Source organism: Passer domesticus, chromosome 5, assembly GCF_036417665.1.
Source record: "Passer domesticus isolate bPasDom1 chromosome 5, bPasDom1.hap1, whole genome shotgun sequence".
Classification (NCBI taxonomy): domain Eukaryota; kingdom Metazoa; phylum Chordata; class Aves; order Passeriformes; family Passeridae; genus Passer; species Passer domesticus.
Window position 1 is genome coordinate 17,434,093 of NC_087478.1, and position 72,089 is coordinate 17,506,181.

At 37.6% G+C, this 72,089-nt stretch overlaps 2 long non-coding RNA genes across 4 annotated transcripts; both read right to left on the minus strand.

Annotated features, from left to right (window-relative positions):
- Positions 1-5,501: 5,501 nt before the first annotated feature.
- LOC135301263 (uncharacterized) lies at positions 5,502-30,625 on the minus strand. Of its 2 annotated transcripts, none has more exons than XR_010363001.1 (3): positions 30,389-30,625; positions 23,050-23,151; positions 5,502-5,729 (listed from the first exon to the last, which is right to left on the minus strand). It is a non-coding gene; the product is annotated as an uncharacterized LOC135301263 (long non-coding RNA). The 2 variants fall into 2 exon arrangements; XR_010363000.1 differs by lacking the exons at positions 5,502-5,729; positions 30,389-30,625 and adding exons at positions 11,269-11,405; positions 25,929-25,952.
- Positions 30,626-45,548: 14,923 nt separating this feature from the next.
- Positions 45,549-46,546, minus strand: LOC135301264 (uncharacterized). 2 transcript variants are annotated; one of them, XR_010363003.1, is made up of 4 exons: positions 46,422-46,546; positions 46,203-46,279; positions 45,799-45,888; positions 45,549-45,705 (listed from the first exon to the last, which is right to left on the minus strand). It is a non-coding gene; the product is annotated as an uncharacterized LOC135301264 (long non-coding RNA). The 2 variants fall into 2 exon arrangements; XR_010363002.1 differs by having other exon boundaries at positions 45,549-45,888.
- Between the last annotated feature and the right edge of the window lie 25,543 nt (positions 46,547-72,089).

Sequence of the window (72,089 nt, forward strand, 5' to 3'; positions counted from 1 at the left end):
CCATATTTTTCTCCCTCTGGGGTTGAGCAGGTACTGAGATCCTCCTATACCTCATTTTTATTTTTAGAGTAGCTTTTTGTCCAAGATCTCACCTAGCCTGTGACTCAAACTGTGCATGCCATATCTTTTTTGTGTGCCTTAAGTATTTTCCAAAAGGTGATGTGACACGTGGAACTGTTACACAAGGCTGGGTAGGTATTGCATGTGTCTTTCTGGATCATAAATTAGTAGCTGCTGCCAGAAAGCATCTCTGACACCTTCTGCTGTATTAGTCATGGTTTCATGCAATTAACGTAAATAGTGTTGATTTTTGTACATCATGTAATTACAGTGCATTTTTAATTATCCCGTCTGGAGAACTATTGAATATGAAAAAAACATATGGTGACTTTGTTTTGTTGATCAACCAAATAATTTTAAACAATATATAATGTTTAGAAAACCTATGGTTTAGGGAAGATCTAATTGGTTTCATTAAAGTTCCTGTTCTGCTATGAAGATGAAAACTCGGGAAACATGATAGCCTTACTAGATTTTCTGTCATTACCATGGTAAAATAATCAGTCTTACAGTAGACTACAGGGCCCATCATCAGGTACTAGAGCTCGGATGTACTGGGAATGGTACAACAGGTGATGAAAATTCTTATTCCTGAAAACCTAAATATATTTTATAATGTGAACACAGCCATGTGGGGCAGCTAACAGTTTTGGCAACTCTTCATCCTTCTAGTATATAAAATCAATTAATATTTATTTTAAAAATAATAATGTTTTTTGTCAAGAGACAATGGCCCTTCCAGTTTTCTTTTAGCAAGAAAAATTTCCAAGTTCAGATAATATCTTGCTCCCTACTGTTTGTGCTAATGGAGAAAGCTCCTTCTGTCATTTTGAGCAATGAAATTTAATTGCCCAGAATAGCTGATACTTATTTTCAACAACTGCTGAACAAACTCTTTAAAATGTAATCATTGCATAGACAGGAATCCTTAATTTAATGTACACCTTGTGGCATTAAAATGTGAGCTTATGTGAGGGAGATAAAGAACTCATGGGCCTCCTGAAGAATTTTCTTCTGGGGAGGGGCTCACCTTTTGCTTTATTCTGCTCTCACTTATATTTATATACAGAAATAAAGTACGTAATTTACATGAATTCTTTTCTCTTTTGCACAGGTAGCAGTGAGAGGCTGTTTCAGCTTTCCCTTTCACAAATGACATTTTCAGTGAACCTGAGCACCTGAATGTCACATCTCATGCTTGGGAGTCACTGTGTAGAGCTTGTTTGTGTGACAAGCACAGCATACATTCTCCCCAGAAATATTTTTATCTTATAATTTTTAGTTCATGTACAAACTTTATTCTCTAAAAGGAAAGGCCTTGGGATAAGGGAGGGAAAGGTGTTGGAGGTAGGTAAATATAGAATTAGAAAGATGGTCTTTACTTCAGTTAAAGAAGTTTTACTGAGCTGAAAATTAAGTATTTTAGTTTCCAACTCTGCCATTGCCACCTACCAAAATTTTTTTTGTTCTTCACAACTTCCTCTGCTTAAACAAGATCTCTTATCCCACATGAGGGAAAAGATTATCTTATGACCTATGTCACAAGTAAGATAACTAAGCTTCTACTTAAAACATGCTGTCAAAACAAGGGAGAGATCCATCAGCACTGCTCTGCTATTCAGTGATGAGTGTGCATACATTTTGCTGGCTCAGCTCCACTTGAGAGTAGGGAAGGTGTTTCCTGAAAATATGGTAACTGGGTTGTTTGTGGTCCTGTAAATATTTCTTCATAGAGGCCCTAGACTTCATTAAATTTGTTAGCTTGAGTGTTTGAAATAATTGACCTAGACTAAAACATCTAGGGCTGCCTAATTATTTGATGGAATATAGAAAGAATTTGTGCCAGCATCTGATATTTCTGTTCCTCTAAACAACTGGTTTCCCAAGTGCTTGCACTCACACTGAGAGCAAACATACTTCTACTATGATTTGTCATCTCTTCAGAGCATCTTGTAATGTTCTGAGGACATCCCTAGAAAGCTCTTTTCCTTAATTAGAAAAGGAAGCAGCAATTCAGGGTTATGAACATGCAAAGCTTGTACCCACTTGTGGTAGAGACCATGTTACAGAATATTTTTTCTGGTTAAACTTGGCTGAATTTTCATGCAATTCTTTAATCCAATTTTATAGATTTTGTATGGGTTTCTAACTTTTTTTTTTTTCCTGTAATTTTAATTTTCTTTACTCTTTATGAACTGTTAGTTACTCATGATTCCCCTAGCCTTATCCTTGAAGTGTCAATGTACATTTCAGGTGGATATTATTGTAATCAAACAATTGAGGCTGGATAAGAGCTGGAATATAACTGAAACAAAATACTGCATATCTTATAAAACTTCAAAGACTTTGTGAGCTTGAAATTCAAACATAGTTCCAAGTCATATTTAGAAAATCACCTATAGCAAAAGTAGGGGCAAAGCCAACCTCCATTTTTTACAGGAAGTCTTCCCAGTAAGAAGGAATCTCCTTTCTTCTATCCTGGAGCCAGCAGCTTCCTCTCCTCTGGTAGAGGCAAATCACTCCAAAAGTACAAATATATTGGCAATTCCTGCAGTGTTATGGAAGTCATGCGATTTTGCTTTATTCCCTGCCTGCAGGATAGCAGAGGGAGCAACTCAGGAGTGCTGGGAGATGCCACACAAGACACCTGTGAGTGTCTGGGGTCTGTGGGCAGCAGGGCCCAGGCTGGAGACACCAGGACCATTAAATTTCCCATAGCCTCATGCCTGATAGACCTAGTTTATGCCTGGAAGGATTTTTGCCTGCTTTCAAGCAGCATATTTTGAAGGGGTTCTGCAGCTCTGTGATGGCAGCAGCTTTCAGTGGTCACTTCTGGCCTAGTTTATCTTCCAAACACGGGGTAAAAAGAGAGGTTAAAGACTGCATAACCCTTCAGTTCCTACACAAATCCCATTTTGCAATACAGCTAAAGCCATAGCATAAAAGATAAGTTGGGCTTATTTACATTGTAAGGGTGTGAGACTCTGGGGGCTTGTTGCAAGCACTGAGTTCTGAGCAGCCAGAGTTTGTTGTATAACTATGTCATCATCAGCTGAGTTTTGGTATTTTGTTTTCCAGAATTACTTGTGCAATAATAATGAGCCCAGTAGTAATCTTTGCAAAATCCCTTCTCATTGCCTTCTGTATTGAAGTAGAATGAAAACAGATTGGCAGCAGACATCTAGAAAATTAGATATTAACTTTCAAAAGTGCATGCTAGTTTGCCCTGTAATAGCTGGGAAGCAAGAACATTATGTTTCAGCACTGAACCTTTTTGTGGAATGAAAATATTCTCTCACTATAGCCTGGTTCACATCTGCTGTGGGCTTTAATGTTGTTAACAATACTTGTGATTGCAGTAATAGAAATGTAGTCGGGAAAAGAAAGGGGAAAACCCTCTTATTTGTATTCAGAACTCTAACAATGCAGTTAATCCAGCAATTACTGGTGAAAAAAGAAAGGAACAAATCTGAGAAAAGAAATTAATGTGGAAAAAAACACTCCTCTGCATTTAATTAATATTAAGGATGTGAAATAAGCCCACATAAGGAAAGAAGTGCACAACTGTGACAGAAAATTTGGATCAAAATCAGGATCTTGATAAAGACTGTTATTATAGAAATAATGTAGTTGACCACAGAGAAAGCCAAAGGGAAAAAACACTCCCTTTTAGTATAAGGAGTTTTAGGGCAAATCAGAGATCTGAGGCTGTTATTAAAGTGACGATGGGTTGCAGGTTAGAGGTAGCAGTGTTTCTGAAAAGGAAGTTGCATCATATCAGAGTTGCTACTCTGCCCCATGCCTGGGAGTGCAGATATTTCACTGAGCAGTGAGATGGGGCAGAGGAGGAGCTCCAGCCTCTTTGCTTTCTTCATTCCAACAGACCTTACAGAAGAGCATAAATGATTTCTCTTTAAGACAGTAAAATAGAAGGTATGCCCAGTCTCCCTGTTTTCAGAAAAAGGGGTACTTGCCCATTTTATCCCATTTTTTTCATTTCACATTTTTCTTTGAGCATTTTCATAGGCACCTAATTTCTTTTCTTTCACTGCTGCTTGACATGAAACTTCATTGGCCATTTTCTGCTTTTGTTATCTCTGTCTTGCTCTCCTCATCTCAACAACTTAAATATGAACTTTCTTTCCTATATATGTTCCTTCCTGTAACTCTTGTCATGAGAAAATCCATCTATCCTGCTTTCTAAAGTCTCTTATTACTCATTATATCCCCCTTTTTTCCTGGTTGCTGTCACTAGACCTCCTGAATAGGTTTCATCTCCCTTTATTTATTTACACATTAGAATTCTGCACCTGAATTGCTGACCAAGACTTCCTTTGGCAACTGTTCACAGGAATAGACATTTGTGCTGTGACTCATCTGACTCATTTTGCATCTCTTCATTGGGATGAGATACATTCTGGAAATGTCCATATGTCTTTCTGAAAATAAAAGGAAGTTATACAAGAATATTCAGTGAACTTGTTGATGTTGTAGCTGTGTAAAATGAGGTGAGATAGGTGCCTCTGTTATGCTTCTTCAGAAGGTAAGATAGGGAAAACATATAACAAGAATTTATTTGAATAACTAAATCTAAAGTCAATTTCTGTGACTTATTAAAGAACCTAAAAACCTTTACACAGTACCTGATTTTTATTGCAAAAATAAGTGTACTATTTTCAGACTACTAAATAATACCAAGAATGATTCAAAAGCAGGCCTTTCTTATATGTTGGTTTGTTTACTACTGCCTATAAACTATATGCTTTTTATCATAATGACAGAGAAAAATTGTGATTTAGCATTTATTGTATATTGTTAAAGAATATGCAGATATAGGAACTTAATCCATACATTATGAAACTATCTCCAGTGCTGTGAAATAGAATATTTAAATTATGAGCTGCCTGAAAATTGCCTTTGGATATTCTTTTGATATATACAAGTATTTTACATGTCTTTTTGATTAGAAAGTTACAGTCTTTTATAATAAGAGTATAGGGTTTTAAGTCAGTCTCCTAAATCAAATATGTCACAACATAGGGTTACATCATTGCTCACGACATATCAGGACACAGAGTAATGGATTTTACATGACACAGTGATGTTTTACAGTTTCTCAAATCACCTGCAGTATAACACTGCTTACTTTATAGTTATGTTGGTCATCTGAGTTTTGGGTGGTTCTGCAAACACTGAGCTGCACAGCTGATACCCTATAAATGCATTTCCCTGCCTTTTCCAACATACCTCTGCCCTGCCACTGGGGAATCTTTGGGTTTGCTCACTGGCAAGGCCATGCTGAGATCACTCTGCTTTACCCCAGTTCACCTCACTGAAAAGATCATTGTCTGGCTCATCCATTTGACTCAACTCCATTTTATTTCTTTCAGTGGCTTATGCTTCACTGGTGCATCTAATCAGTGCCTTGTCTTGAGGTCTCCACAGAGTTCACCCCTTTCCTGTGTGACCATTCTTTTCTTCTGCTCGATCATTCTTATCCCTGTTGCTGCACCAGTGGTTCCATATCCAGTTTTCTGTTCCTTAATTTTCTGTCTTCTGTTTGTGCTGTCTCCCATGCAAATTGCTTCACCTGGGACTCCTCTCCTGATGTGGCCTTCAACTTCCACCATCTTCAAATTGCTTCTTAAGACAAAATTTTGTCAATATGGCTACAAACGCAACCAAAATTCAACCAATTAAAATTTTCTGTAGAGAATTATAAATATGGGTACATCTTACTTTTACAATATGGAAAAAAACCAAAATCTGAAATAGATCTCTGACATTTTCCCCTTATTTTCCTATCTTACTCTATATTTTCCCTTATAATGATAAGTATTTGCAAAATGTACTTATAAAGCCTATCACAACTTAGTGTGTTACATTAGCAAAATGTTAAAAATAAAAACTATAAACATTAATGCTGATTATGGCACAATATTTGCAACAGCGCTATATGCAGAAACCAGATGTTTTTGAAGGGTGTTTTCTTTTTATTTTTTATCTTGAGTGCTTCTGTAAGTCTTGTTATGGTTCCATCTCCCAGTTATAATTCATAAATTATAGAATATTTGTTTTCCTAATTTCAATCCAGCACAAAAATGTGCTATTCTTCCTATTTAAGACAGAGGACTAGAGAAGAGAGAAACCAAGACACAATAAAGAATACTGACATACAAAGCAGAGCACAATTAAGAAGTCTAGATTATTAAAAGAAAATTTAAATAAATATTTGATAAACTTTACTCACAATAAACATCATTGTAACTATCTGCACATTGCAGCTCTAAGTCAAAAAACCGAGATAAGAATTACTTCTAGATTTATATCTCAGAATTTAATCCACAATATCTGATGAAACATGAGTTACCCAAGAGCCACCATGCAGCTGTCGACACAGACTATTCAAATTTCATATCGTTGTAAGTGTAAAATAAATACAATAATAATAATCAACAAACATACCCCAAAAAATTTTATCCTACTCATGTAATATGTACCACCAAAGAATAGCATTCTGTTAAACTGAGAAAAGTAGTTAAAAGGAATATTCTAGCTAAAAGGCTAAAATACGGATGGTTTTACACCACTGTAGAAGCTTGGAAAATTTGTACTACTCATCAAAAACACTCCTAAAAAGACAATGTTCTTCAATTTTTCTTCCCTAAACTAGTGTTTGAACATCAGAGGATAGGGGATAATACAAAGAATAGAAAAAGCCTTCCCTCAGAAATGGAATAAAGCTTTTCCCAAACAGAAAAAAAAAAAAAAAAAAAAAAAAAAAAAAAAAAAAAAACACCACAAAAAAAACCAAAGGAGTCTATTAAAGAAAGGGTTCACTAGTGAATAACACTATGGTAAAGAAACACAAGCCTATACACTATACACTAATTTTTTTTCTCTTCTTGCTTTATGGTCATTATAGAAAATATTAAGCAATAGTCTATCCTGCAGATTTAGATTTTCTCTATAGGTAAAAATCTGAGCTGGAAAGGGTTCATGGGAATGATACCTTGCCATCTGACACCAAAATAATAGAAAATGGCAAATGGGCAATCAGCCATCAAACAGCTCTTCCTTGCTCTAGCGAGTCGGTAGGTCAGATGTGATTATCAGAAAAGTGGTAGAAATTATAATTACAAATATGAGTAGACAAAACGGTAAATTAAATATATTGAACTAGAATCAGAATAACTTTTGTAGAAAAAAGCCATACTTTGCAAAACTATGGTAATCCTCTGAAAAAGCCAAGGATTATTTGGATAATGTTGATTCAAACTTAGTAACTTAAATTTTTAAAAATATATAAACAATATTAATGAAATGGAATTGACTCAGAGTAGAGGGGTAAAATAGAAAGGTAGGGAGAACGATAATTTTTCACAGCAAGGAACCATCAGCATTCTAGGGATTTGGATACAAAAACGTTGTGGAAAGGTGGTGAGCTGAAAGGTAGTTTTAATGAGACAGAATTAATCAGGATAGTAAAAGCATAAGCTGGATGTGAGGAGTGATAGACCAGTCTCATGATATTGAGCAATGAAATGACAGATGAAATCAATGTCAATAAATGGAAGGTTATGTACGGAGAAAAAAATAACCTTCACTGTTCACTCACAATGATGGACTCTCAATTAGCTATTGCTGCTCTTGGAGGAAATATAAAGTCCCTGAAAACATCAGTGAAATGTTTGGTTGCTGAGCCTTCAGAAAGAAAAAAGTTGCAAAGTAGGAATTATTGGGAAAACAATGAGGATTCAAGAGTTTAAATATTTAAAGTGATCACAGAACTGTGTTTATTGTACACACAGCTGGCAGGTGACTTGGAGAGAGACTCTAGGTAGAAGATCAATTCTCACAGCTTGTTTTAGGTGCAAAGTCAATGTGGACTGAGGAGCAGACATACAGCTTGCCTGGGCTCATGTGTTCCCCTCTGGACAACATTTGCTGGAGGCTTTTGTCTCTCCAGCCCTCCTTATAACTGCCCAGGTGTCACGTACCTCTACTTGCTATTTCCCCAGTAAGAATTAATTTTTTTTCAAGAGCCCACTTCTCTGATAGTAGTGTTAAGTATGACATTATTATGAGGATTTTAAAAAAGTAAAAAAAGAAAAAAATTAAATATACATTAGTTGTATCTTTCACTGCAATCAGATGATTTCACTGATATTTAATTGTTCTAAAAAAACCCAAAACAAAATCAGGACAATAAGCTCCTACTTTAAATAAAATGGTACAAAGACTTTAACCTTTAACTATATGTTTATTTTTCTGGGAAACAAGATCATTGTTAAAATTACGTTGATGCAAATGATTGGTCAGGAACTGGTCATATGATGAAGATATACTAGCAAATAGAAATGAAATGAGATTATAATCAAGAATATTTAGATAATTGTGTAACAATGTGCAACAATCAATTATGAGGGCAATCATCCGAGTATTGAACTGAACAAGACTACTCCCCATAAGAAATTATTAAGAAGTTTTAATTATAACATAAATAAAAATGTGGCACAAAGTGTTTGGGTATGCTTTAGTAGAGAGCAGACAAGCTGAGATAAGAAAGGAATCAGAAGAATTTTGTCTAAGGACAAGAAGTATTATTCTTAGTTATACATGTGATTAGGGCTACATTGTTAAAATAACATAAAGTGTTTCATAAGTCTACATTGTGGTATTGCTGTTACGCAAATTACATCCATGGCTCCAGGGAAATCTAAGCATTTGACCTTGACACATAACACAGGTATGATCCAGTGATCTAATTAATACCTCTAATCAAGCAAATTCATTTGTAGCTAAGCATTGCATCCTTATCCACGCTCAGGAAGGTTTATCTTCCATTCAGTAAAGCCAGTGTGATCCTCACATGCACGAGTGTGGCTCTGACACAGAAGTGGGTGTTTTCCTGAGGCTTACTCCAGCCCCAGGGCTCTGGGGCTCAGTCCAAGCTGTGTGCCTTCTCAGAGCAGCATGGAAGTGATATGTCCTGGATATGTACATTGGTAAAAGAAGTAAAAAGAAGCACCTTCTATTTTTTTTTTTTCTATTTTGTAAAATCTTTTTGTCATTCTTTTGAATTGGGGCTTTACTGTGACTAGTCCATGTTTGAATTATGTTGCTTGGCCAAGTCAGGCTTATAAAGCACATAATATTACTTCTAATTCAACATTGTGTGAGGTATTTTCAGGAATTGTTGTTACTTAACTGTTCCTTTTCCACAAATGTGTGGGAAAAGGATAATTTCCAGTAAGAAAAGTAGTCTCACAACGTAGCCTCAGTATTGCTATGAACATGTCTGAAGAAAAATATTTTTTAAAAAAACAAAGATCTCTTAACTAAAAGTCTGCATGGGTGTGTAACTGTTCAACACCCCTGAATATATGTAGTGAAGACTTGACAGGCACTTGACAGAGACTGGATGGTCATGGCCAGTTGGGTTGTGGTCTGTTTACTGCGACTCCTTGGGTGTCACTTCCTAAGTGCTCAGGTGGTTAATCTCAGCGATGTCCCTTGTGGCAGCTATCACTCCTACATAGATCACTTAAATTGTTTTAGTTGACAAAACTATAGATGCCACAGTGGAAGGATGCTATAAATGTTATATACACTCCATGGAAAATTGTGACACATGCTCACTACTTGTCTTCTGGTTATCTGCTTATCCTCTGCTTATAGAGAAAACTATATTCATGAACTGTTTTCTAAGAGAACCCTCAAGGGTATGTCTACACCAAGGTCTATCTGAAACCAGAAAGAGAATGAAAACAATGAAATAGAGTCTAGAGGAAAGGGACAACAATGATCAGATCACTGACTAAAGGACTCTCGCATGGAAAGAAAAGTTGAAACACTTGCTGATGCTTACTCTAGAGAAAAAATTGGTGGGAGGTAGTCATCTTCAAATATATGAAAAACCTGTTGTAGAAAATTAAGGAATAAATTAAAAAATAAGTATTGCCAAGTCTGACACATCTAGGTCAAGAAATAATAGTCTTAGCTGAAGCAGTGTTTAGCATATTAGGAGCAGTTCACTGCTGTAGGAGGCTACTCAGAAAAGGCAAGGGATGTCCATCACCAGGGACACACTAGAAAGAATAGAATAACTATTCAGATAGAGCTTGTCCTGCCTTTGGGTAGAGAGATGAGCTGGATGACCTCTTGAGGGCCTTTTTGGTCTTATTTTCCTTGGTCTTATGACCATGGCAGTCTGCCCAGATTGATGCATTTGGGTGCAAGATCTTTCTAATATTACTGTGATGCATTTCAAGACTGAAATTTTTCTTTCACTGAATTAATGAACCACTTAGTGGTATCTTGGGGGTGCCCATACCAGAGTCCAATACACCCTGAAGATCTGCTGTTTAGCTTCCAATAACTGCCTTAGACATCCAAAAGATACACTGTGAGAAGACTGGGTACAGCTTTTATTGAGAACCCCTTTATGCCCAGGGGTCAGCTCGGGAGACAGCTCTGTTAACTACTGCCAAACGCTGTCTGTGGGGAAGTCACACGAAGTGACACTTCTCTGTCCCAGGCAGCACACATTCTTTCCACAGTCCAGTGCATGTGACCGCTTGATTCCATCTGTGACAGCCAGCAGTGCAGGGGGGTGCAAACAGCTGCCATAGCTGTCCTCAGACTCTCCCTTTAGCTCCTTCTCTTAGGGCTTGAGCTTCAGGGGCTGCACACCTATGTGCTGAGTGCTGGTGACACATGACACTCTGCTTGCAGACCACAATCTGCTGTTCTCTATTATAGAGGTCAGCTTTCCAACCTCACCACTTTTCTTTTGATAAGGAACTAGCATTGCTGTGCTATTTCTGGCCTACAGGGAATTCCTAGGAAATACTGCAAACGCTGCAGAGATACTGCCTAGTGTCAGCTGAAGTGTGTGAGAGGTTCAGTTGCCTTGCTGGGGAGAAAAATTGGCTCATTTTAAATCCAGAAGGTATGCCAGCCATTCTTAATTTGGTACAACTGCAGAAATCCAGCGATAGATGAAACACATGTTACATGCACAGTGTGCAAGAAAAACTGTGGATTTGGGAGCTGCATGAGATCCTTAAACCGTATCTCTGGGGAGTAAAGAGATCTGCAGGGCCCCCACTTCCTCAAATTCCCACTACAAAATTATTAAATGTCCTTTAATTTCATACCGTACATCAGCTCTGGCTCGTGATAGTTACCTGTGAGACATAGTGCTTGGATTGTAAGTGTACCACTGGCTTTTGAACACTTGTGAGCACTTCAGCCACACTTTCTGTGCCCCTGGTGTATGTGGAGCAGCCTGCAGGGCAGTCATTCTTGCATAAGGACAGTTGGATGATCTCTGAAGGTACCTTCCAACACAAAATATTGTATGATTATTTAAATCCCCATCTGTTATAAGAAAGAGCTCAGTGAAGTTTTTCTGCTGCAGCAAAGATCACAGGTTTTCTTGAGACCTCACAGCAGAGCTAGTGGTAACCAACCTTTCTCTGCAGTTTTTGGACCATAACAAGAATTTGGGAGAAAGAAATTTCATTTATTTAATTTGGTAACTTGTTTAACATATCCAAAGAGGAATTGTGGAATAGAGAGAAATTTAGCATGAGGATTTCAAAGCACTACTTAATGTAGAACCTATGATGCCCTAGAGGACTACTCCTGCAAGGAAAGAGTAATGCTGGTGTTCATCTGATAAGACAAGGGACCTTGAATCATGAGACACCTTGAATCCTTAGGAAAATCAAGAAGATCCATGTATGAATCTCTTAAACGTTTCAACAGAGACCTAATAGCGTGCTGGTGAAACAACAGTCAGATGCTATGAGGAATTTCACAAGGCAAAGCTTTTGTCTTCTGTCTGCAGTTCATTTAAAACTACTGAGTTGTGATTTATTCAGGGGCTGGCTCTTTCTACTGTTAAAAAGACTAAAGTGACTAAAAGTGACACATGAGCTTCTTCCTACTGGAATTCAATTAACTCGAGTGCAGGACTTTAAGATCATGTGTTCTCATTCTTATTCTGAAGTTACTTTTGTTTTCACAGCTCCCTAATGATACTGGCAAATGCTAGTTCAGGTTTTCATGACAGAGCATATGATGCTACATTCTCTACTCAACAGTTTCCAAAGTTTCATGTACATTTATACATTTATACATGTATGCATCAAACACAATCCTGCATGTGTCTGTGTAAAAGAGTTAAAGAAATAAAATGAAGAATAGAAAATAGCATTAATTCTGAAATGTGAAAATAGATTGAGATGTTCTTAAAAGATGACTATCCTCCAAAGTGTGCTGACAGAAATTTTCAATCATTTTTGATTTCTACTTTCAGTTACTAAATGAGTTTCCTCCAAAATATGTCACTATGCTCCTGGTTGCTGTTTTTCTGTGATGCTCAGCTGATCTACTCTAATGATGATGAGATGGATTGACAGTAAGCTTTTGCTGGTATCAACCACATAGCAAGTCTGCAGAGCAGTGAGGTTTCATAAATGGTTGCAGTGATTTCCAGAGGGACTTTTTATATTTGATTCTGGCTTTTACTGAGAAATATATTGATCACAATTAAATGCCCTCCCTCTTCAAGAAATTTTTTTCTTTAAGGTTTTAAAAAGACATTTATGCTATGTTCTATTAACAAATTATTACCTTTATAGAATAACTTTTATTTAATACTTTTTGGAAAATGGATAATATTTTTGATTTCTAATGAAGATAAGCATTATTTCTTTTTCCTTAGTTATTTAAAGTTTATCTACTTTATAAGATGATCACATGATATTAATTTCCCTTTTTTTTTTCTGTGTGAGTTTTATTGTAAGATACACATTGTTTTGCCTATAGACAGGCTGGCTAACCCTGTATCTAACCCAATGCTGAAAAGTAGAGATAATAAACACAGGCATTTTGCTTTGTCTCGTATTTAGACATTATAGAGGTCACCACAGACAACACCTGCACAGATTATCAACAAACTCCCAGTCCATGTGATGAGGCTTTGGTTTGTCTTTGGTCTAACTTTGATTTAAGGGAAAACAAAAGCCCAGGCTAATTCCCCACCTGGTATAAACTGACACAGCTCCACTGAATTTGGTTGACACCAGCTGAGAATGTAATCTTGTGTTTGCTGACTGGAAACTAGATCAAATATCTTATCCTGGCTAAGTAGGGTTAAAATGATTGCATCCATTCTGACTTGAACAGCTGAAGGTGTCTCTTTCAGCTGCAGAATATTTAGTCTAAATCAAGGATGAAGCAATGTGTTTCCCAGAGTTCCAGTTCACACCTGGGGGTGCTGTGGCCTGGCTGAAATTGTTCATCACTGGATCAGCAACTGGTCAAAACCATGGGATAAATTTGATATAATTTAGGAAGCTCTGTTTCTGTTGCTTGAAAGCAAGTTGGGCCAACCTCATGTAACTTTTTCATTTGATTACCCTGCTAAGAAATTTGAATCTATACTAACTGAAAACCAGTTTCTGTAGCATAAATACAGAACATTAAAAAGGCCAAATCTTGCCTGAGTTGAAGGTTGCCTGTCTTCACTCATTGGATCTGAATATGGGTAAAGAGAAAAACTCCCTAAAAACCTATAATATTACAAAGTTTCATATAGAAGTCAGAAACAAAAAGATAATTATTCTGAAATAGGTTTAAAAATTAACCCCCTGATTTCTATTTGGTTTCATTGTATATTAATTTTCATCAGTCAAAGGTTAATTTAATTGCTGTAAGTTACACATACCAACTATAACAAACTTGGAACTGAGCCTGAATACAGTAGTCATCAGAGGAGTCCCTGAATATCCTCTGTGGCATTAATCTCCAACGCTACTTGCTACTGTTGTTAAATCTGGTTGGTGATTAGAAAGAGAATTTTTCCTGAACATCAAAGTTTTCTTAAGGTAACCAGAAATTAGTTATATATGAGAAAGTTTTCCTGCTGCTTTACAGACACTTGTCATTGCCCTTTCTCTCTGGACTCAATATTCTTCCACAGTGAATATTTCTTTCCTTGGGCATAGAGAAAGGTAAGAGGGAAGTTGACAGATAGGTTAAGGAGGTGACCATCCTAATTTCACTTAGGGCAGCCAGAGACTCTAATTAGGCCCAGACTTTGTAGCAAAACATGCAGTCAGTGCCATCACTAAAAGAAGTTATAATATCTTTGAATATTTTAAATTGATTGTTGCTACTCATAGGTAATCAACCTACAATCTCTTCAGGACAATCTAGAAATAAAGGTTTTGCCACATATATTGCCAGTACCTGACATATAATGAATCACTATTATAAAACAATTTTTATCAGCAGAAGAGCTGACATTAGATATTGTTTCATTTTCTTAAGGACTTCTTCCACATCCTTGTTAAAGTGAAGGCAGCTTTAAAAGAGTTTCAATAGACACCCTTGTGATTTTTACACAAAGTCAAAATCAGCTTTATCATTTGGCCATTGGAATATAGGAAAAATTTGGAAAATTGATTGCTTATTGGCTATACATTTATTGCTGCTCCTTACTATTAAGAAAAAATAAAGTTAAGATTGTAAAGAAGAGGCAAAACTGTATATTTTTAAATTTATGTTGGATCAGAATAAGAGCTTCTTTGTATTTGGCATTGTAAAAAGTAAGAGACCAAAATGTAAACTTTTATGCTAGAATTATAAGACAATAAACTTCTCTGGTACCCCTAGTTGCACAAACTCTATTATGTTATTGGTTATTTTATGAGCAAGTACTACATTTATCATAGCATACTGCAGTTTACTAACAATTTTCCTATTTAGTTTTATAGTGTAACATTTTTGCAAGCAGTTTTAATCCACTGGGCATCCCTGCTTGGAATTATTTGTCCATTAAGTAACACATTACTCCTGCCAGCCCACAGGCCTGCCTGGAACCAGTTGTGTTTGTTAACCCTTGGCCTTTGGCTGTTTAAAACCTCTTTAGCTTTGTGTTGTTTGGAAGTTCAGCATGAACTGACCTCCTATTCTAAATCAGCTAAGCAAACAGGAACAAATTTGACACTTCCCTTAAGAAAAAGAATTAACAACAAAACCAAAAGCCAACTACTAGATATTATCCTGTTATGTAATACGCAGCAATTACGTAAATACGAATCTCAACATTTGGTGTTTTTATGAGGTAATACCTTACAGTGCACACAGTCCTCTTCACCACCTCAGAACCATGCTGAGGCACAGTGTGCTCAGCATAAACAGAGGTATAAGGACTCACACATATTGCCAGCTGCCAAAAGTTACAGAACCAGAATTAAATTTTTTTAAAACATCAATATTATATAATGTAACCTCATTGTTTCATAGTCACATGCAAAGGAAAACCAATTCAAATTCTCATTGGATATTTTATTCTTCAACAGAACAAAATGCAGAGAAATGTGGGCTGGGATAGATGTGCCCAAAAGAGGATCTTCTAGGGCTGACTCAATGTTTTTCTGAGCCAGAACTGGAAAATTGCCTTTACAGAAGGTAAAGGTATGTTGTTTCACTAATACATGCAGCATCTTTTCAAACTATACTGTGTTACATTACAGAACATCAACAACGATGTTGTATAACACTTTATATAAACATCATAAGGTGCAGACCCTCCCAAGATAATTTGCAGTCTACAATAATAATAATAAATGTAGAAGAAAAGACTTCATTCTCCCACCTGAGTAATACATAAGATCTTTGAGAGATTTTTGGACTCTCTCTGTTCCATCCAAATCATTGTTTACTTTTCTGTCATTCCTTTTATCTGCAAATCACTCCCTTTCCCGATACCATGCATTGACCACAACATTCATCTTGCCTCTCTCTGCTGCAGTTCCCACTGCCTACATCGCTCATTTCTAATTGTTCTTAATATCAATGCCCTCATTTCTTGCCTTTCCTCTGCCTGGCAACAGACCCCCACTTTTACCACTGTTGATCTAATTACGTTTTCTAGATTGGCATTTAGTGGAAATATTCATGTCTTTAGCAGGATCGATTACCTGCACACCTCAGAGAGCAGTGCTACTGCTTGAGGGGAGAACAATTAGTAGCTTATATAAATAGACAACTTCTGAAGTGATTAAAGTGATATGTAAAACTGTCACAGTAAATGACTGCTCTAAAGGCCTTAGTTTCGAAAAGAGAAAAGAAAAGAAAAGAAAAGAAAAGAAAAGAAAAGAAAAGAAAAGAAAAGAAAAGAAAAGAAAAGAAAAGAAAAGAAAGAGAAAATAAAAACAACAACAAAACAAAACAACCCAAAAACCTCAGCTGAAAGCATTGTATTTAGCAAAACTGATATTGAAACTCCTGGACTAAGCAGATTAACTGTGCCATAGTAAATATATATTGCTTTTTTTTTTTTCCTTGACACTTATTTATGCTATTGAATGAGTAGAATGTCCTTTTCATGATGATTTGGAGTGGAACAATTCAGAGGAAATCCCCAAGTGAGACAATGATTCATCAGTGGTGAGTCAGTCAGGATTTGTCCCTTGAAGTGAGCACTAGGCCAGTGCCAGGCAGATGGTTTGTGTGGTAAAAAGCCAAACTGCAGTTCCAAACTCTTCAAGCAATTAAAGAACCCAAAGCAATTTTTTTAAGAACAAGGATTTTACTATTTCACTCCAGCCATGTTTTATTATTGTCATATTTTTATGTTTTTTCAGGATCTTCAATTCAATAAAACATATGGGTTTTTGTAAAGGACAAAATCATTAATAATATTTATAATATTGTTTTCATCTAAGCTATATGCAAGCAGCTGAAAAGCATAGTGACACTTGGTGGCTGAACTAAATGTCTAGGATTCCCATTTGGGCTCAGCTTCCACTGACCATCAGAGGCATCCATGGATGGAGCAGCACCAATCTAGCACATTAGAGAGGATCTGCAGACAGAGACTATAATAGCAATATATGTCAGTCCCTGTGACAGGAATCACATTGAGGTGGTGAGGCATTTGCATGGAGAAAATAGGTCACTGCACTGTATTTTGATTTAAAAATCTCTCTATTTGTGGAGCAATATCTGTACAGTTTCCAGTGAATTCAGTAGAAATGGAAGACCTGCTTCCCCCATTAACCTGGATAATCCACCTTTGTATTCAAAACATGGGGCTGCCTCTAGGAGGAAAACTCATGGTGCTGAGACAAAATATCTGTTTGTTTCTTGTGTGCCAATTCATCACAGCTAATTTTAATTATCTTTAATTTTACTGCTTCAAAAGTGCATGAGACAAAATTTCCCAGCATCTCATTCCCAAAAGATGAATTAAATTTCTTGGATCTGGTGCTCTGCGATAGCAAAGCAGTCATATCTGTGACGTGATGAATTCTTATTCAGACCTCTGCATAACTAAACATCAATAACATCTATCCTCTCTTTTATCTCCTTAAGTTTAGGTGGCTTTTTGATCTTCTAGTTGCAAAAATATTTTGAATGCACATGAATAGCTAAGAAGAAATTTAAGGCAAAGCTTGCACATGAATTGTCCAGCTAGGCACTGCCCTTTGTTAAAATGAAGAAAGCTGTATGTGGAGTCTCGGCCAGCTCTTCCAAAACCTTTATGGCACTGCTAAACTATGGGGCTTTCACACACTAGGTTGTGTTTTCTTCAGTGGTTTCCAGCTCTGACAAAGCTGCAATAAGAGCAGGAGATATGAGACACCAGCAAATATCAATGCTAATATTATTCAGTGAGGCAGGTACTTCTAGCCCCAACCAGTGCTCACCAAAACACTGTCAGATAATCTAAACTATTGCTGTGTATCTGTGCTGGGAACAACAAGCTTGCTTGAGGAAGAGGTAGCAGGAATAGGCAACCCTGTGTGCAGAGAGCTGGGTAAGCACAGAGGCTATGGAACAGTGAGCCATATTTTCAATTTGCTTTGGAGGAACTATGCTTTTGTCTGACAATTTTAGGGAAAACAAACTCTTAGCAATATGAAGACAATCATCTCTCAGAGGAACAATAAATTCCTACTACTCTTGGAAAATTAGGCCAAGAATCACATTTACAGTAGTAATTTTATTCCATAAAATTGGTGTGAAGAATTTTTTTTTCAGGGTCGTAAGGGTACAGATCCTGCATCCAAGTGCTCTGCTTAATGTTGATCAGGAGGTCACTTCCAAAGGATTTTTAAAGGTCAATCCCCTCCTGGCATGTTGCTCCCAGCTCCACTTTCCGGATGGTTATGCCTGGTGCCACTGATTTATTTTGAAGGACTTGAAGTAGAGGCCAAGGTGAAAGTGCCATAGGAGCCCTGAAGTCACTTGAAACTGCTCATAGGCACTTGTCTGGCTCCACAGGAGCCCTAACATGGGTGCAGTTATCCATAGGCTAATTGCAGTCTCCTTGGGGCTCTGAAGTGCTGGCCTAGCCTAAATTGTACACACCAATTTAAATGTATGCTGAACTGAAGTCCTTGCCTACAAACTAGAAGGTGACACTGTCATCTTGTCTTGTTTGTCCCTCCATGTGCCTGATGCATCTGGTTGTAAATCAGGATTTTAAATTTTAAGGGATAAGAATTGTATTTCTATTTTGTGGTCAAAAGAAATTTAGTGCAGGAAATTCTGCTCCTTATATAGATTTAGATAATCGAATAACACATGCTTTTAAATAATTGGAGTAATTTAATTCCTTTTATGAAATCCAGGTCAAGCCTGTGTCATTACAGTTTCCCTTTTCACAATTTCTTATAATAGTGCTTTGTTTCTTTCTGTGCTAGAATGAGGCTTATTGAAACGTAAAGGATTTGCTGAGTTGGTTGGAAGTAAGATAGATGGAAAAAAGAAAACAAATTCATGGATTACTGTTTATCTATATATTTCAATGCTTGACATTTGTCCATGAGTGCTTCATGTGAAATCATGAAAAAAATACTTATATGAGAGTTTAATGAAACAAGTAACAGTTTTTAATTTAGATATTGAAGACTAGATATTTTTTTATATTATAAAAAGGAAACTGCAGTCCCAAATCTGATACATTTCCAAGTTCCAAACCCAACTATTTCCCCATATAATTTTTGCTGTTGATTTATATTACAGTCATGTTGTTACCTACTATGGTACATGACCAGATCTTGAGAAGCTCTGTATAGCTACCTGTTTATCTTCTTCAGGGTATGACTGCAATGGAGTTCAAAGGGATATCCTCACTTCTTGTGAGGATACCTAAGTTGATTTTAAAAGGTTTAGTTCAAGATGAAAAAGTAGTATAAAGGACCTGGATAAATGACAAGGTAAGATACATGTTCTGATCTGTTGTTGGGAAGTTACAGTCAGCATCTTATCTGAACAGTATAATGCAGAGGCAAAAAAATTTTCCTGGTACAGGACTAAATAGACTTCCCAACAATCTTTATGCACCATAAAACACTGGGCATCTTAAAATCATGAGGCCATAGATTATATGAAGTGCCGTCACAGACTTTATCTGGTTCCCTGCCTAGAAGTGCCCTCCAGCTTTGATGTTTCCTGCTTAAAAAAATACCTTCTTGCTAAAAGCATTGACTCAATGTATGTGTAAATGCTACAGACCAAAATCAACACCTCCTCGGATGACAAGGACGAGAAAGAAAAAAAGCAAACACAAAAGTGATATATACAATATTACAGTGATATACAATGATTTCAACTTGTTAACAAAGTCAGGCACTAAACTCAGGTTCTCTGAATTTTATACCTGCTGCCTGTGTGTGCAGGAAGGGAGCTTAATGATAGCCATGAGGGAGCTCTCTAGAGTGGTTTATGAATGGAATCTGAGATAAGTACCCCAAGGTACAGTTTTAGTTCTTCTGAACTGAAAAGGAACATAAGGTATCCAGCTACTGAACAAACACAGTACAAGCTGAGAAAGTTTGTAATTAAAGATTAAAAGTCAAAGTTACATGTTGGCCTCCCAAAGCTTTGTTATCTTGACAAGCTGCACTTGTGTGGCTCTGCTGGTCCGTATGCACAAGTCCCTGTGAGTACACTCACAGAGCATTTCCGAAATGCATCACGGTGTCTGTGGAATGTGGCTGTTATCCTGGCAGTCTCCACATACTTTCCTGGAGCAGATGTATATCTGCACCTGTTTGCCTTCCCTCTTCCTTCCCATCACTGCTTCAAAGGAGCCTGAGCTTCTCAAGCGGCTGCTGTGCCCCTGTGTCCTTGTGCAGCTCCCAGTGGGTGTTGTGGCTGCTCTGTGCCCTGCTCATGGCCAGAACGGCTTGAGGTGCAAAGGTGAGGTGTCACCATGATATTTTATGAAAGTCCCTTTGCCAGGATTTTTTCGATTTTTTCTCCTGAGAAGCTGAGAAGCCTCAGAGGAAAAGGAAAACAATAATTATCTGCTGCTGTGGAATGCAACAGGGGCATCTTTGATTGGTCCATGTGAGTTGTTTCTACTTAATGACCAATCATGGTCCAGCTGTGTCAGACTCTCTGCGAGCCACGGGTTTTTATGACTCATTCCTTTCCTTTCTAGCTTTCTGATGGATCCTTTCTCTCCATTCTTTTTTGTATAGTTTTAGTATAGCATTTTAATGTAATATAATAACATAATATAATAAATCAGCCTTCTGAAACATGGAGTCAAGATTCTCATCTCTTCCCTTGTCCTGGGGACCCTCAAACACAGCCACTGTAGGGTGTCTCCTTACAGAAACATGGGCACTGCTACATGGGAATGGGTTTCATCATGAGAAGGAGCTAGACTCTCATGTCAGCTCATGACTTATCAGCAGACTTTGTGTTCCAACAGTTTTCTCTCCTTTTTTTCTCACTTTCACAGGTGAGCTGCCTTTTTTCTTGTGTGTTTTAACTTGGTTTTCACAAACAGGAGTTATTCAGGGTGAACACATGCAACGTATTCTGTAAAAATCCCAGGATGCTCCTTACTTTACAGGTATAAATACAGGTCTTTATGCTTCAGGAGAGACAGTGCAAGTGAATACAGAGAGAAAACACCTGAAGGAAATGAAAATACAAGCTGTCAGACCACTCAATATAAGCTAAAGATAATCAAAAGAACTGACTTGACTGGGTCCTGGTGGTGACACAAATGTCACACAAAACCCAACATACTGCTTCCAGGCAGGAGTTTGATAATCTCCTTGTAGGTACAGGGGCTAGACATGGCTTTTGCTTCCTAAGTTTAGAAATTTGTGTTTCATAAGAAACACCTTTTTAAAGAGAGTTAACAGGTTTTGTTAAAATATGTAATAAATATGAAATTTTATCTTGAAATAAAAGAAAAAAATCTCTGTCTCTTTTAGCCCTTTTTCATCTTTTTGATGATTGCTATTTCAAACTTAAAAGGTATAAAACCCCACAAAATAGTTAAGCAAAGTGGTTTTGATTCATGTTTAGGTTATATGACCCATACTAAAGCATTTTCAAAATTTCATTTTGTGAAATGGTTCCTAAATTGTGTCTTTTTAGTATCAATTTTAGTTTTTAGCTTCCAAATTTTCTTAAGGAGATCCATTTCAATTTTGAAATTCAATTATTAATCAATTACGTTTTCTCCATTTTTGGTTCAAGGAATGGACATATGTGGCTGAGGCAACACACAGAGGATTTGCTTCTCTACTTAAATTTTGAGTACAAAGTGATTTTTCTACTATCCCTGCACTGAATTGCAGGGCAAAACCAGCTAAGGTAGTTCTTATAGTTCAACTTTTTATTAACATACTTTGCATTAATGTTTCGTGTCATTTGTTGCTGCTTTAGTAGGACAAAGTAGGCCTAGACTGGGAGAGCCAGACAGTCAGCTGTTTTGCACATGGTCTGTCACAAGCCAACAACTCTTCAGTATTTCCCTAGTGCTCCTTTCCCATCTTTCCTTCCCAGAAAACTCCTGGATATGCTCCCATAAAGTGCTATGAGAAGGGACTGACAAGGGTGAACCAGAAGTTGAGGTGAAGAGTAGGATGAGGAAAAGAAGTATGGCACCTCAAGAATAAAATATAAAGCCTTCCCCATCTTTAATTTATGATGGGGGACAAGGGAAGCCCACAAATCCTAGGGCCTCCTACTTATCCCCTACCAACCACACCACCTTTATTCCCAACAGTCTTGTGGCTATGTACTTTCGCCCAAAAAATCCCTGAATTTTCTTTGAGGCTTGTTCCAAAGCCTCAAAGCCTGGTCTGCTCCTCTGAGCTGAGGTGATGAGAAAAGGAATTTTCCCAAGTGACTAACATGTAGGTGAGTGAGAAGTGGAAGAATGGAAATTTTGCAAGATATGTATTACTGAAATAGAAAACTGTTCATAAAGGCATGTTCTGTCTTACAGAAAAAAAAAAAAAAAAGAAAGGGGCGGGGGGGAACCCTCAGGAAGCCACAAAAGCATAAGTGCTGTATCATAGCCTGTATTCAAGGTACACTTGCTAGCTAACACTCACATACACACAGCGTGTGTGTATATGCATATATGTGCATATCATCAGGATCTACTTCTCAGTTGTTCCTATCAAAATGGTGTCTGTGGTGGAAGTGAACCATCTGCTTCACAGCAGCTCTTTTTATAAGATCTGCAGCCTGGCAGTGTAGCACATGCAGTGTCACTTCAAGCCCTGCTCCCCCAGATGAACTCCAATATGTCACTGGGTCGTCCCATCAGCTCCACGTTGATTCTGTAAACAGAAACCCTATCTCTCTGCAGTCTGAGTCAGCAGCTGTACTGGAGTAGGACCTATCTTTAAGACTTGCAGAATGTGTAATCTGATGTCAAAAGAACCACAGAAGGGTATTTGCCACCTGACTCTGGAATGGATAGCAGCCTTTTAATAGGAGTTTCTACAAGCCTGTCCTCATGAGCATAGATTAAACTTCTGCTGCATTTGCTGGACTTTCCCAAGGGTATAAGAAACTCTTCCACTTTACTGAGAGTTCTGGATTTCAACTTCTTCCCTGACTTCATGCCATTTTAGGACTGATATGCTATGTGTTTATCAGTTTTGTATATTAGATATGCAGTGTGCATACAATGCTTACCTTTAATTTTGGGATTTACACCTAAATCCCCCTCAGGCATCAAGGAAATAAATGTAGCACAAGAAATCTGTCTGAAAAGTCCAGAGAGGAGCATGAGCAGACCTAAAGAAACATTATGAAACAGCATGTTGACATACAGCTGCTCTCATTATGCATGCCATTAGAACTTCTACGTACATTTTAGTGCCCTCCTGCCAGCACAGCTTATATGAACTCCCCTTCAGCATTACCATTAAACATATTCAACAAACAGCCCACAGCTTATGGTAGATAATGGTTCTTATTGACACTACGGGAGGGCAAAGATGTTTGTGCAAGAAACTGTTTGTAGTATTTTCCAGTAATGACTATACTTGGGTCAACTGACTCCTTTTTCCTCCTGCATTTAGATGGTAAAGATGAATTTCTTGCTTTCTTTGACCTCAATCCCTGATGGAACAGAAATCTAATTAACGAAATCACGCAAGTTTCCTGTGGCTGATGATTATTTTTGACACCAGTCTATGATAAGGTGGCACAGGTTCATCAGTATTTTTTGTCTTTTATTATTTGAAGGGGTTAAAGTCACTTACACCAAATTCTGGTGTAAGTTTCACCAACTTTCTTCTCCAGAAAAAAAAAAAAAAAAACAAAAACAAAACAAAACAAAAAAACAACACAATACTTTGTCACAAGATGTTGTGTGGGAGAGCAGACAAAATGGAATTAGCAATGTTCTCCACATCAAGAGCACACAGCATGATCTTGTTAAAGAATTATACTGCTTCATAATCCTCAAACAAATAACATTATGATATAATGGATTGTTTTTTACTTCCTAAGCAGAAGATGGTAGGTTTGTTTTTCCCATTAAACCTAATTTTCATTTCAGACACAAGATAAATGGTACATTGATGCATTTACTTATCTCTTTCTTAAAGTTTACAGCTGAAAAGAGGAAACTTATTTTGTGGATCCATTGGTGTCAACAAAACTTACTCTCCTGATTCATAATTTATACTTTTTTTTTAAAATTTTCTGATGCTTTGAATCTGAGTATTGATGGAAGAAACTGTAATCAAATACACTTGTGATTCTTGATGGCAAGAATTGTTAAATACATAACTTTTTCATCTTGATTTCAGAAACGGATAAAAAATATTCCTAGGTCAAAACAATCATGATTCTAAAAATAGCCATTTCTTGCTTTTCTCTGATGCAGTCCTTTGACAAGAAGACTGACTGGGAAAGGGATCCCAATTGAAGCTTAGTCCCTTACCCTGCAGAACCTCTCCTTAAAGTATAACTGATAGGAGCGCTACAAGCATGGTGTCAGGTCAATTAAATGTTTTATATTTCTTCTTTATCAATCTTCTTGTTTGATGCTTCAATCTTCAAATGAACATTTCCAAATAGAAAACTAAAAGTGTCTCTCACAAAAAACCCTGAAATTATGCATTCCAAATTTAAAAGAAAAGGATTAGTTTAAAGGCAAAATTGTTTAACAAATGCTAACATATACTTCTAAATATTATTGATCTACTTTAGAATGTACTATTTAGACGCAAATTTAAAAGTCTGAAAAATATTATACCAAGTACTTAAAAATCTTGAAATTAAAAAGCTTTGTGCCCCTGGTTATTAGCCACTAATAACTGCTTTTCTGCATTGGATTGACAATGGAGTAATCTTTTGGCAAATTAAAATACCTTTAAGGCAAATGCAAATATGTAAAACTCATTCTATTCCTGACTTGTTAGGGTTTATCCCATTTTCTTGTCACAGTCCTCAGTTTCTTTTTGCCATGACAATGTTTTCAGTCAAATTTAGAAAAAAAAATTGCAGTAGCAAAAATCTTGAGGTAATTTCTCTTTTTTTGGTGATGCTTTCTTTATGGTAGCTCAGTAAAATGTGATTACCTCAAGCCCTGTCATCAGCAGCTAATTTGGAACAAAACTCAGTCTCAAAAAACTATTAAACATACCAAAAACCCCAGTATGTCCAAAAAAATTGAAGGATGGTTTTATTTTTCATAGGAGATCCCAATGTGATATTTGTAATTGATTATAATATGTGCTATGTGTATGGCCTTCCAAGCAGATTTCCTGAGAAGTGATGAAGATAATGACTCCCTGTGTCTAGGAAAGACCATTGTACTTCAAATAGCACTAAGGTGTTGGTGAATTTAATTCTTTTTGAGTCTATTGCTGAAGGTTATAAATTTTGCAGAAAATTCAAGTATTACAGAAGTTTGCCAGAAAGTGAAGATGACCATGAAGACAGAAGAGCTTCTGCCTCTCTGCTTATCAACACATGGTAAAAAAAATTTTACCAGATTCCAAATTTGACTGTATCCCTCCTTTTCTTGAAATAAAAAGGCTCTCCCTCAGACTTTCACATGGATCAGTTAGATGATGACTCTGAATACACTGGAATTCACTAGCCTGCAGTCTCTGTCCTTGAGTAAGCAGCATGTAGAGCCTCTCCCTCATTCTTGTATCTCCCAAGTAGGTCTGTCATGGATGAGCAGACCTGGCAAGGGTGGAGGGACAGCTGCCCCACATGGAACTGCCATAATCCAGCACCAAGCTACCAAGAGGAGGTGGGATCATACATCTCTAACAGACACATGCCTCTTGGGAATTCTCTGATATATTTACCTAACCACTCTAAATATCTCCCAAACACTGGAATGGTGTAAATAGAACAGTAACAAACTATCAGGAGGAAGAATATTTTTGCAGAAAAGGTAGTGACAGTAAAGGAGATAGGAAAAAGACAGATAAAAACAGAACCAAACAAAAGCCCCAAATAAAATAAAGAGTATAATTTCAGATGATAATTAATGCTTGCGATAAGAGAAAAAAAAAAAAAGGAATCAGTCTGATGGCTCACAGGACCTGGAAAAATGTATTCATTGTGACACGGTGGATTTCTCTACTGAAGGGGAAGTTCCAGTTAGAAGAGGTACAGTTCACCAACACACGTTGCCTCTTGCCACCAATACATATGACTGGTGTAGATTTGACCTCATTTTTCCACATTTGATTAGATGTTTTAATATACACCAATAGATTAGCGGGGAGCTCCTCCATTGTCTTGTGCCAGGCTGCCATCTGCATGCTCACTTCTAAGGGCTGCTGGATGCAAGCAATGCATGGAGCAGCATGAAGACATGAAACTGAAGCCAGTGTAAAACTCCATTACTGTCCTAATGTTTGTCCTGCTGTTCCTAGTGACTGCTCCATAGTGTTCTCTGCAAGTTTAGAGCCGATGAAAGACTTGATTGCACTGACCTTTGATGTTAAAGCAGCTAGTATTTTGGGAGTCAGGTCAAGAAGGTGACCCAGACACAGTTAAGGACACCGAAGTTCTGGACTGAATGCAGAAGTCAAGGTAGGCACCCCAGAATGACATTCACTCAAAGGTGGAATTTGCTTACAGCTATCAAATAGAGAAAGCTGATCCCTCCCCTGAAACTGAGCTCTTCATTTAGAGATGCAGGAAGCCATCACTGTCTCTTCCTGTCATACCCTTCCTAGAGAGTGAGCATGAGGACAGTTTCAAAGAACTGGGCAGGAATTACTTTTAAGAAAATGTATACCTTTGTATATGGACACAGTGCTTTTTTCAAAGGACAGTTTCAGAGTGGGAGCACTTAATCACGACTGGGAGACATCAACCAGGTCTAGGCCACAAAGTAAAGCTAAGCATGGGATTGCTATCTGTCTCTAGGACCAGACAACTTGTGCAGACTGATCATATCCATGTAACAGACCACTTGGCTCTGCATCATTTTTTATCCAACAGTGGTATTCCTAAAGACCTTTATGGAATATTTTCTTATGAAGTTCACCTATTTCTCACTGGAATTGCCTGAATAAATTGAGAAGTTGTGGTGCAACCCATCAGAGCAATGCCTATGTATAGAATGAGACTGAGGATGTGATCAAATGTGGTCTAATCTGCACAAAAGTTGAGCCAGGCTATGCTGATAAGCAACCAGTGAGGATGACTAGGAGTGTCATGCATGAGTTTTTTCTGTGTGACATTATGAGCTCAGATTAGTATTCTAGGTCTTCCAACATTTCCTTTCTCTCAGGATAATCTCAGTCATGAACAGAAGCAGAGGGAGGATAGTCTCCAACTGCCAAGTAGGAGTGCAGGATTTTGTGAGGGTGAAGAGTGCAAGGCTGGCCAGATCTAAGCTTCTGCCACAGAGAAAGGGTGCCTGGGGTGCCTGTCCTTCCCTCTGGGCGCATATCTTACAGTGAAGAATCCTGGGTAGAATGCAGAACTGCACAACTAACTCCCTGCCTGCCTGAGGAAAGAATTTGCCTTATATCTGCTGACAGATCTTCAATCACTTGGCAGACTTTTAGAAAAGAAAAACAGAGAGTCTGTCCCTGTGTGCATGTGTTGGAGAGGGCTGTCCCAACACGCACTCTTTCAAAGAGGTGCTGCTGAAGGATGCATTTTCTGAGGGTCTCAATATGAGTATGTTTGAAGCCCACTCACTGGGTTAACACTCCTCCACCCCTCCCTGAAAATTTTAACAAAGTGATGACTACTAGCTGTATCCCAGCATTAGAGACCAAGCTACTCTGGCTGGTGCAGTCTGTACATATGCAGAGAACCCTTGACTCCCACAGAGTTTAGAAGTCAAACACAGATGTTTGCAGAAAGCAAAAGTATTCTAGGGTGAAAAGGTGAATTATTTTTTAAATTATTTTTATTTTTGCTCTCAGTTTTATCTCTGATCATTTCCATGTCTTTTATTGTATGCTTTTCTGGCTTGGCCTGATTCTTGCATGTTGGTGCTGAAACAGGATAAAAGCCAGGAAAGAGGAAGATTTTTTCTGGGTCTAAAAGCCAGGAAAGAGGAAGATTCCTTTCCTCACTGATCAGATATAGAATCTGGAACTGATTCTTCAATTCTCTGCTCTATTTAATAAACACTACATCCGTTCTGGGATTAGTGTGGTTTAGGATTATTAGAAGACAGACCTTTGAATATGGATCTCCTTTTCTTCTGATTAATTATGTTATGTCAATATTTATATTAGACTCAAGGGAATGTCTTTATTTGTGTTTGGGAACTTATCCAAAATTTGATTGTCTGGGAGAAAATGGTCTGTTTTGTGCATGTAAAAGCTGTTTTAGGTCAGGCAAAAAAGAAGTAGGCCAAATTTTATATCCTCACATTTTGATCTAAGGGATGGGAAAACAAAAATCAAAAGGCATCACATGACTTAATGCTTTTGCTTTGAGACTCTTTTTCTACTAGAGTTGCTCTGAGGACACTCACATAAATCTGTATACGCAGACACTAGGGCAGCAACTAATCAACAAGCTCAGTGAAATGGGGCATATCAAGTTTGTAAACAGCTGTATGGTCCAGGGAGCCATTTATTCTCACTCCCCCCTGTCTTGGAACTGCAGCACAGGTGGGGACAGTAAAAGGCAGAAAAATAAGTTTGTCGTACATTCAGCTGATTTTGCATGGAGTTAATATCTGCACACAGAAAAATATTCTCTGTTCATCTCATTATTATGTTTATCAATCCTAGGTCAAGTAGTGCATTTCCTGGTTTGTTTTTTTTTTTTAATGGTCTAATATAGTTTAATTAAAGTAGCTTAAAGCTTTAATCACAAATTTTGTAGCTGAAGAATTTCAGATAATTTTTCCTTCATATGTTAAGCTTCTGAAATATCATTGTGCAGTGACACCATTTCTAGATAAGTATTTTAAGAGTAACAACAGTGGCAATAATGTCCTGGACCTTTAAGTGCCAGGTACCCGTAAACTAGCTCTTCTCTGGGGAGCTGAAAAGAATGCAAAGAGAAGCATTAACTGCTTTGGCTGGCAGCCTAACCTGCAGTGCTTTTGCCTGTACTGTGGGAAAACTTACTGCAGTGTCACAGCCCTGCTAGTATCAATTAGTGTCAATATGAACAAAGAACACCAGATATAAGGCCAATGTTCTGGAAATATAACAAGCAAAATGATGTTTTGTAGCAAAGCTGAAATTCCACTTTGTATGTGAAAGAGGATCCAGGAAAGGGAAAACAAAAGCAGATTAGTCATACATCTAAATTTAGGGGTTTTTCCGTACGTGCTACTGTTTCAGATCAGTCATGGAAATTAATGAGTTCAGTGTTATGAGATGAAAAGAATCTCATAGTGACCTGATATGAACTCATGGAAGCCTGATAGGAGGATTTGGCAAGGAATGTAGAGAACCTTTTTATATCATCCAATGGCTCCTTTTAACAGTAACCACTATCATGTTGTCAGTTGAGCAAATAAAATTGGCCCACTTCTCAGGCCTCCCCTTCAGTATGTTCTAATATCAGAGAGCTGGCTTGATTTTCTGACTCTGCTTAAGGCAGCACATGACTCTGGGGGGAAAGGGGATCTGTTGACCAGGAGAATTGTTGCCTCGGGCTTCATAGGGAGCTCCTTCTTAAAGGAGTGAAGGGCAGCATGACAGACACTGCTCACAGTGCAAGCAACCCAGTCTTTGTGTTCACTGCAGAGAAAGTTTGGAAATAAGAACAGTTAACCTTTGGGTATTCATTTTTTCTTTGTAAACTCTGCTCTGCATCTCTCTGTGCTGTGCAGTTCTGTACTTGTACAGTAAAAGGGAACATAAAGACCTATAGAAACTGAACCTCAGGGTATACAACTATTCTAATTTACATGTTTGACACTATTAACTGTACCCCATGGATGCAGGAACAGCACTGACATAGTCTTACTCTCATTATATACTCTCCAAGACCAGCACAGAGACTGCAAACTGGAGAAGTTTGGTTAATAGTCACTACAATCAATTTTGTAGCATCTAAATTAATCAAATTTACTAAACAGTTGAAGCCCAGCTTAAAATCAAACCAAGACATTTGTTCATCTCTTGCCCTGGTATATACTATATTTATTTATTTACATTTATTTTATTCACCTTTTTATGTAAAAATTACCTTATAATGTGATTTTAATAGGGTTTGGAAATGAGTTTTTGCCCTAAGAACACTTTGTTCAGGTGTGTGTAAATCAGAATCACCTTGTAATTAATCATAATTTTGTATGCCTGCTTAGAAAACAGTAGTGTTGAAAGTCTTATTATTGTTTCCCTGTGCATTGTTCTAGATAATACATAGCTCAGAGACCACACATGTGCTCTCTCCCTCTTGGAAAAGGGTAACATGCATGACTCCTTGCTAGTGGTAAAAATAATGCAGTATTGTACACAGTTGCCTAAGCAACACTAAACAATCCATCTTGGACACTGGAAACAGTTCCCATTTGTAGGGACTTCTGATTGGGTACATTTATGGTCCATAAAACTGCTGGTACCTGAGTAAATTCATGATTGGAGTCATAATCAGCATCTCCCCAGGACACTGCAGGACTGTCAAGGAAAACTGAAGCCCAGGGACTTCAGTCATTGCTGAGCAGCAAACGTAGAGACTTTGAGAACCCAAGGCTTGAGATCAGCTCCTTGGTGAAGTGTCTGAAAACAGTGCAGTAGTCCCTGATGGACAGCTGGGCTGCAGGATGGTGTAAATTTGAGGACCCTCTCCAAGCTATTGGTTCTGGTACCTCAACCCTGGAAAGCAATAAAAGAAACCCAGGATTATTCCGTCAGAACTTCTTGTGATTAAAACAGTTGCGATATTATTCCCTATGCAATCATTTCTCTCTTCAGTTTACTTGAATCTTTGGCAGAAAACTTGCCAAAGTGATTATACAAGAGAAAGAAAAGTTCAGAAAAGTCACTCTCTAGTAAAAGCAAAGTATCTTTTACAGATGTATTCTCCTAATCTGAGTACAGCCATTGGAATTGCCCATGAACCAGCAGCTTTCTCTAAAACATAAAATAGTTATAATGAAGAAGGAAAAGGGTTTTTTTACTCAAGGTAGCCATACTATCTTGAATAAAAATAAAGTATTTCAAGGAACAAAAAAAAAGAGACCCTTCTTAGACTTGGGTCTTCATGATTCTGGTACATGGTGAAACATTTTCATAACTTCATGGTATTTTCAAGTGTTGTTTGGTCTTCAATTCCCAGATGTTAGCACCTGTGATGTAGACCAAAATTCTTATTTGTCTACCTTTATTGTCTCCAATGTCTTTTTTTAAAAAGAGGACTGGATTTTTCTAGGTTTTATCAGTTTTTCTTGATATGGTATTAGATTTTCCAAAGCAACAATGTGAAGTTCCACCTCAAATCGTCAAACAGTATCCCATGCTGTTTAAACTTCTTTAATCCTTTATGTTCCCTCCTTCAGAAATTGGAGGTCTGAATATCCTGCTTTAAATAATTATTTTACCTGTCTCACACTGTTACATGGAGCACGACTGGACCTCAAGAAGAAGATGAAGCCTTAGATTCAGCAGCTCAAACAACGCCAGAATGGTGCTAGACATAACTGATGTAGTTGAGCTAGAAAACACCTCAGAAAATCACTCAGTCAGTCTCCTTGCCCAAGAAAAGATCAGTTCTACCTATGGGATTCCTGACACCATACTTAATTTATCCTGAAAGGCCTTCAAAACTGGAGTTCTCATGATCATCCCACACAGTAGATTTCAGGGTTTCACTATTTCATTGTTAGGAACCTCTTCTTGACATCTTAAATTAAGATCCCTTGTTGAAATTTAAAACTGTTGCATTTGGTTGTAAATATACATGTGAAATTTGTGGTCTGGACACACAGACTTTATAGTAACTCACCACAGTTTTAACCACCTTTCCTAAAATTAAACTTATTTACCACTTTCTGTCCTATCAAGATTATTTTCCAATGGTGTGATTTTGGTCTTCTTCTTACAAGGATGACTTTTTTTTTCTCCATGTAATTTTTTTTCAAATAACTAAAATAATTTTGAATTCTAGTCCTATATTCAAAAATGCTTTCAGTCCTTTGGAACTTAATCTTTTTTCTATTATTTGGGATTTTTAGTGAAAATATCAAGTATTAGAGCCACATACTCATCCCATAAGCTTCACTAAATGCATTCTTATGTTTGAACTTGAGGGAACAATCTGTGATAATTTGTAAATTGAGCCAATTTACTTCCATCCTCACTGAAACAAGAGAAAAACCTGTGATCAGGCTATGAGTCAGGTGCGACTTGACTTTTCATGTTCTCTTGAGGCACTGTGATCAGCCTCTATGCTAGATATGTAATAGTGTCCAGCATAAGTCTTTCCATGGAAGGAGAAAAGTGTATGCTCTGGAATATTAAGTAGAACTTTTGATACAGTGTCAAGGAAGATGAAAAAATCAATCACTAGAATATTAAATGAAAGGATTTGAAGGATATCACAGGGCTCCTTGAGTGTGTGTAAGAGGAAGATTTCTATATTAAATTTGGAGCAACCATGACTGCAATCTGCATTTGAAGTAAGAATAAATGCTGAATGTGGGACAGATATTTTCACAGAGAACAGAAAATAGAGCACTGACAGATACAAGGCTCAAGAAATGATCATCCAGTGAAGTGGTTTACCTGCATAAACTTATTTACTTTGGGAATAAAAAAGAAGTAATAAGCAGCTATTTAATCCTCTGAAACTTGATCCAGACCCACTGACACTAACAAAAAACTTACATAACTTCATGGGATTTGGAGAAAATCCTTAGAGTGTGTCACTGAAACGTTACAGGATAAATTATTACCTAAGTCAAATTTATCGTTGGAGCCTGTTACTTCCCATATAGATTCCTTCTTTCCTTTACTAGCTCTTCCTTTCATTCATTCATTTATTCATTCATTCAAATGAGATCTTAGTGTGCTGTAATCAGTGTGCTTACTGGAAAAAGACAGGAAATGTGCACTGTGAACTTTAGCTAACAAGAATTATGGTTTCAAAAATTATCTGCTCCAGCACATATTTTTAAATACCTTTCATAATTATGAAACTTTAAAAAAAAATAGCCGCAAAAATCCCCCATACACCATTGGGGGACACTCCTCATATTCCATTAGATTTGTGGTTCTTATCTGATGAAAACAGCATTGAGCTGGAACAAACAATGCGTCAAGGATGATTATGCAATATGAGATGAAGAAATATTTCTCAACCCAGTGCCAGGAAAGCTACAGGCAATTCTGGAAGTCACATGCTTTTTGGTGGGATTTTTTTGCATTTTTGTTTTTGTGTCTTGTACAAAAAGATAGTTCTATTTCGGAAGTCAAGTTGCAGGAGGAAACAGCCAGTAGAGAGGATCTTTTCTGTATTTGTGAATTCCGGTTGAACCACAATGAGTACATTCTTCCTTCTCTCTTTTGTGTGTATGTTTAGAGTTTTGTTCTTTTAGTAGTGAAAGTTTAATGGATAGAAAGGGATCAATGGAGGCATTGTTGAACTGACCTCTGGTGACCACCAGAAAACAAACGAGGGCCAGCAGATGGACACTGCTCTAGCTAGCCATATCTTCAGTGTATCACAGCTATTTTCAGTCAAATTATTGTGTATTGGATGCTATACTGTTATGTTTTGCTCACACTGTCATAAAGACTAAATGTCTGTGGGAGACTAAACAGAATATTCTAAGAAAAAAGCAGATAAGTGTCCAGGAAAACAACAAAACAAAGAAAATAAAACAACAGAGATTTTACATAGTAGCATATAATAAGTCTGAAAAGCAGTGATAAAATGGTAAACAGATCTATTAAAAATTTAAATACAAATAAAAACAGATTACTGTGATTTTTGTATCGGTTTCAGCTGTCCCAAGCTAGTAACAACATTTGTGTGTGAGGTAGATGGAGGCTGAACAAACCCAAAACCTCCGTGAAGAATTTGATAGGGCCACAGATGGGTTGGTTACACAAGGCTGGCAGAACTACCACCCTAAGCAGTATTTTCTAACCCCATAGCCTGGAGATAGTCTCAACTTCATCTATATAAGCCATTGCTGTAATATGGAGCAAAATTACTAAAATTGCTTTGCTAACTGGGATCCTTTTATACCAGCATGCACACACTAATTTTTGTCTTGATAAATTCCAAAATTTTGCTGAAGTGTTACTAACTCCAGTCTGTGAAAGGCTTAATTCAGTTGCATCAAAATATTGTCATATGCATATTGTCTGAGACTTCAGCGTTTAGCTAGTCAGGGAGGGCTGGATGTGACAGAGGAATAATAGACAATCTTCTTCTAAAAAGGACAGCCTGATGCAAGAGTAGCAGCACAGAGCTACAGAGTCACAGAATCACAGAATGGATCAGGTTGGAAGAGACCACTGTGGATCATCTGGTCCCATCTCCCTGCTCAGGCAGGATCATCCCAGGGCACAAGGCACAGAATTGCATTTGGACAGCTCTTGGATATCTCCAGTGAGAGACTGCACAACCTCCCTGGGCAACCTGTTCCATTGCAGTCACCCACACAGTAAACAAGTTCTTCCTCCTGTTCAGGTGGAACTTCCTGTGCATCAGTTTTTGCCTGTTGCCTTTTGTTCCATTGCCTGGCAGCACCAAGCAGAGCCTGGTCCATCGTCTGACACCTCCCTGCAGATGCTGACAGATATTGATGCGGTCCCCTCTCAGACTCTTTTCAAGGCTGAACAGGCCCAGCTTCCTCAGTCTTTCCTCATAAGAGAGATGCTCCAGTCCCTTAATCATCTTTGCTGCCCTCCCCTGCACCCTCTCCAGGAGCTCCACATCTCTCTCATGCTGAGGAGCTCAGAACTGGACACAGCACTCCAGGGCAGCCTTACTAAAGCCGAGCAGAGGGGCAGGGTCACCTCCCTTGGCCTGCTGGCAATGCCCTTCATAATGCACCCCAGGATTCCACTGGCCCTCTTGGCCCCCAGGACACACTGCTGGCTCATGGACAGCTTGGTGTCCACCGGGACTCCCAGGGCCTTCTCCACATGGCTGCTTTCCAGCAGGCCAGACCCCAGCCTGTACTGGGATGTGGGGTTGTTCCTCCTCAGGTGCAGGAGCCTGCATTTGCCTTTCTTGAATTTCAGAAGGCTCCTCTCTGTCTATCTCTCTAAACTGCCAAGGCCCCTCTGAAGGGCTGCACAGCACTCTGGAGTATCAGCCACACCTCCCAGGTTTATCCCATCAGTGAACTAAAACACCATACATTCCTGCTCTGGTAGCTGAATCCCACTCTAAGCACAGACTTCTAATAACAAAGGAAATCTGCATTTAGGAATCTAGACATGAGAGATGGCACCTCGACACCAAAGTTTGGTTTATCAGTCTTAATTTTTCATAGACAGTAGTGAACAAATCTCAATTATTTACAAGGCCAGTTTAGACACATATTTCATGCCTGTATAACCCTATTTTTGTCTTCATTTGAGGATTAAGACCTACCTAAATATTCATATACTGCTAGTATTCATCATTTTATATAATATGTATTATACCCTAGTCACCAAAATGACAGATTACTAAAGAAGTAGAGAACTATTGCTGAAATCAAGGTTATAGTGAGTAAAAGCCTAGGGACAATACTTTAAACAAGCCTAGTATCTATTTGTCTCAGGGGAACTACTTAGTTGCTATGAAATAGACACTAAATATTAACAGTCAGAGAGCTATTTCACATTTGCACCTTCACCCAGATTCATTTGCCAAGTAGGTAAACAAGATTAATTAGTTGGAAGATTATGTTTTGTGTTTTGGAAGTGGAAAAAAAAATGTTTAATCATGTGAATCACTGGTAGTATCTAACAAAAGCTTACTCATTCCTGTGGGTAAATCAGGTGATCAAGAGAAACAAAGACTGCTAAGGGACAGGCAGAGTCACAACTTCCTGCCTCTTGAATCAGGAATTTACTATGGGTACAGCCGGGTTTTGCTTCCTGATTTTCCATAATGTCACTTTCTCTTCTAAGAAAATGAGAAGCAACCTCCCCTTCCCACATCCCCAGGAGAAAAGGGAAAAAAAAATAAAAAGAGGTGTGGTTAGGCACATCTTTCCTTACATTGTTCTATGTTCCCTATGGAATGACTGTGGATGATGAAAAAAAAAGACTGATGAAAACGAAACAATACTTTTATTATCTTCTATTGAACTCTAAACCAGATGATGTTTTGTTCAAGTCATAGTCTTATATAAGGAGTGGTAAGAATTCTATGGAAAACCTGAGGTGTTTTCCTCGCAGTGTTGCTTCTTCTTCTTTTTGTTAGCTACCCTTTATTTATTGTTAATGGGGAAACTGATATGAAGAGAAATATATATTGTCTTTTCTCCATTGAAATTTAAATACATAACCACAACCTGCCTCCAATCCCACAAATGATCTAAAAGCTATGATTCAGATACACTATGTGTCTCTCTATTTTGAAAATCCTTCAAGCAGCTTTTGTGTCATTTTTTTTTCTTCCACAGCAGATGATCCAGTAGCTTGGAGAAGGGTCACAACCATACAGAGTGACTTTCCTAACTTCACAGACATCTTGAAAACGTCTGACAATGCCAAGAAAAATAATAATTTTTAAAAATTACAGAAGCGTTAAACAATCTTGATTGATGGATGGATTAAGGTGGTGCTGTTTATCTAAATTGTATTCTGAGGATTTCAAGGCTATAAACACTTTCCCAAAAATGCGACAAAACAGGTCAGATTATTCTCTTAGTTACACTGTTATACAGGAAATTTTTATTGAGTTTACAGTCAAAACTGTAATACAGTTTTGAACTGAGACAGAATCTTCACCACAGAATATTAAAATCCTAGATTAATTTTTCTTAGCCTATTTTGAGTGCCTATGCATATTAGCAAATATAATATGTACTTAATGTTATTTCTTTTTATATTCATTTCACTTGTACTGTTTGATGCTTGGTATAATAAACTAAATTTCAGCAATGAGTATTACTCCCTAACAGGACTCAGCATCTAGAAAATCTTCAAGAATTATATCTGCTTTTCTTGAGCCTTTTGGGGCTTTGGCCAGCAATGAACAGATGTTCTGGGAAGAAAAAAGAACAGGGATGAAGTATAATGTATATATGTGCTATGTATTTGCTACCATTCTCAGCTTTCACACAAAAGGTGATTGAGATCAATCACATGTTTAAAAGGCAGCATGGTGGAGTGCTGGGAGCCCAGCCACACTGTACTCTGGACATAGGAGTTTCTGGGCACACTTACAGTTTCATGGGGCAAAATTAAAGGTGATTGTTAACACGTCGATGACTATTTTTTCTTCCTCCCACTTCACCCCATATGCAGATCATTTGAAATAGTCTAAATACATACTATGGCGTATTACCCTGTGTCTTCAAGAAAATCTATGGAGAGGAGCCAGCACATAATAAACAAAACTGCTGTTGTTATGCATGTGCTGACATGGACTGCAGTTGAGTCCTGTTCTAGGGGTTTTTTGTATGCTTGAGGGAAAAATCTTGTTTTCCATTCTCAATAGTTTGGGCTAACAGAAGTGAGAAATCCTCATTTCACAGAGAGGAAACAAAGTAATTGCTGAAGAAAATCTTCACTGAAGCGTCAGTTAAGCCCAGACCACATGTATGAAGTAAAAGCCCTCAAAGCAGCAGTCATCTTCCAATCAGAAACAGTGTGCTTCCACAGAATGCTTCCTGCCAAGTGACAGTGAGCATGATCTCATATCTCCTTCAAGGATAAATATGCAAATTTGTTGCTTACGTTCCTAATACAGGCAATGAAATAATAGAATCAGAGAATATGCTGGTTTTGAAGGATATCTGGAATATCAGTGTTGGAAGGGACCCATCAGGATCAGCTGGTCCAAGTCCTGGCCATGCTTAGGAGCCCCAAGAGTCACACCATGTGTTTTCCCCTGTACTTCCTTTGCAAAAATTGCAGGATATACCAGGTAGAAAGTATGTATGATTTAACCTACTCTACATTTTCCTATGCATTAAATTTCAATCTATCTCAGATGGACAGTTGCAACAGATTAACATAATTCTCTTGTGTTGCTTTTATTTAATGTGCAATCTAGACAAGTGTTTCCTCTTCTGTACCCAAATTTGCTATGCCCCCAAGTTAACCTGACCAAAAGCAGCACACCCAGGATGAACAAAAATCAAATGAAAGTTAATGAACATAATGGTTTAATCACTGTAATTTCCTGAATCCTATGGATGGCCTATATTTTCTCAAAGGTCATTCAGATTTGAGATTTCAGGGTGAGTACTTTTCATTGTTTGCTACTTAGTGGAATTTCCAACCTAGTTTTACATTCATAGGTGTATGAAGAGAGTTCATCACCCAAAAAACAAGTGGTCTGGAAAAGGTTTTAACCATTATTTGAATACTGTCCTTGCCTTGCTCTCACAGCAGGGAAGACCGCCACAACTTTTCCTTGATTTTTCCATTGTACGTTTGAAATTGTACTCTAAAGCCCACTTTTATTTGTTCACAATTCCAAATATATTGGTGAAATTTTTTATATTGCAAGTGAGCAGATGTTTCTAACTTCTAGTGAATTTTAAGTTCTAAGTATCATCCTCAAGTGATTCATATTTTATGTGAAAAAATAAAACTCTGTTATGATTTAGATTTTTTTTAACTTGCCAGCACATAAAAAATAGGGAGACATTGAGAGCCTTCATTTCTACCTCCTCTATTGATCACCCTAAAGCAGTTAAAATGGAATTCAGATTTCTCCCTAAGGAAGTACAAATGCACTAAATATCTCTTACTCCAGCTAATAGTTTACTATGCCAGAGTAAAATCAGAAAACTTAGTGAATTTATTTGCCCTTTCAAGGACATGTTCCTGCACACAACATGATCTGTGACCTGTAGTAAATCAAGCATGCATGACTGTGAATTAACCTACTGCTTTTGTGTGGTGCCCCCCTCCTATTAAACAGATGTATGGTTTGTCTCAGCAAACACTGTAAAGATTGCCCATCAACCAGGAGTTGCTATCCTTTTTCTTTCAGTTAGAAACTTCCCCCTCCTCCTGAAGTTAAATTCCTATCCTGAGTAAAATATATTTTTGCATTATTTTCTCCTCACTTATTGCTGCTTTTTAATTGCACTCAACTCCAGTAGGAACATTCACTTAATGTTGCTTTGATAGCTGTAGATTTGAACTATGATACATTGTACCTCAAAGGTCCAAAGCATGTCAAAAACTCTATTCTGCATCTTCAGAAGAGAACGGGGATAAAAAAAAAAAAAAAAAAGAGAAAATTGCATCCAAAAGTTGATGAGGAGCTGAATTTGGGACAAGGAAATAAAGGAAAGAATTATCCAGGAACCTTGACAGACTGAAATGTCAGGCACATTCTTCACAAGTACTGCTTGCATATTTGAAGGCCAATGAAGTCAAAATAGGACATTCAAATCTTGTTCTTATTTATATAGTACTGGAGTATATGAACTCTGGATGTATTAGTTCAAGGCCAACAAAGCTCTCAGTGGTTTATATTTGAATTTGATTTATGTAAACAAGAAAAAGTTTATTTGTTCTCTAAAAACACGTGAGAGATTTCTCAGAGGGTTTTCCAGGACCAGGGTACTCCAGGCCACTACAGCAACATCTGTAAACACCTGCACTGCAAAAGCTGGCTTCAATCACATGCACTTGTGCAAAAATAAAATATTTCATGAGGTCCAAAAGCAACTTTTAAAAGTTCTCTTAAAAAAAATGGAAAAGGATTGTGGAATCTGGTGGGTGGATGGAACATACAAGGTGATAGTGTAAGGAACAATAATCAACAAGATGGGACAGACTTAATTCAGTTGAATTTTCTCCTTGACATCTAAAAAAGAAAGGGACAATATTTTTACTATCTTTAATAGTCCTGTTGACTGAGACAAGGAGATCTGACATTGGCAGTGCCAGAGCCTAGGTTAAAGCCTTTTTTCTCCATATCTCCTCCCACTTGCCCAGTGGTAGCAGCAATTTGGAGCTTTTCCCAGGCTGCTTCTGTTTTCTGGCATCCCTCACACAAACAAAGTTTTCAGCCTCTAAAGAAAGAGAGAAAGAAAATGTGGCTCACATTGGAGCTTCCTGTGCATATTCCTAGGGCTGTGCTTGGTGCTTGAGCTCTTCCCTTTGTCCCCCAGAAAAGACAGGGCACCAGATGCCTGTCCCTGCAGCTGCAGGTTGCTGATGGGGCTATGATGAATAGGCTGAAATTCATCTTAGCAAGGAGAAACACTACACTCTTAAACAGACCTGCAAGACTGAAGAAGGAAAAAGCAGGCATAAAGTGAGTTATTATGGGAAGGGTCAGAAAAATAGGATCCATGTCCAGAGAAATGAACCTTAAAAAGTCTTGGCAATGTGAAGGAAAGAGGAGGAGTGCCTGCTCCTCTGCACTTTTTCCAGAAGTAGAGGGTAAAAGACAATTAGGGTCAGGAGATGAGCTGGTGAGAGAAAGAGTTATTCCTTCAAACTCAGCTCTACAACTGGCATCAGGTCCAAAACCTGAGGCTCCTTGTTTTTCTGGGTCTTGTAATCTTGCTGGCAAGTGAAGGGCAGTCAGAGCTGCCACGTGTCGCAAATAACACATGGCACCTGAGCATCTGTCAGGCCTCCTCATATCCCAGGTAGAAGGTCACTTGCTGTACTCCCACTGAGCACTATTTGTCTCACAGGAACATGCTGCAGGCCGAAAGTCAGGCAATCAGAGGCTCCAGACTCAGTGGACTCTTGTTAATAATTCCTCGTAGTTCACAACCTTTGTAACCAGCCTGGGCTTCATTTCCCTCAGAAACTCGTCAGGCAGCTATCAGGAGATGTGCGAAAACAGAGATAAACCAAATATATTATTAAACAAATAGCCTCACACTTAGGAAATGTGGACCTTTCAGGCTTAAAGGAACATGCTCAGGTTCACCTTGTGATTCAGGACCTCGTGCAGTTCTGTCTGGTGTGAGGGGTGTGTGGAGTACAGCATGCTGGAACCCCTCCAGCCTCACCCAGAGTTCTGCAGCTGACAGCTGGGCACAGAAAAAGGAACATATCCAGCGTGGCTTCTCAGAATAAATTGATCCATACAGGTGAAGCAATCCTGAGAAGATAGCCTCAGCCATCAATAAAACTGAAAATCCTGGAAACCGGGAAAATGTTTACAGTGCTAATCTGTGACCCATTGGTCGAGTGAAAGATCAAATCCTTTGGGATTTGTCCTGAAAAATATCATGAAACTCTTTCTCTTCTTAAGAGTCTGTAATCTCTTGAAGGTATTGTCCACAAGCAATAAAAACCAAGTTGCTCCCATTGGGTCAGCTTGATTGCTATCTCTGCTCATTCTGTTTTCAGTGAAGTGTGGTGTAGCTGTAATCACTTAGCAATGAATACAATGAATGTATGAATTGCTAAGCTGTATTAAGAGTTTAAGTGATAAGTGAGGAATTTTCTTTAATGGCTTATTTACTACACTTACAGCAATGTTTTGAATTAGGTTCTGAACTTTCAGATCTGTCATAAGACTCACTTTGCCTGGAGACACATAACATGTCAGCCTGCTGCCGTGAGCTGTTTTGCTGTGCGTTGCTGGCGATATGTTCACTCTCACGCAAATCTGCACAGACCAAGTTGCACTTACAGAACAATTTTGTTTTCAGTAAGCATGAATGAAAGTTTCAGGAAACAAATTCAGGTTTCCTAAAGTGAGAATAATTTTTCCCTGTGAAGTCCTCTTAATGCCAATGGAAGCTTAATTTTCCTGTTCCTTGAAAAGAAAAAAAAAATGCATTATGAGATTTGTGGTAAGAGTTGCAATAGTACTAGTGAAGTAAAATCTGTGAAGACATAAAGACAAGATCTACAGAAAGGTGATATATTTAGAAAATACAGACAAGTGTTTAGACTTCAAAGCACCTTTTCAGAAAGAATGTTCTGGAGTTTTTTATAGTGAGATGTATTTGCTGAACTCTAACACACGAGGTAATAGAATACAGATAAATTTCTCTGAAAGTTTTTCCAGACTGACAAGAATTACACAGGAGACGCTATTGTCCCAGTCAACTGTCTGATGGGAGTTTGACTATGACAGAGATGGGGAAATGCATGTGTAACAGCTTTTTTGAGCTTTAAATATTTGCCCCAGTATAATTTTTCATAATGGTCTGTAGCTTTGGGGCTTCAGAAGAGGTTACAAAAGGGCTTTAGTCAAAAAGTAATGCAAGGGTGCCGCAGCAACTTCAGCAAGAACAGTTCGTTAACCAGCTGAAGTCACCCTGTTCCTCTGACTGCTTTGGCAACCAAACAGTTGCAGATTGTTTGAAAGCCTCACTGTACAACTACATTTAGGGAAACTGAGTTGCCACATATGATGTAGTGTGAGTGTGCTGGGTCAAGCTAACTATTCAGCTCTGTGAGTGGGTATCACATGTGATATGATATATCATATGTGATAGTGCAGCCGTAATTTAGTAGTGACAGACATACTAATTCATCTAAATATTTACTAAAACATTTACTAAGTTAACTGTAAAATTAAAGTATCTAAAGAGAAGTCTCAAAAGAAAAAAGCTTAACTGAAGGAACTGTACCATTCCCTTGTAAACTATTGTTTCAACAAACTTCAAGCTGTTCCATTAAAACAGGGTTTGTTCCATAAAAAAAAAAGACCTGTTGGCTAGCTAGGGTAAGAGCAATCTAATCTAACTATAAATGTCTAAAACTTGGTCACTTCAGCTTTTCATTTGGTCATTTTATCTTTTCCATATAGCAAGAAGTAAGCAACAGGATGATGTATGTGGCCTGTCTTTTCATCACTATCTGAATGTGAGAGGAATCTGTCTCTGCCTGGTTCTCCTCAGTGACCAGAAAGAGTGCAGGGAAAATAGTTCAGGCTTAGACGTTTGCATTTTAGATGTGTAAGTAAATGTAGACTAAATATTATCCTTTCTCTGTTTTCCTTCTAATATTCCATTCCTTTCCTTCTTTTCTATATTATTATTGTGTAATATATTCTATATTATTATTATTATTATTGTGTAATAGACCTCTAAAAGTGTAAATTGTCAACCCATGCATTGCATAATGATTGGGAAAATACATAATAGTAACTAAGCTTTCATTAGTACAAAAATGCAGTAGTAGTTCATTAATTTTCTCACCTCACTTGGCTTTAGTACGTGGGAGCTTGTTCTGGGCATGAAAGAGGATCTCATTTCTCTTGTTTGTTGAATATCTGAGTATTATATTTTGTTTGAACTAAAGGCCCAGGCAGTGGCTACTTTGGAAGCATTCAAATATGATAAAACATGAGCAAGGGAGTATGCACAGCAAATAAAATAATTCATTTTTATACAACCCACCATGATCTAGAAAATCATTACTAGTGATATTGTTTCAGAAAATTCCAACTAGCAGCAATTACCAGTCTTCCTGACTTATGGCCTTATTTTACAGATCAAGCAACACAAGACAATAGAGAGCATGGAACTTCATCAAACATTTTTCCCTCTGTTTGACTGCTATCTTACTATAAAAGCCCAAACTGCTTAGTCAGATATGTAAATAGCATTCTGCAGTTTGATTGATTTTGCTTTTTTGGCAATTACGTTAATTTATTGTATGTGAAACATATTGTATCTATTACATGTTTGAACTGTATAACTTTCCACATTTCTGTACAGCATGTGTTACTGCAAGATTTGTTAATGACACAGTAATTGTGTTTGTCTGAGCTGGATTGTCACAACCTGTCTGAGCTCTATGGAAAAGGTGGTTAATATGAACTCCCATTGGGAAAACAAAGGAAAGAAGACAAAAAGAAAACCAAATTGCCATTATAGAAAATTTTTACTGTCACTCCAAAATTATTTATAATCCATGAGAACCAATAGAAAGCCAGGTGAAAATATTGCACTACCTATAGAGAAATTTTTGCTCATTTTCTTGTTCCATTTCTACTCTGCTTAGCACAGTTCTCAACAAGAACTTCTGCAGATCTTAAACAGGATAATGCAGTTTGCTCTTGGATGTATTAACTTAGAAAGCAATTAAAATGCAACTCATTTAACTCTGTAATAAAACTGCTGAGAAAACTGCAGGCAACTGAGGAATTGCAGAGTTCTGTAGTGCATTCTCACCAGTTCTGTGCAGGGCAGAAGATGCAGGTTCTGCTTCACAGCAAACTTTGGGATTTGGAATTTTGGAATATTTGAAACAAAATATTCAGAACATGTTTTCTCAAAATGTAGTTGTACCAAAACATAGGTCAAAATTTTATTATTCAAAAATCTCACTGAATGTATCTTCAAAAGCTGTTCAGCCCCATTAATGACTCAGCTTAAATGAAACAACACCCTCCAAGAAAAATAAATTTTGTCAAAAAACTGCCTGACTAGATCTTCCCTGTGTTTACAGAAGCCATGTAAAAATAAGTTTAAATGTATTTTTAGAATTGCAAATTAGGGGAAATCTATTTTCTTGAAAATTGTAGGTTCGTAAACAATCTTCAACTTTTATTTTCATCTAGAAACAACTGGTATTTCTGACAAATTGTAATTACTATTCAAGGACAAAAATTACATGTGACTATTCAGGACAAACCCTTCAATTCCTGCTAAGAACTCAGCAACCTTTCTGTTACTGACCTCTGCTACAGTGCTATCTGTCCTTTATTTTTTTTTCCCAACTACCTGAACTTCTGCAGAAAAAAATAACAATCCTAAAAACCAAGAAATATAAACAGAATAGCTTATAGATCTGCCTACAAAGCATCTCTCTGCTACCAGTTTGTCTCTGCTCTTTATTTTTAGTATCCCTGTTCTTTGCTTACCATCACCTGTGATAATTAGATTGTTAATACTTCCAGAAAAATTCTCCTCTGGACAATATCCTTGTATTTTTACATACCTGAAGACTGTCTTGGTCACAGAGAACATTTGACATGCTCACCAGGATGTCAAAGTAGCCTTACAGAGAAATGGGGCTTGTCTCTGAGGCAAATTTACAAGGAATAAAATATTTTAAAAATCAGAGTTGATTTAGATTCTTTTGTGAGACCCCTGTTTTCAGGAAAGGGACCTGAAGAGTGAATGAAGAGAGAGACACATTTCTCCTCTGACAGTAGTAACCAGGCAGCTCGAGTCATTACATAGTGTTCATTAGGTCACTTGGAAAAAACAGGATCATAAATACCTCTAACAACATTTTAAGTGTTTCATGCTAAGCCACTCTCTTGCAGTTTAAGCTAGATCAGACAAACAAAATTATGGATGATTTTTTTAAATATAAACAATCAAAATATGAAGCTACAGTGCTAAGGAATTCTCTCTAATGTCTGTGAGTAGGAAGATAATGGAAAAAGAGAATGAGAGGCTCATATAAGACTGGAGCTAAATTGAACATTCCTTTAAGTTTCAATCCATGTTTCTTAGCCACAATTAAATAAGATTGCAATTTTGGGCAAGAAAGTGAGTAAGCAAGCACAGTAAGTACTTGTGAGAGATTATGAAAAGGGCTGATTTTAAGAAACTCATTCTGGTTAAATAACTCCATCTGAAAATAATTCCAGATTCAGAATCATAGCAGTTGAAGAGACTATCTATCTTCTCAACCAGTATACATTTGAACTTAGGAGGCCTAAAGCACTTTTTGCCATGTTATTATCAGACCTTAATGGTAAATTTAAAATTACAAAATCCTTCAGATGATTTTTCCTTTAAATGGTTTCTTGTCCTGAGGAAGCTGGAAACAGGCGTGGTTTTCAGCTCATTGTCTGTTCAGCTCTCTGTGAAAAATAGACCAGAGTGGTGTTTTATGTGTTACCATCTCCTGAGGAGAAGTGCAGGCCACGAGAAAAGGTCTTTAGGTCTGCCCTCACAATCAAATCCCAGGGGAAAGGACATTCCAGATGCCAACACAGCAGCCGTTGGACTGCCATGGGACTGATGGCACTCCAAACACACCACACCTGGGCACGAGAAAGAGGGATCATTCATTCTGGCAATACCAATTTGGAAGTGCTGGAAAGATGTGTATATAAGGTATTTTGAATGTTTTAAACCTGACAAAATAGAAATCCCTAGAAACTTTGGTTTCTGCTATTTAGAACTGCTTTATTTATTTATTATTCTGCTAATGAGAACTATTACCTATTGCTAGGTGATATCTCAAGAGATATTCAGAGAAGGAGCACACTGTTTGAGGTGGATTAATTAATTCAATTGACAGCACAGAAGTAATTAAAAAAAATAAATAAACTTTGTCAGACTGGCAAATTCCTACCTCATCACTTTTTTGGTACAACCTACTCATGTGATTGCAGATGAAAGGTTTTTGTGGACTACCATAGATGCAATTTTCTGAAAGAAAAAGTGAGCAAGGTATGCAAACACAGGGAAGAAAAATCTATATTACAGATAACTGTACACCATATTTTTTTTTATTTCAGTCTAGGAATCTTTAAAAGCACTTTAGAGTGGTTAATATTTTGTCTATACTGACCTGTGTCAAATAGCTCAAGATTTATGATTGAGTATAGCCTTTTTCAGAATCAATAGTCTGCTGGTCAGAAAGGATTTCCTCAAGCATGTACAACTGGGTGGCTGCCTGAAAATGCTGACCACTTTCCTTCCCTGTAACAAAGGGCCATGGCAAATTTTATCATAAGGTCAATTACATACAGGTGGATACAGTTTTCAAGTCTTTTGTCCAGTTACTTTGCACTTCATTTTCTGTAATCAGGAAGAAACAGGAAATTCCTGTTATAAGTTGTTGTAACTCAGTTTGCTTTAAGAAAGCAGTGGTGATTTATCTCAGCTGGGTATACACAGGTAGCTGTTTTCCATTTCCTTGCTTTTGGTTCTCAGATACTACGTTGTAGCAAAACATAGCATTTTGTATTATTTTTTGAGTTTGTTGTGAGGTTTAGTATGCATTGGCATATTTGTTGTTAGTCTGTGTAGTTGCTTATTGATTTTCTTTTGCTAATTGGTATATTCTGTGGCCAAATAAGATTCAACCAATGGTCAGAACTGTTGGGATGGGGTGACCAGGAGGCTTTCAGGTGCAGAGAGCACGGCAGCAGCAGTGAACAGTGTGAGAACTCTCCTCTCCTCCAAATACGAATAAGGACCAGAGAGAAGCAGGGCTGTGGTTGCCCTCTCCCAGTAATTGGCTTGAAGAACCATAGTTAATAATCTCTGCTGCCTTCACTGGAATGAAACACTTTTCCAGTGACTTGGTCAGGTAAAGAGCATTTAGCACCAGCAATCTATTAGTGATCTGATTCCTGTGATTTTTGAAAGTTGTTGAGCACTTAATTTCTCTTGAAATCATGTTGCATGTTAGTGCTTTTTTGATAACGTCCTTCATTCCTGTCAGCAGATACCTCACTGTGTAAAGGACACTATCTCCAAAAATCCAGACAGAATCTTTTAGAAATCCAGTAAAGCTTTCCATAGATATGTTAACATAGCTGAACTGAAAGAGTGATGAAATATCTACCAGAAGAAAATAAGCCATTAGGAGAAACAATAAAAGGGCTAAATAACGCCTAAAGCTAGAGAAAGAGAAGGAAAATTTAAATCCAGGCAATAAGAAAAAAATATCACTTTATCATTTGACTGAATGAAAATCCAATGGGCAAATTAACTTTTTATTGCTTCCTGAGAGGGTGCAACATATATGCTGAGTAGGCCTCCTCCAAAGGTAACAAAATGCAGGCTTTGCTTTTATGGAGCAAAACGTGGTAGTGACTGTCTGCTTTCCCAGACATAGATTCTAATGTATTCACAAAGGGAAACATTTGTCTGGCTCAGCCATTTTCAAAGTGTACATCTAGATGAAAGCAGTGCAATATTAATGTCCACCAATGGCATTAACAGGAAGTTCAGATATAGGGCAGAGATTTAGGACTCTCTGAATGAACACCCTACTGCAACCTGAAGTGCGCGAGTGTTGGATAGTGTCTTGCTCGCATGAGAAGCAGAAGGAAGAAAGAAACATGCTCCTTTACCTAGTAGCTCTGTATTTGTCTTATATTCTCTCATATTTGTTCTCTGTAACTTTTTCACTTAATTACTGGCCTAGTTACCACTCTTACTGGTCTTTTCTAAGGTTCAACTTTGTTTCTTTGTGGAGGAGAGTATTGTAGAATCATTCAGATTTAGTAGGCAATTTTTTTGTCCTACATTCACTGTACAAAGTGAGATTATGGTTTATCTTCATCACTACTTACTACTTAATAAGACACAGTAGACTTTCACATAAGTATTAGGAAATGGCATTTGTTATCTTTTTTTAAAATGTTTTCCTACTTACTAGTTTTTCAGTATTCAGCTGTTCATGTATGTTCTCCGTGTCCTGCTTTGTTATGTATGAAAATACATTATTAAACAAAATAGATTAAATTTATCTGATTTTTAATCACCTTATGTTTTTTCAGTTGAGTTTGTCTTACACACCCTGAATTCCTGCTACAGACAAATCTGGGGTATTATGAAGGAAAGATTGATCATTGCTAATTATCTCAAATTGGTTTTGTGTAATAAATCACTGAATATTACTGAAAATAATTGTTCTACTCAGGATTAAAATTTATCAATTAGTGAATATTTTTCGGTCTTCTCAATTTTCCTTTCTCTAATTTGCAATTCTGTGGACAGGCCTGTGATGCTGCATCATTTCACAAATCTTGTATTTCTTGTTCATCTGTGTGTTTATGTGTCAATGTGCTAGTAAAAACTTCCATAGTACTTGCTTTTTAAGAGAAAATCTTTGTGTTTAGAAAAGGGAAAATAGAGAGGTAGAATCTCCTTTCCAGGCCGGGACATTGTTTTCCCAGTGCTCCCTATTTTGTGCTGGAGAAAATCAGATTTTCCTGCACCAGATGGTCTTCCAAATCATGTGTCATCTGCATCACATTTACAGGTGCAGACTATTATGTATTGAGTTCCCAGGTAGCTGCCATTCACATAAAAAAGCTTCAAGAGTTATTAACAAGTTTAAGTAACAGTATGTGAATCATGTACTCACATGTCTTCTAATTATGAGCAGTTATCTGAAACCCTTAGCCATATTACATACTAACAGCATCCAAGAAAATGTACTATGTCAAAACAGTTCTGATTTGTGAAAGAAAAACCTTTCCAAAGTTATAATTAAATATTAGTAAGATATGTTTCTGTCATCACTGAAAAACTAGTGCACTGTCCATTCAACCAAAAAAGCACCCATTTAAATGACAGTCATACAGTTTACATGGATGCTGATCTAGTTCAAATAGGTGCTGAACTGAACTTTTAAACTTTCTGCTGAAGAAGCATAAGCAACTTAGCAGTAAAACACAGAGATGAAGCCTAGTGATGTTATTTTCCTTAAAGAAAAAACCATTAATGACATCACTAAAATATTTTCTGGAGTGTCTGACTAAGAGTGTCTTTTATATCCTATTGTATTGTCTTGAATAAGGCCTTCCCCCCTCCCCCCCTCCCCCCAAAAAACCCTTTTATTGGGATTAATAAAGTAAATCTGACATTTATACATTACAGACTCCAAGAAATCTCTGAATAATACCCAATGGTATATTACCTCTCCTCCACTAACTTGTGTGTGTAACTAAAGAAAACACAGATAATAAATAAATTAAATCCTTTTTGTTTAAGTATCTGTTTGGGGAACAGAAATATTCTAGAAAACTCTAGGTGTTGCCTCTGTTGATATACTTGATTAAGTTCCCTCCAGTGTTGCATGAAAGTGAGCAGCTGATGCTATGAAATCTGCAGGCCCCTCATGCCTTTTTGTGGGAAGATCTGTGAGGAGGGCTCGGGGAGCCTGGGGATTTAGACTTTCTCCAGTTTCACATGTTAGCTCTCACCAAAGGGAAGAGGGCTCTGTTGGATTGAGAGCGGCTCCCCCAGCCCTGCTGACCCAGCTGCTCCAGGGAAGGTTAAGCCTGAGTTGTGCAATGGCTTTTCCCTGTGTTCTTCCTGAGACTTCTCCTTTGCCCTAATTCCATACACTTGGTCTTTTCTCCAGAGAGCCGTTCCTTACTCTTTTGGGCCTGATCCCAGAAGCACTGGGATGACAAGAGATCATGGAAGAGAGTTGCACTAATTTTAGTAAGCTTGGGAACACTTTCTGAGGAAATCTGAAAGAATACGCCCCCAAAATACCTAAAGAAAATTATGAAAGAGCTATTGATGAAATCCTGGTCCTCACTGAATTGAACAGGAATATTTATTATTAATGTAATTTACTTCAATAGTGTTATGACTTAACTCTATATATTCTAAGGTGTTTCTAGCAACCAATGAATTATTTTAGTAAACAGAAAGCATTTTGATTATTTCACTATAAGACATTTTCAAATCTTTTGTGGAGTTACATTTTTGTCTTTATTCTCATAAAAGTAATTCAGTACAGAAAAAATAATAGCATTGTGATGCACTAGGATCCAAGCGTTATATGATGTTTGCTTAATATTTTCCTTTCCTAGTCTTGGGGTTTTTACTTTTCCTGGAAAAAATGAACAATTTGATTCCCTGAATGGTCATTGTATACTAATAATTCAAAAAGGAAAAATGCATCACAATAATCTCTTCAATAAGATGGTTTTTGTTACAGCATATATATCTATAGAGATTTATACAACAAAAAAAGTAAAAATCACAACAATGATCTGCCATTCTTTTCTCTCAATTGGCACACTCATACATAGTCTTATATATGTACACATATTTATGTATATGGATGGGTTTTTTTCAAATTTGTACCCAAAATTGTTTTGTTATTTCTATGTCACTTAAAATGAATTTTCAGTGTATGAAGATCTCACTGAAGTTGAACAGGCCTGCATAAATTGATTTTACTTCTTACTGTGGATGTTCCTCTCTTTCCCCAGGAAGGTCTGGCCAAACTTCTACACCAACATGTGACATACTTAAGATTTCCCCTACTATAAAGTTTTACCTCATCATTTGGTGGGCCAAAGGATGGAGATGATTATCCATTAATCCATTTCACTCTGGTTGGTCAGGAACAGCAACTACCAGCAGAGTTTACCAGTGCCTATCAGAGCTGATATTCCCAGTCCTGCTGTGCCTGTACTGAAATGAAGCTGCTGTCTACCATCCCCATGTGCCACCTGGGGTACCCATAGGTGAGGTCTTCAAAGAGTCTCCACACTGCCAGTATGGTTGGGACTTCTTGTATGCCCTGGGGCTCAGGAGGTCCTCATGGTGGTGACAATGTATTGGAGTTGTATCTTGTTCATGTCTGAGGAGACAGAAGTGATTCTCCATACAGCAGGTTTTGGTGTTGAGGGCAGAGACAAAGGTGGTGCTTTCACAGTAACATCTATTGCTGAGCAGATGGCCTGTTGTGTTTTTCACTAGTTGGAACCATTTCTGAGTGTGTCATCATCATTTTGATTCTTCAAAACACTTCCAATACTTTATTTGTCCATTTATTGCAACTAGAAGAAATTACCTGTAAACATTCAATAAATATTTGGAAGTGTCTGTGTGCCAGACCAATCCAGCTTGGTGGAATACCTGCCCACCAAGGTTTTATTATTTGGCAGTGGCAGATCTCACCTGGCTTTGCTGATGATACTGATCCCTCTGAAATAGAATACTTGCCACCACAAACACCACTATTTTTTTTCTTTTTACCTCCTCCTCTGGCACTCCATTATGAGACAGAAATGGGGACCCAAAACAAATAGAAAGGCTTTAACATTTGAATTTGTGATTACCTCTCCTCCTCAGAGAAATGTTTGATATAATAGCCACAGAAGCAGTTTAAACATAGAAGAGGTTAAGGTGGGAGCAGTAACCCCACCAGAGAAGAGAGTGAGATCTATGGAAACCCAGTCATCTGAGAAAACAGATCTGTTAAAGAAACCTGATTTGGTCAGAATATACAGATTTCCCCAGATCCAGTCATATCACAGGAAAATATGGTTTTGGACAAAAAGTGGAGAGAGGGAAGAGGAGGGCAGAGTTTCTTGTCAGACAGGGAACATCCACTCCAGAATTGTGCTTGTGGCTATCTGTCCATTCAGCCGGACAGTGAGAAAACACAGGCTTGAATGTTTAGCTCTTGCACCCCAGAGAAATGCCCTTACCATAGACGTTTCCCCTGCTGAAATGCTTAGAAATGTTTTGGTTTCCTAGTGATATGGAAATGGAACATTTTTGTCATGTCAAAATATTTCATAGGTCAGACAGTTCACTCTTAGCTTAGCCCTGTTGTGCCTATGTTTTATTCAAGCTCTGTCCACTAAAATAATTAATCCAGAAATAATGAACATAGAGCCAGCAAGCTTGATCAGTAAAAAGGCAAACAAACTAACTGCCCTGTCAAATGATCACTTTATTCTTCTACTGAACAGTGTATAAATAAACCTTATCTGTATAATTATCCTGCACCATCTTTTGTCTTTAGATATGAACCATTTTGTAAGTGGTAAACTCTAATCCAGGATGTTTTTAAGCACATGTTTAAAGTGTTCTTTAGAAAAAAGTCTAACTGAACACTTGTTTAAGTGTTTTTTTAATTAGGGATTAATTAATGAAAGCACCTGAATTTCCTGTGAAGGGATATTTTTCACATCGCGAAATGGAAGCCCGACAAGTTGTCTTGCCAAGGACTGCACAGAGTTACAAGGAGAGCAAAGATTTGAGCACCTATCTCTCCAGACAGTGCTGTTTTCCCAAAGATCCATGTAGTTTTATTTCAAGCATTTGTACTGCATTCATGGGCTAACTGGTGCATCACAGGCTTTGAAGTCAGGAAGTGTGGTAGACTGCAAGGATACAAGCTGACAACTTTTTTTAAAACATTCTCTTACCTATCATTATGGGTCAGGACATAGCAGAATAAATGGGAACCTGGGTATTATTTTATTGAAACCTTTTCTTTGTAATTCTTAGACGCTGTAAATCACTCAAAAAAATTCCACTTTTCTACAAATCAGACAAAGAAAAAGGGAGAAGCATTTTATTTGACAGAGAAGGTCAAGAATGTTTTCCACTTTCATCTACAATACTGGCAGCCAAGGGAAATCCAGACTCATGAACAAGGAATATTGCTCTTATGGTCAATTAATCTATTGCTTTAATTCCCTTCAGAGTGATTGCTGTGATCCCCAGATTTTTTTACCCAGACTCTGGTCTGCCTGTTTTAGTCTTTGGTGACAGTCTGACAAATTCCTTATGGACAAGTGCTCACTTATACACATGTTAATGCATCAGCCACACAGCAAAATATTGCTAGGCTAGCTAAAAGCCTACATATTAGCTGCATGTAAAGGCTAATGCTATAATCCTGTAAATAGAGCAGGGTCTTGTTGTAGCTGTGTATGAAGAAAATTATATCTTAAAATATATTCTTAAAAATATTTAATTTCAAGCTTGCTTCTACCTTTGACAGGAGCAGCCTTTCTGAACAAAGCAGGGAATGCTGCATTAAATTTATAGGAACATTTATCAAAACCTAGCAACACCACACTACTAATTTGGGATTCAGCACTTTACTAAATGTGCTAGAAAGTAACAGCAGGAGATGTTCCCAATTTGTGAATGAATTCGGTGCTCAGGGAAATGAATGAGCCAAGAACAGCCTGGGAAGAGGGAGGTGTGTGGTTCCTCACCTCTTCTCCACACGACAGCTCTTGCCCAAAATTGGACCCATGAATCTTGAGAGTTGGTTCCATAAATGACTCACTTTCTGAGCAAAAATAACTTAGATTAAATTAGAGTCTGAAGTGGTTAGACTCAAAGGAACATTGGGATTATTCAAATATATTTGATTAAATAGTATCCAGCTGGATATCTAGGACCTGAAAATTCCTGGATCTGCCTTCTTACATGGTTTTAGTCATCTTTTTGATTTTGTCCTTTTCTTAGCATCCGAGACAGTAAACTAATCTTTTCCACTCACTGGCACATTTCCTGGTTCTGTTCTCTCCCAGCTGCTCACCAAGCTTCTTCATTCACCTTTGTACTGCTGTAGCTTTTGTGCTCTGCTTTTCCTTACATTTCCACATGCTTTCTCCCAAGGCCTCTTCTTTCAAACAACAGTCTCTTTTCTGCTGGTTGTATATTTTACCTTAAATACACTTTTTAATCCTTCCCTTACTACAGGTTAGCTTGTTTGTTCATTTGTTTGCTTGCTTGCTTTTTTGTTTTTGTTGTTGTCTAGTGTTGTGTTTTTCTTAAAAGAGATACACTGAATGGTTACAAATAGTAACAATATTTTTTTTTTTAATCACCTTGATAAAACAGTCTCTCTTACCTGGGGTTTGAACTAGAGCTGTTTGAACAGTCTCCAACAGGGCCAGCTAAGGCTTTCTTCTTTTCATTTTTGTCTTCATCTCTTAGCTGTTTTGGGTTTTTTTGTTTTTTTTTTGTTCATTTTTGTTGGGGATTTTTTTGTTTTGTTTGGTTGTTGGTTTTTTTTAATTTTGGGGGGTTTTTTTTGGTTTTTTTGTTTCTTTCTTTCCACTCATTTTCACTTCAGCTCCAAAACAGATGAGAACTTGTGGATTTAATCCATACACATAAATTTATAAAAGAAAAGAAAGAAAAGGAGGGAGACTTTTTTTTAAATTGTTTTTACTAATGCAGATATTTAGCTGATATTGAACCACAGTTAGTAACACAGAACGACCACGTGCTTTCCTTACTACCCAGGAGTCCTGTTAATCAAACCCTCTCTTGCATTAACTGATACAGTTCTGTCAAATCAAAGGCAGTGCACTGATTTGCTACAGCTGAAATATCTCCAGAAAACATTACCCTTCTCAGGTTGTGTTCTTTGCATTCTCTGGTAGGCATATCACATCAGTAAACCCGAAAAATGAATTGCCACACAATAAAGCAGCATGGCAATAGATCTATTTCTCACTGTGCACTGAAGTGTGGTTCTTCTGCAATGAAAATGGGGCCAACATGTTTGTCACTGACATGCAGAGAACAGCTCATGTGCTGACAGAAAAACACTTGTGATGACAAAGTAATGCAGGGCTGAGAAATCTATCAAGAAAAAGGCATGGAGAAGTTGTTCTGCTGAGCAGCAATGTATATCATCTACAAGTTTTTATACTGCTGGATCACCATCTCATCTACTTTCTTGGATTTGTATATAGAGTGTATTTAAATTCTTATGCAGGAATCCAAAACTGTACCTTTAATTTTACCCACCTTCTTAAGTCTGCTTCCCTGTCTGCTATAAACATCACGGGTTTTACTTCACTTAGCTTTGACCTTCTAATAGTTAATCATCTCTTTTCAGTTAATTGATCACATCTCCTCCAAGGCTGTTGGGAAAAGATTCATTCCAGCCAGAGCTCCCCATATATGCTTCCCTGGTTTGCTAGATAAGCTTGCACAGTGAAATTATAAATAGCTGGTACTGAGTGAGAGCATTCTCACCATTTGTGGCTGTATCTTGTATAGCACAGTTCTTGTGCAGAGCCAAGCATTTTTGAGTATAGCAAGGAAACATCACAAGTCAGAGCTGGGATATTTATGTAATCCACAGATGTTTAACAACACACTTTCATAGGTACAGACATGTTAATATATAGGTACCTGAAAATCACAGGAATTGTTGTTATAGTCTCTCTGTTAAATATTTCATTGACTTGTTTTCATTTTAAAGAAATGGCTTCATTTTAATGGCTGGGCTTCTGTTTGTTCCTTCACTTTCCCAGTGAATGGAGGACAACCTAATTCCAGGCACTTCACAAACCCACTCAAATCCCATCTAAAAATTGAATTTACTTGTAACTCCATGGGTAGCAAAAAACAAAATCTGAGATCAGTGAGTTGAAACTGATTGATATAAGTTGGTTTTTATTCTTTTCCTGAATCCACACCTCTGTATTTCCACTTTTTAATGTAATGAATTAGATGGAATTTATTTTGTTTAATTACATACAGTATTTTCAGTACCCTATAAATACACCAGTCATACTGAGGGGCATGTTATTTGCAAAGAAAATGTGCTAAGTCAGGTTTAAATACCAATGGTTTATATGTCCATGTATCAATTCCATCATAGTCTGAAGCTGGTTTTCTCTGCTCAGGTGGAAAAGACACATAGTTCCTTATTCTTGCCGATCTGGCCAGGTAGATATAAAACTGGGAGTCCCATCTGTGACAGACTTGCTTGCCAGACAGTTTGGCATTTTTGGGGAGTGATAGATGTGTCCAAAGGATTTGGGTGATCACAGCAGGAATAACAAAGTATAGAAGCACCGGACTTGTGTGTGGATCGCCTTTGCCTTGCAATATCAAGAACATTTTCCCATATTTTTGAAAATCTAGAAACCTGAACTGCTGAGTAGCTGTAAAGCCAGGGAGACCCTAGCCAAAACTGTAAGATTGCTTTCTGTGGAAGGAAGTAAAGTGCTACACATTGGGATGAAAAAGAAATATGTGAATGAGTAAGGGAAGGGGTATCTGTTCATAGAGAAAGAATCTGGAGATACAGGTGAGTCAATGAGAGCAAAAGTTGGTGTTGCCCTACTTTTGCAAAAAGATGAAACTTGGTTTAGGTTAGGTGATCATCAAGTCGTATAAAATAATCTTTCTATACCAATGAACATTTGTAAAATCTCAGCTGGATTATCACACGCAGGTTTCAGTGCAGCAGCTCTGAAACAATGGAAAATAATTGAGGAAAAATTATCAAAAGTCACAATAAATGGTAGAAGATTTTGCAATGTTTATTGCACAGAACACAGAAAATGGAATGTGAAAAGGCTTTTCCATTTAATTTGCTGCAAAATGGACCTGTGTGCTCCCTGTGGTATCCATTACAGGACAAGAAATGGTGGCTTACATTTCAAAGTATGGAAATCCCAGGGAAGGAGCTTTAATGAAAAGGGTCAAGAGGCACAGGAATTGATCATTGGGCAGGAAGATGGAGAATCTACGACTTTTAAAACAGGTTCAAAAGATGTTTCTTGTGATTGACACAGTTCGGATGCTCCTGTCTTGAGGACTGGCCCTTGTGGCTTATCCAGCCCCCTCCACAGGGATTTCTATGAATAGGTGCTGAAGGTGCACTCAGTCATCAAAAGCAACAGAGTCAGCATGTACCTCAAACCCTGCCTGACTTCAGCTGAAGCAATGTTCATCCAGAGGAGTCAGAGACTAGTGTCAAAATTAATATGGAATCAGGCTAAAAATACCCTGAAATGCCCCATTAATCCCCATTAATCTTTGCCCCTCTGCCCCCGACACGGGTGGGAGGGCTGGAGCTGCCCCTCTGCCCCCGACACGGGTGGCAGGGCTGGAGCTGCCCACTGTCCCCGACACGGGTGGCAGGGCTGGAGCTGCCCACTGTCCTCGACATGGGTGGCAGGGCTGGATCTCGGGTCACTGGCTTCTGCCAGGCTCTGCCACCATGCAGCTCCTCAGTTCTGCCCTCGCTGCAGAGTTTCCTGCATAGCACTGCAGGCACAGTCCCGCTAAACTCCACTTCTGCCTATGTCCTTTTTTCTTTCTGTGCAGACATATCTGTTGCAGACTGTCCAGCACTAGGTGCAGGTGGCAGTGCCAAGGATGGCAGAGGACAAAGTGGCAGGCATTTGGTGATAATGAAAAATACAGCCAGCTTCCATGGAAAAGGTAAACTGCTCTTACAGTTTTTTTAGAAGCCATACCTAAAAGCCCTAACAAACTCTAGAGCTGGCCTCAATAAATGCGTTTTATTTTAAACACACAGTTGATAATGTGGCATATACCCCTAATTAGAGAGTACAGGGAATAAAAAGTAAATTAAAAGGCTTGTTCTTCTGGGATTTCATTTTTTCTTTGTCTTGTCAATGTTTGTGCCCTATTTAATCATTCCAGAGGTATGAATAAAGCCATAACATTTAGGTTGTTTGGAATTTATTTTTCACATGTAGGGGGAAAAGGGGTTGATTTCTACCTCTTTTAAGTGGGATATAATAAAACACAAAGAATCTGAAAAAATATAGCTTTCCCCAATAAAATAAATGATGTGGCAAGTATAATTGCCTACAGAAGAACATAAAATGTCCTTGAATTATTTTACGTAGTAGCAAAAATAATTTATTCCTCATGACCTAGTGCATTTGTCCAGAAGCAATAGCCATTAAAAGCATTCACAACTTTTAAGTGATACAAAATCAGAACAGGTGAGGGATTTTGGGCATGTTGCAGGGCATACACTTCAGGGAAGCTTTCCTTACAAACAATAGTTTCATTCATACAAAAATATCATCAACAGAGATGTCTCTTATTATCAGAGTCTTTGAGTCTAAACTTTTCCTTCCTGAAACTTTCTGAAACTGTTGATTCTTGTGCAGACAAGACATGCCTCTGTATTTTTTACTATTCAAAACAGACCTGCTATCATCTACATTTTTCATGTAGAGTAACATGATATGAAAAAATTTTCCCTACTTACTCTTCATTTGTGTCTTCATACCAGGCTAAGCACAGCCCTGGCTGAGTGTATATGATGCATTTGATGTTAAGGATGCTGGATGGATAAGGAACGTGACTGACAAGTCCTTTAAAAAGATTTGTCACATGTATTTTAAGCTAAAAAAAGCTCTATGAGAAATAGAGTTCATCCTCAGTGTTAAGCTTGCTAATATTTTCCCAGCAGCAAGTGGAAATAGGAAATGATATAAAACATAGATGAACATAGAACAAGAGCACTGTTTACTAATTAACTTGACTGGATCTGACATGATTAACTTATGAGAATCAGTGCAGCTTCTCTCAGTATTTTGAGACTATCTCAGATTTTGTCCTGTCATAATGGACTCCTTAAGACACAGGACTCCCTTCAGTGCAGAAACAGCTCATACAAGAGAAGGAGCTTCTTTGCCAGTGCCACTCTCAGAATATGCATCCTAGAGAAAAAAAAAGCACCTGTTTTCTTGTTAAATGTAACCTGTTAGGGCTAGGATTTGGAGGGGTTTTGCATATTTATGTTGATAAACATAAAGCCCTGAGATATCTTTGCTCCTAATAGGCTCAGTTGTGCTTGCAGAGATTCAAAATGTGGGCCTGTCTTGGGAGTGTAATTCAATGGCTAATTCAGTAATAGCAAGAGACGTTCTGTGTGCCTTTGTCTTTTGATTAACACCTGGAACTTTTCAGTGAAAATACTATATTGTATTAACAGAAAAATTCTCAAATGGGTTATTCCTTAATTCTATGCAGCCTGCAGCTACAGTTTTTTAGGGTGTTTTTGGTGTTGTTATTGAGTAAAGATGTGGATCGCCAAAGGTATGCGTAAAGCTTCCTTGGCCCTCAGGATTGAAATGGCTTCTTTCACCTATTCTAGCCAGCATGACAATGTTAATTTTGTGCATTATTAGAAACATTTTGCATGACCTTTGAAAATTCAGATAGGTTCAGAAAACTGATTTCAGAGGAAGTGAGACACAGTGTGACTTTTAAAGATGAGTCTCTGCTGTACTTTCACCAACACAATGAGCTGACATAAAGCTCCTCTGGTGCACGTTGTACTCTGGCAGCTCACAGATCACAGCTCCTTCCCCTCCTGCCCACAAGCACTCTCTTCCCTTTTGGTTACATAACAGTGTGTGCAACTGTATAGTGAACTGGAGCAAGAAAGTCATCAGGGTAAAACTAACTTGCTATAAAAGTGGTTAATTTGAATCTGAATTAACTCCTTGACAGAGTTGACCCTGTGGCCTCCCAGCACTAAGTGTGGCTGTGGCAGGGTGGGGAATGAGGCTCCTGTGAGATGGCTTCTGACACTGGTCCTCACTTGTGATTGCCTGGTGCTCTGGGAGCTGCAGCGTAGACACGTGCACATGCCACTGCTTCTCTCCACAGCATGGGGAAACCAGCTCTTTCTCACATCTTACTGATGCTGTGAGGACAAAATTTTACAGACTGATCTTCAGTTTTAACAGGTGTTATGACATATGTGTTAGGCAGGTGAATGAAAGTGGTAACTCCAAAAGTAAAACAGAAATAGCTGAGTATCTTCAGAAACACAACAGGAATGCATCGACAAATTTCAATCCTTTCACTCACTTTACAACTGGAGAATAACTCAGGCACCATGTGCCTGATCCTGTGCCATGCACAAGCATCTCAGGAGTCTCAGTGTAAGCAAAGCCTTTGGATTTGAATAGGAGAACTCATGTTTTCCTGCTTTCATCGAATCAATTTGAATAAATCCACTGGCAAAAATGCCGGTTTAGTGGTTATTTAGGAGAATAATTCACAATTATGCTGAAACAAACTAGTATGGATTTTGTGAGAGGAAAAATGTGTCTTCTAGAATATTCTCTTTTCTGAAATACCTGAATCTTTATGAAGTCTAATGTAAAATAACCTTTAAATAGTCACTGCTTATACATATCGATAAAAGGCTCCTGTAGATACCTTCTGTAAATTAGGTCCTCTAAAACTGATATGATAAAAAATGCTGCTTTTTAATATTTTAATTGATTTTGCAATGGTTCTCAAGAGATGCTGTAAATATGCATTTCAGTTAAACATTTATCAGGCTAATATTTTGTTACTCACATCTTAAATGTGTGATTATCAGAAAGTATACTATTTCTCATTAGGCATAGAGAGAGAACAGGTTTAAAATAAACTCAATGGGTCCCTAAATTCTCTGAAGATATCCTATCGGTAATGAACACCACCTGTTCCACCCCTGTTGGTCAAGATCCCAGAGGGCAGGGCATATATTAGACATCTGGAAGAGCATTTAGCAGCACTTACCAAGCTGCTCAGCTTTTCAGAGATAAGAGAATTATTCTTAGAAACTTCTTCATGAGAGTCTTTCACAATTACACGCGGTCAGGAGACAGTCAAAGATTTCTCAATTGTATATATCCATGTAATGCAAATTTTAGTCGTTTATTTTACCTGAAGATCAAGTGTATATAACTAGCTGTGTTCCTAATAGCAGTGAAGGTTATTTGCAGTTTTGGAGAAGGCAGTAATCACAATATCAGTTCTGCTAGGACATGACAAAGAACTTGTAATATTTCAGTACATATTGAAACTTTAATCTCAGCACTCTATCATAGCTGGCTCTCCCTTGTTTTGGGAAAAAAACATTGATTTTTTTTCCTAAACATATATAATTTTTCAATGAATGGGTAGATGTACTAGGGAAAGCCTCTATTTTTCAGCAGTAAGTAAAGACTGAAAAGTGTTATGAAAGGAAGAAAATCAGGACTACTTTTTATGTAGCTTTTAGTTCATGGCCTATAAGGATATTGCTTCCTCACTGATGTTGGTCTATGTGAGTCAGATTCACAGATGTATGAGGCATTCATTTTCTGTAAAATCAAGCCAAGAGAACCCATACCACTTGGAGTTATTAAAAAGTCTTCTTGTTAAATATATTGTCAGATATCTGTACACTGATGAATTCGGCACATTGTAATGCAGCTTGCTTATTTTATGAATAGTCTCAGAATCTACTGAAATTCTTGTGCAATAGCAGAAAGGATGCTCAAAAATTCCCTTTCTCTTTTTTCTTTAAAATAATGAAAAAATGAAATGCATGTCCATCTGAAGCAATCTTCCATTTTATGTTTTTAGTAAGGCTTCATTACAAGTCAGCCAAAATAGATAGAAAAACTGTTACTCACCTGAAAAGGTTTTGTATAAGCCATTTGTGCAACAGAATTTCACTTCTATGGAGCCTTTACCCCCACCTGCAGTGCCTAGAGCTGAGTTTTCAGAAACCTTTGGGACAACTGGAGGAAGAACTAATGTTAAATGGTAAAACCCAAAAAGAAGAGTAAGGAATAGATTCATCATCTTGCTCTGAACAAGGCTGAACCAAACTAGAAAACAAACAAGCTTCCTTTCTAAAAGAAACCATCATTTGAGCAAATCTCGATGGATATCTAATGAATATGAATTTTGTGTCCATGAAGGAACATCTAACAAAAAGTGTTTGGCTGCTGATTTAGTTATAGAGACACATAAACAGATTGATAATTTTGTACCTGCCATGATGTTCCTGTCAAATACTCTCTTTTAGATTGTTTCCATTAAGCTATGTGCAAACACTGCCAGAAAGCCATCTTCTGAATGAGCTGTGGATAATCCAGAAATCTTCAATGGCTACAGTGATTTCTTTGAGTTACTGCTTTCTTGATATATTAATTTGTCTAATCAGTCTAAACTGATTTCCACAAGATTGGTAGTTGTGTTGGGAGGTGAAAACATGATATTTAAATGATTATTTATTTCTTGAAGATTGAACTATAAAAATATCGCATTTGTTTTATCATGTAGATTCTTATGGAATGCACCATTAAAATTTCAATTTTGTAACATTACTCAATAATCTGAGAAGGAAAAGATTCTGTTTTCATGGTACTTTATTACTAGTTCCATGGAAATGAAAAATGTGGATTTTGTGAACCTGGAAATCAAGACCTAATTCTATAGTCTTCTGTTGCCATTACAGGATGTTTAATTCAGAAATTGAAATTATAGGGATTTTTTTCCTTTTTTTTCCCCAAGTAATTGTTTAATTACTAGCATATACAATATACCCCCAAATCACAGGAAAAAGTAATATTAAGCTTCATAATAAAATATATATTTTAGTTTTTCACTCTCTGCTTCATGTCAGCTAATGTATTTTTAATTTATCACTCAAAATTAATTTCAGAATTCAAACCCAACACTGAAGTCAGCAGTTGATCTAGTAAACTTATAGTGTCATGTAATATCAGTCCCTATGTTTGTACTTCTAAAAATCTGTATTACATATTATTGAAGATCTTTAATACACATACATTACAAAGCTCTGTGCTTGTTACTGTACTGGGTTCTATGGTTTTAAATGATGGTGCATATTATATGAAACATACTATAGCTCATCTTTCCAGAGATGAGTATCTGGCTATGTATTTGTATTTTGATACTGGCTACAATTTTAGTAGATATAAAAAAATGTGCTATATTTCAATTACATTTCAAAATGTAGCACATTTTTTAAAGTACATTTTATGCACTTTAAAAAATGTGCTACGTTTCAAATAATTTTTTTAATGAATAGATTGGCTTTTCTAATAGCTCATATATCCTTACAAACAACCTGAATTTTTATTCCAACTGATAAAATAAAATGGTCATTAGAGTTTCTATGAGAAAATGACATGACTACTAGGAGTTGAAAATCCTGATCATTTGATTAGAAAACACTGGTACATCCTCTGCCTCCCCAAAACACGTATTTTTTTATCATGGACAATGAAGCTAATTACACAGTATCTCCTTGCATGCTGACTGAAGCCGGTTTGCATGTTAATGTGGGGAAGAAACAGCATTAAGACTGTCAGTGCTGGACATGCTTCAATGTTGCCTTTTAATTAAAAGTTCAAATTTCTGAGAGAATAGCTGGAAAAGAATGTACCGGAATCTTACACAAGAGCTCGACTTACAAAACACAGCAGTCACATGGGTTTGTTTCCTGTCACACACTGTTAGCATCAATGACACTGCTGCTGCCAAGTTCACTTGATCTATGCATAAAAGAGATGCTTACTTTTCAAGAGTTATTTGCCCAGCAATAATGAAAACATCCCAAATTCCTTCATAGTTAATATGCCCCCGCCCCCAGACGTTATTAATATGCGGCAATAAAGATCAAGAAAAACAAAGTATTGAATTGCTGACCTCAGGATTTTTCCTGTGGGGTGGGGGGGTTACTTTGATTTGGGGTAGTTTTCTCATCAGGAGCAGAGTTTTCTTTTAATGGCTGCTGCATGAAAGCACATTTTCTCTGTTTACTGGCTTGTCTGTAATGTTTTGCATGGATTTCTAGATTGAAGTTCCTCTCATTAATGGAAATTGAGATTGCTGGTAATTCTCTCAAAGCTAGGTTTATGTCCTGAAAGTGTAACAGCCCAAAGAAAATAATGCCCCAAGTTTGTGATTTAAATCATTCATTCCTAACAGTAAGTGAATATCATATTTTCAAAGATAACATGTCAAAGTTTCCCAGAGATATTCATTCCAATGGCTCACATCTGATTATCTGTTGCACTGGGGTAAACACAAAGTAATTTTCCTTGCACAAGGAAATCAACTCTGTCATAACACAGCTATAAATTGAAGTAGAACTGGCCCACCCTTTTTTGATTTTTAAGTGTAATGGCTCAGCTCAGAACAGCAGTAGAATAATATTTGCATATTTGTTCCATTTTAAAGTCAAATACCATTATTTAAATGATAATTGGAATGTTTTCTTTAGTAAAGACAGCATAAACAATACATACATGAATTAATAATCTTTCCTTATGAACTTTACACTTCAATGAAGGAGATAATTTATCCAATGAACAACTACATTGATCAGCATAATATATCTAAAGTTGCATTAGATAAATGCAGAGAATCATTTTAGTGAAAAGAAGGCTGACCTTGGTGCGGTCTTGTAATAATTTTTCAACTTAAATTCCATTTGATTGTTGATTGTTTTAAAAACAATTTTTTAAAGAAACAAATATCAGATCAGAGGAAAAGGCAGTCTAAACCAGTGTCCTCTCTCTGACTGTGAGTGAAAGAGAATGCCTTATTAAGCAAAATCGTATAGATATGCATAATATTCTCTCAATCTGCTGTTCTAAGTTCTTATGTTTCTTGTGTTCTGTGGTATGGCTTTTCTAGTGAATATTAAAAGCAGATGAAGCATGGAACACCATGTTTCTGTTAGCCACTCAAAAATTTGCTCTGTTTGCTTAATTTTAATTTTTTTCCCCCAAAACAATTCCATAATTATTACCTTTCCCCTTTTTCCGAACTTCAGAATGTGTGTACACATTTTTGTTGTATTATGAATATGTGACAGATTGCCTGTTCACATGAAAAAGCAGTATAAGCCAAAGTCACCTTTGGCCTGGTTACCTTTCTGAGATTTTGATCCAGATTCCTTTTAAAGAACACTTATTCTAGATGACAGATCAGCTCAGAGGCTAGATCCTCCTTATAAAAGAGCCTCCAAATGCTAACATTTTCTGTTGCTCCTTTTTTGACAGCTATCACAAAGCTGCACTAGTTAGCCAAGGAATAAAATAGTGGACAACTGAGTGCTCACAGCTGCTTGGGTGTTGCTTTAATCCAGGACACTGCACTCCATGCATCTGTTTGAGCCCTCTCATTGTGAGGCTTGGATGCTGTGGGCTCTCAACATGTTCAGTTCAGAGGGATAGGCAACCTATGACTGCAAATCAGATCTTGGGTGACTCAAGTCACTTCCAAGGGGCAAAGCTCTCTGTACTGACCAGATGTCAGACCAGATGTTCTGGTTGTGGACACATCTTGTTCAGGTGTCTGAATCTGGATAAGTCCAGGCAGCATAGCTGAAAGACAAGTTAAACAGTTTAACCAATATGTGATAATGAATTGTCCACTTTTTGGTGGACTATTTATAGGGGTTTATTTCAAATTAATTTCGTACACAAGGTCAATAGACTTTTTAAGTTGAAATACATGGTTATGAAGAGTTTTCAAAGCTTCACACCCACAGAACACTGGAACATATTTCACCTGTTCATGTGGGAGAGTCATCACCAGATACTTTCCCATGCCCAGACAAACATCAGAGCAAAATGATCCCACTTGAGTGATGTGAGTAACCGTGTCTACACAACACAGCCAGATTTTCAATGTCCATGAATGATTGTATCATTAAATGGTTAAAAAAAGTGATTACTAGAACAGTTGAATAATTGATTTTTTTCCCAAAATTGAATGCTCTACATGGATATTTGACACAATTGAGATCCTAAATTTATCAAATAAAGCTTTTGTTCTGAATTAGTCACTCCATGACAGCTACAAGCACAAAAAGACATAAACACACATCAAGTATTGCTTTGTGAAATTTGTCACAATTGACAGCCTTCTGTTAAGGTCTCTGACAGAATGTAAATGGGGTCTTTATTATTTGAATAAAGTAAAAAAGAGGAATATGTCAAGTCTATTGAATTTATTTAGACTTAATCACTCTTCAGTTGCACCAAAACAGCCTAGTGCTTCTTACAAACATTTTGCCAGAGACAATATTTTACCTTTTTATGGCAAAAAACAATCAATAACCTTTAAAAATCTCAAAGATAATTTTAACTTTCTTCTAATTTGTTTGTTTTTAAACACCCAAAATAAAGGTAAAAGATAAACTGTGTCCAGAAATTAGCAAAGGAAGATTAGCCTAAAAATTCTCTTTACCCAAAAATAGAGAAACTATTTGACTTTATTTATTTATCTGTTTATTCATGTTCTCATAAAACATGCCAGAGAATTAATAATGTATTTTGCAAATAAGTTATGATCTAAGACATCAATCTGAGAAGCCACATATGCACATGACTGATCAAGGAAGTACTTAGCCATATGCCCTGCATCAGTAGGACTCAAGCATAATCAATGAGATCCTTTCCAAAATTAAGGCCTGAGGCGGTGAGACATTGAAGGAGAATATTATCACAAAAAGTCATGGAATCATAGAATCATCTATATTGTAAAAGACCTCTAAAATGATTGAGGTTGATCATTAACCCAGCTCTGCCAATTCCCCCAGAAAATCAAGTCCCCAAGTTCCACTGGACTAACTTATCCTCCTGGTCAGACTGACCAATAAATGTACTGAGGTAAAAATAGTCTATTTTTTAAAGGGAATATTTCAAGGATCTTATTCACAGCATAGGCCCCAAGAAGCCATGATTGCATGACCAGGCTGGGGATATGCCATGGGAAAAGGGTCAGTGGTGTGGGAAGACTGAGAGCTAGTGCTGGGGCTAAAAAATTAAGATGAAATCACCACCTCTGGCACCTCTTGGCTGGAGCCTTATACATTCCCTCCAAGATCTGAATGTAGTGAATGACTTTTCAGAACCTCCAAGTTCAGATACCGTTTCCCTTGATTTTTTGGGTAACATTTTTCATGTTCATTCATTCTTTAGTTTTCTGGGATGTAATTTTTGGTTCTTAGGTTTGATTCTCATTCCTGCACTTTCTCCATTTATGTTGATTTAAGGAGTTTTACATACTCATGATACTGTTTCTAAAAGCATTTAGCATTGTCTTATTAGACAATTATTTGATTGCTCTAAATTAAACTTTCAACTGATCAGTTATAAAATGTTGCTTCAAACATACTCCTTTCTTTGAAGCAACAGCATTTATGTGGATTCACTTTTCCTCTCCATTTTTATTTGCCACCAAGCATTTTCCTCTGAGAGCTACTTGTTACAATGGTTGACTCAAACTCTTTTTTGTAGCTACTATAGAAACTGTCTCCACCACTGACTTGTATTGAAAATAAGCCCAAAAAGCAATAAAATCAAGTGTGGAAAGAAAATGGCAAGATTTTTTAATTCTGGAGTCAAGTTCAGCATCATCCTTACAGCAGAATGTGTTGCATGGGGAAATAGCATTTGGGATTCTTGGCTCATTCCTTCCCTTCTTCTCTCAGCATATGCTGAAAACTGAAGAACCACATAAGCAGCCAGACACTCTTTATCCTCAGGGGTCTCATTCCTGAAGCATACTTAGTACTGTTAGGCACCAAATGCAGAGCTTTTTCTTGGTGCTCAGAGGAAAATTATTTGATTTAGGTATTTGAGAATATGGTGCTGACAAGTTTGAAAGAGGAAAGCTGATGATCTTGATGCTTGTTTCTTTTTGAAATCTATCTGTGAACTCTTGTGAACAAGACAAACCTTCCCATTTCTTCAAATTCCCTAATATTTTTCCAGTGTGAGGTGTTCCTTTATGAAAGTTTTTTTTAAAAAGCTACTTCTGTCATTTGACCCGTATTTGTTTCAACTCTAATGCAACACAAGCAACCCATACTACTTCATACCTCTGGTTACTCATTCTCATTCTTCCATCACTACCTCATGTTGTCAGTACAACCATTTGCAGGGCTTTGAAGAGAACTGGATTAGATAAGTGACCCAGGTTAAACATAAATCTTTCACATTCACTCATTTACAGAGTTATTTTTCAGCCATATCAACTCCTGATCCAGATGACCACATGAGCCCCAGGCTGAGGTAGATGAGAGGTGGGAAAAGAAACACATCAGGTGCCTGTCAATGCAGTTGGGACTGTGAATGGCTTAAACAAATCGTGAAAATGCACCAAGCCGTCTGCTCTTCTTCTCCTCTCTCCATGGCTGAGAGAACCTTTTCTTTTCTACCCTCTAAAAGAGCTATATCTTTAATTTGGTCTTTTCAGTCTGTCTCATTACTAAAGAGGCTGAGAGGCTGAGATGGGGCAGCATGTGGGACTGTGTTTGAAAGATCGGTCAGGATCCTATAAGTTGGGTGAGCCCCAGTGCCTGAGCTGGGTGATCAGCACTGCATAAGCTGCTACAGGTGAAGAAACACACAAACATATTACATCTATGGGACAATGTGGGGAGTGATGGTGAGATGAGGATGGAAAGGTGGAGTCAGGGATGGCAAAGAAATAAACATCAGATTTGAACCCCTCTTGGTTATATATAAAGAGCTAACCACTCTTTATACAAAAGCCTGAAACCAGGTTAAGGCACACAATTCTAGGTGGAATATCTACATTGAAGCTTACTGAAGTTTAGCTCCCCCATTGGAATTTCATGTGTTTCTGTTATTTTATCTTACTTTTCTTGAGAGAGACCATTAAAATAAACCCCAGGAGGAACTATGTGCTTAGGTCTTGTGCACCCCATGTGATTCCAATGCCAGGTTTGTACTACCAGTCTTTGTTTATGCACTGGCCTTCTCCCTCTTGGCAGGCCACTGGCAGCCCTGCTCCATTGCCTGTGAACCAGCTGCCCACACAAATGCACTGAGAAGCAGGAGAGACACCACAGCTGTCAGGCAGCCCGGGGCTGTGTGTTGATTGCTGGGGCAGAAGACTCAGAGCAGAGCCACTGGAAGCCCTGATATCCTTTTGTCCTTTTTGTCCCTAAGACATGAAGGTGACAGCCGGTTCTCCAGGACAATCCTAAGGTACGTTCATCATGAGGCTCCTGACTCAAATGTAGCCCTCTCTGGCCCGCCATCTCTGGTACCACAGTGCAAGGCAAAACCACAATAACACGAATTTTAGCTCTGGGGGCAAGCTGGTAGGTGAAGGAATTCAAACTGCCAACAGTTACCCAGGAAAATATGTTACATATTTTTGAAGAGAATTGAGCCATGAGCTCTCAAATTTCTATTGAAAATTCTTGTTAGATATGATAATCATGGTTTGAATTTACACTATTTTCATCAACTATGTTCACTTATCATCCACTGACATGTTTTCTCCCAGGACAGCATTTACCAAATAAGATTACTTGAGCTTTCTCAACATTTTAAGAAATATTTTCATTATTTCCAGTTTAATTCAGTTATGTCTAATTTAATTCATTTAAATAAATAATTCATTTTAAGATTTTTGAGCCTTTTTTAAATCACCAGCCCATAAATTTACTATATGGGATTTTCAAAACTCTTAGGGTTCTAATTAAATCACAAAGCCTGTTTGGACATTATCATCACAAGTGTTAAATTAACTTCTTGAGAGCCACTAACGAGACATGATAACGTCAGGTGTTTTACTTTTTCTTTAAGTGACAGAAGAAATTCAGCTGCTGTGAGCTTGAGCTTAAAAAAACCCATTAAACTGAAATAATTGCTGTTAAAGGTTCATTTCTTTAACCTTTTGTTCGATAAAAACTCAGAACCAGTTAACTCAACAGCTGAGAACACATTTAATCTTGATTGCTTCATTCTAGCATTACTTAATTTAATTCTTTTATCTTTATCCCTAGCTTTGAAATCTTACCAGCTCTTTCCAAGCCACTGTGATTGATAGGCATATTACTCTCATGTGAATTGGTAGTGAAGGTGATGTTTCTCTGCTTTGAAAGCAAAGCTACAAATGAAATTGAAAACGGTACTTTTAAAAAGAGAAAGAGTACTTATGATTTGCTTAAAATTATCAACCTTGGTGCCAATACAAAAATTGAAGTATAAGAGTAGCCTCATTTAGTCATACCCGACGTTTAATTTACATTTTATATCAACCCTTAAGTGCCAATTTTAATGCTAAATGGGCTGTTACTTTGGAAATACATTATTTGGTTTGATGGAGCGCCAGAAGCTTTGATATCTAGTTCAGCACAAGAATAGTTGAGGAAAACCATCCTACATGCAACAATTTTCAAGGACAGTGGGAATATATTGTTCTATTCAGGAAACTCTGCATGCTAGACACATGCTGTTTACAGCTTATATGGACGGCAAGTGGTAAAACACTCCACAAGCATTTACCCAGTGTTTCCATTACTCAGACAGCCTTGGTATTAGCTTGTTCTAGCATGTGGATCTTTTAAGTTCTTCCAGCTCAACTGATTCAGAGGTATAGTTTTACTGCAATATGTTCACAGCAAGAATAGCAAAGAAACTGGGAGTCCACATCAAGGTTCAGGTTACTGATTTTGTGTCAAGGCTGGCAAAAGAGCAGCACTGCAGAGCTGAAGCCTCAGAGAGCAGTCTGGGTGGCTTCTGTGGAAGCGCCTGAAATCAGTTCACTTGGGAGCTCCAAGTCCACACTACATGCCTGGGCATGTCCCAGTTTGTGTACTGGGCCCTGACCTTCTGGCTAAGCAGTTCAGAGATGTCTAGGGAAGTACCCAAATGTCTCCTAAATTTCCTAGGTGAATCATCAGGCATGTTCAGAATGTGTCTGACAGGCCTGACCAGGAAAATCTAAAAGTTATTATTTTCATTCAGAAGCAATTCTTCACCATCCTTGTGAGAGCCAACCTGTTTGATCACCATCCTAGATACTACCTACCTTGAAGGGACTGAGTCTATAGCTCCTAGTGGCAAATCACTGTGGTGGACACCAGTCATGAGGTGGCTTTCCACCGTGGCTGGGCTGCTTCACAGAGGAGAGTGAAGGATTTGTGCTACCACAGGGAAAATAAAGGAGGAAGGTGTAACTCTGTCTGCCAGCACAGAGGGTGATTACCCGTAAAGTCTTAGATCCTCCTTTGCTTCCACAAATGTTTGCAGATTTATTCAGTGATTGACTTTTTAATGTGACATTCCTAGATTAAGGACTAGAAGTCATATTTATTTACATAATTTGTATTACATTAGCATCTAGAGTCCCTAACAAGGTTGATCTCCTATATTCTAGTCAAGATATTCATTTGTTGAGAGTCAGTCCCTAAGAGTTTACAATTTAAAAAAGAAAACACAGCAGTCAGGGAAGGATGGAGGTCTTACCAGGTATATGTGTTCAGACCATTATCCCTTTTCCATTTGTGTGAATTTCATTTATATTTGTATGGTTTTGGCTCTCCCATTTTTGTGAGCTGAAAGGCTCTGTACACACCAAAACAACCAAAATTTTTCTAATATCTACCATCATGCAGGTATTATTTCTGAAGGACATTAAAATAATACTCATGACATACTGAAACTATTCTTTGTATCAATATAAACAGACTCTAAATGAGGTGCATAAACTGAGCCATTGTTTCATTTTGCGTTTGAAAGATTTACAGGGTGCTAAGCATGCAAACTATCCTAGGTCTGCAAAGAGCACTAAATTATATTCCTTCAAATTGAAAGCACTAACACTTCTGGGAGCTTAAGTTTGATTAATGATATCAATGGCTGTAAACATTTGGTTTTCAGATTTTGACCTTAAACAATGCAAGAGCCACTGAAGAACCAGCACTCTATCACATGTAATTTACAGTCCTGTCTTTTTCTGCTCTGTCTTTTCAATATTGCTCAAAGCTTTGTCAGTTAGACCTTGCCAGTTTTTTGTTTTGTTTTGTTTTGGGTTTTTTTTTTTGGTACAACGTTTTGTAACAAGAGTTGATTTTGATAGTTCATAGAAATTAAATCAGTACTGAAGCAATGACCTATTAACCTTGGAAGAAGGGGTCACAGTAGCAAGGTGTGAACTGAGGCCTGTTCTGCCTTTAGAGGCATAGGGACAGGTTTTCACATTCTACCTATGCCATGCAAGGTATGCTAGTTTGAATTTACTCAAACTGCATGAAGCCAAAGCAGCGTGCTGCACATACTGCCCTTGAGATTCACATGGAATAAAAAAAATCTGTATTGATCTGTGCACCTGTCTTCCTCATTCTCTTCCT